Source organism: Vigna unguiculata, chromosome 5 (genome assembly GCF_004118075.2).
Source record: "Vigna unguiculata cultivar IT97K-499-35 chromosome 5, ASM411807v1, whole genome shotgun sequence".
Taxonomy (NCBI): Eukaryota; Viridiplantae; Streptophyta; class Magnoliopsida; order Fabales; family Fabaceae; genus Vigna; species Vigna unguiculata.
Window position 1 is genome coordinate 38,230,062 of NC_040283.1, and position 72,089 is coordinate 38,302,150.

The 72,089-nt window shown below is 33.0% G+C and overlaps 3 protein-coding genes across 9 annotated transcripts; 2 read left to right on the plus strand and 1 right to left on the minus strand.

Moving 5' to 3' along the window:
- The first annotated feature begins 17,671 nt into the window (after positions 1-17,671).
- On the plus strand, positions 17,672-20,023 carry LOC114186090 (shewanella-like protein phosphatase 2). Of its 2 annotated transcripts, none has more exons than XM_028074109.1 (2): positions 17,672-19,159; positions 19,624-20,023. In XM_028074109.1, the coding sequence occupies exon 1, from the start codon at positions 17,946-17,948 to the stop codon at positions 19,119-19,121; it is 1,176 nt and encodes a 391-aa protein (XP_027929910.1). In that variant the 5' UTR covers positions 17,672-17,945; the 3' UTR covers positions 19,122-19,159; positions 19,624-20,023. The 2 variants fall into 2 exon arrangements, with proteins under 2 accessions (XP_027929910.1, XP_027929909.1); XM_028074108.1 differs by having other exon boundaries at positions 17,673-19,159; positions 19,629-19,946.
- Positions 20,024-25,363: 5,340 nt separating this feature from the next.
- LOC114183570 (trafficking protein particle complex II-specific subunit 130 homolog) lies at positions 25,364-43,691 on the plus strand. Of its 3 annotated transcripts, XM_028070639.1 has the most exons (21): positions 25,364-25,699; positions 26,205-26,434; positions 30,502-30,683; positions 31,250-31,433; positions 31,585-31,675; positions 31,848-32,008; positions 32,984-33,073; positions 33,200-33,361; positions 33,592-33,653; positions 33,817-33,907; positions 34,884-35,047; positions 35,168-35,378; positions 35,583-36,128; positions 36,222-36,434; positions 36,684-37,065; positions 37,141-37,231; positions 37,368-37,452; positions 38,987-39,176; positions 40,262-40,554; positions 42,966-43,056; positions 43,186-43,691. In XM_028070639.1, exons 1-21 carry the CDS (start codon positions 25,636-25,638, stop codon positions 43,365-43,367), a joined length of 3,765 nt encoding a protein of 1,254 aa, XP_027926440.1. In that variant the 5' UTR covers positions 25,364-25,635; the 3' UTR covers positions 43,368-43,691. The 3 variants fall into 3 exon arrangements, with proteins under 3 accessions (XP_027926440.1, XP_027926441.1, XP_027926442.1); XM_028070640.1 differs by lacking the exons at positions 42,966-43,056; positions 43,186-43,691 and adding an exon at positions 41,970-42,929 and having other exon boundaries at positions 25,636-25,699; XM_028070641.1 differs by lacking the exons at positions 25,364-25,699; positions 26,205-26,434; positions 30,502-30,683 and adding an exon at positions 30,909-30,929.
- Positions 43,692-65,494: 21,803 nt separating this feature from the next.
- On the minus strand, positions 65,495-67,432 carry LOC114185554. 4 transcript variants are annotated; one of them, XM_028073354.1, is made up of 2 exons: positions 66,945-67,432; positions 65,495-66,756 (listed from the first exon to the last, which is right to left on the minus strand). In XM_028073354.1, the coding sequence occupies exon 2, from the start codon at positions 66,667-66,669 to the stop codon at positions 65,785-65,787; it is 885 nt and encodes a 294-aa protein (XP_027929155.1). In that variant the 5' UTR covers positions 66,670-66,756; positions 66,945-67,432; the 3' UTR covers positions 65,495-65,784. The 4 variants fall into 4 exon arrangements, with proteins under 4 accessions (XP_027929155.1, XP_027929153.1, XP_027929156.1 ...); XM_028073352.1 differs by having other exon boundaries at positions 66,840-67,431; XM_028073355.1 differs by having other exon boundaries at positions 65,495-66,734; positions 66,945-67,430.
- Between the last annotated feature and the right edge of the window lie 4,657 nt (positions 67,433-72,089).

The window sequence follows — 72,089 nt, forward strand, 5'->3', positions numbered from 1 at the left end:
TTTATTAAATTATGATAAATTATTTTTTAATATTATGTACAAAAAATATATATTGATGAAGAATAAAAGAATAAATTTATTATTAAAAAGTGATAAAAAAGAAAACTATTGATGAAAACAAGATATATTATACTTTTTCACATATTTTGAAACATTATAATCAAATTATTTAGTAGAGAAGCAATTTTTTTTAAACATTATACTAATGATGAAATATAATGATCTCAAAATTATATTACTTTTCCCCTCCAATATTTTTAGTCAAGATCCGCCGCTGGGTATGGGTACGAGATTATACCCGTTATCCGACGGGAGAGAGAGAGAGAGAGAGAGAGAAAAAAAAAATGAAGTGCTTCAAAGTTCTCACCGGAGTAACAGGAGACAACGGCCACCCATTTGAAGTTCTCGTCGGCAAGCATTTCGTAGTCCACACCGGAGGCCACTTTCGCTTTTCCCATTGAATATCATTCATCGAGACCGTTGCATTTAGAGTCCGGTGTAATTTTCCAGCGGTTTGTGTGGATTTGCGAAGACTACAACCATCTTCAAATGTCGACGGAAGGATTTTGTCATCCACAGCGTTGCATTGTAAGTTTGTTATGCTTCCATTAGACATTTACTTACCGTCTTCGATGATGATGAATTTTATTTTATTTTTGTAAAGTTTTAAGCTTTGGGGTAAAAAGTTATTTTTTTTCGTTTTTGATGGAAGTTTGTAAAACTAATTTGGTGCTCTTGTTGTCATTGTTTTGTGCATTTGTAGTGGCCATTGGTGTATTTTGCTGTTGTGGTGTTCTAGAGTTGTGGGTCTTTGGAATATTTGAAGAAAACACATTTGAGGATTTCTGTATTTGGGTGGTAGTTGCAAAGTTATTGATAATAATAATTTTGTGTTGCAATTGTTTGCCCCAATTGTACATGAGGATCGTTGGTGGTGTTACGTTGTTAATTGTCAAGAGAAGAAGTTGTTTGTGTTGCAGTTCTTTGATTATATTGTGAAGCATTTCCAATAGCTAAATTATGGATTGAAGATGAACGAAATGAAGTGCATGCAGTGGTCTCAAATAATTTGAGTGAAGTGTGTGATATTTTACTAGAGTAATTTGTTTTGTTGACTAAAAACATATGTTAGATCCCCTGATTTTTTGTAATGGGTGCCCACATGAATGATAAAGGTGTTGTTGAAGTTTGGCTGAATATTAATTTGGAACTCTGTTGTTCATTTATATGTTGACAGTTTTATAAATCTGCAACTGTAGTATAGAAATTGTAACAATACTCCCCAAAAGCACCCACGTTAGTCAATATACAATGTTCAAGACATGGAAATTGTATGATGTAGAATGTGTGTAAGTGAATGCATTGTGTGATCACAAAATCATATTGAAATTTTTTAAAAGATGGAAGTGCAATCCAGAATTTACAACACTACTCCCCACATAATAATTCTTCACTCCCCACTTACGGATGAGTTGGGGATTTTGACAATTTTGAAGCAACAAAAGCACAAACGATGGTGGATATTCAGTGTTTCGGTTATGGAAATTGAATGAAGGACAATGTGTGTTATGATATTTTAATTTTTTAACCACCTGGAAGTGCAATTAAGGATTTGTAACACTACTCCCCACATACTAATGCTTGACTCTCCACTTACTGATGAGTGGAGGATTTTGACAATAGTCAAGTAAGACAAGCACCGACGTCAATTAATGAAAATTGGATGATGAAAAAATTGTTAAACTGAGTGAATTGTGTTATCCCAATACCATATTTAAATATGTTTTTAAAAATCTGTAACCTCGAAACATAATGTCCAACTTCACTCCCCACATATTAATGTTTGAGTCTTCACTTACGGATGAGTTGAGGATTTTGGCAACTGTCAAGTAAGACAAGCACCAACATCAATGAATGGAAATTGGATGATAGAAAATTTGTTTAAATGAGTGAATTGTTTGATCCCAATACCATATTTAAATTTTTTTTAAAGACGCAAGTGAAGACTCACATATTAATGGTTAACTCCCCACTTACGGATGAGTTGAGGATTTTAACAATTGTCAAGTAAGACAATCACCCACGTCAATGAATGAAAATTGAATGATGAAAAATTTGTTTAACTGGGTGAATTGTGTGATCCCAATACCATATTTAATTTATTTTTAAAGATGCAAGTGAAGTCCAGAAATTACAATAGTACTCCCCACATATTAATGCTTGACTCCCCACTTACTGGTGAGTGGAGGATTTTGACAATGTCAAGTAAGACAAGCACCGGCATTAGTTAATAGAAATTGGATAATAAAAATTTTGTTTAAGTGAGTGAATTGTGTGATCCTAATACCATATGTAAATATGTTTTAAAAAAATATGCAACCTCGAAACATAATGTCCAACTGAACTCCTCACATATTAATGTTTGACTCCCCCACTTATTGATGACTTGAGTATTTTAGCAATTGTCAAGTAAGACAACCACCCACGTCAGGGAATGGAAATTGGGTGATGGAAATTTTTTTTTAAGTGAGTGAATTATGTGAACCCAATAACATATTTAAATTTTTTTAAAGATACAAGTGAAGTTCAGAATTTACAACAATACTCCCCACATTTGAATGCTTGACTTCCCACTTACGAATAAGTTGGGTATTTTGGCAATTGTCAAGTAATACAACCACCCACATCAGTGAATGGAAATTGGATGATGAAAAATTTGTTTAAGTGAGTGAATTGTGTGATCCCAATACCATATTTAAATATGTTTTAAAAGAATCTACAACCTCGAATCATAATGTCCAACTTCACTCCCCACATATTAATGCTTGACTCTCTACTTACAAATGACATGCGGATTTTGATAATTTCAAACAGTCAAGAAACATCGACGATGGTCAATGTTCAGAGTTTTGGTCATGGATTTTGGAAGATAGAAAATTTATGTAAGTGATTGCATTGCTTGATGAAAAATAGATTTTTGACCTTTTTAAATATCTGCGACCTCAGAACATAATTTCCAACTTCACTCCCCACATATTAATGGTTGACTCCCCATTTACGGATGACTTGCAGATTTTGCTAATTTGAAAGAGTCATAAATACCAACCATAGTCAATATTCAATGTTTTGGTGTCTGCATTGTGTGATCAAATTACCGCAATTATATTTTTTTATAACCTGCAAGTGTAGTCTACATTTTTCACCAGTACTCTCTACATTTTAATGCTTTACTTCCCAAATATGGAAGATTTGACGAATTTAACAATTTGAAAGAGTCACAAACACCAACGACGGTGAATATTCAGTGTTTATTAAATGGACATTGTATGATGTAATATATGTGTAAGTGACTACATTCCGTTATCAAAAAACCATATTTCAGTTGTTGTAAAATCTGCAACTTCGCTCCACAATTTTCAACTTGACTCCCAACATATTTAGTCTTTACTCCCCACTTACAGATGACATGACGAATATAACAATTTGAAACAATTTGAAATAGCCACAAACATCTAGTTTACTCAACAATCTATTTAAATATGAAATGACATACAATAGCAATAAACATTAAGTTCATAATTTCGTTATCCAAATAACGGATACAAAATATAAAGTCAAAGCACCAACATTAACGGCATACTAAGACAAATATACTAATTGCATCAATACTAAGCACAACACTACTAAAAAGCGTCTATTATATTTCCCGACCCCTTGTTGGTGCACCATGATTGCTTGAGGAACTAACATGAGTGGTAGAGGAACTCTTGCCATGGTCAGTGTGGTGAGTCTGAGTGGAAGAGTCCACAAGTTGCCGTAATAAATCATCAATCTTCGGATCCATGGATGGATGGGTACAATGTCAGTAATAACCACATGGAAAGCCAACAATACATTAACCACAAAACAATAAACTTTACACACACACCCGCCAATGAAATCAACCTCCCCGAATGAGTGAAACTTTCAAAATAAAATAAATCATTCTCCAACCCTTGCAATCCATCCTAGCACCAAAAAGTGTAACCTTTGGGTTAAATAAATGAAATGTTTCAACCTTTATGTTCAATGTCATCGAAAATAAACTTTTGCATGTTCAAATTTCGGGTCCTCTGTTCCAAAAAAATAAACAGACAAAAATAAGGGTTTTGGAGGGAGGAACACCATTCCACGAATACGCAAGGGGGAAAGATGTGTAATGGACTCACATAACAATTGAATGATACGGTGGGGACGATGAAATGGTTGTGTCGACGACTTCTGGTAGCCGCTGTCTCCGGTAACCCACACCCACAGATGCAATGCTTCACACTTTCCACCACTTGTCTGTGATGCTTCACTTCTATCTCTCTCTCGCTGTCTGCAATGGTTGTTCCTCTCTTCTTCCTTTGCATCATTGTTACTCCGGTAAGAACTTTGAAGCACTTCGTCTTCTGTCTCTCTATTTGTCTCCACCACGCTCGAAACTTTCTTTATCTTTCGCGCTCTCTCTCTCTCTCTCTCTTTCTCTCTCTCTCTTTCGGCGTGCAAAAGCAATCCTCCTCGCACGTGTAACAGTTGCTTTCATTAAAGCATCTATTACATATTAAGAAAAGAAGATACTACCAAAATTACTACATTACCCATTTTCTTTTATTGGCACGTGTCATAAAAATTAGTTTTTTCGTCATTTTAAAACTCTGGTACAAAAGGACCCGAGTTCAAATCCTACAAAAGTCAATTTGTTTTTATTTTTTCATTTATTTATGATTTCAACTATAATATTAATCATAAATAACATTATTATTTGTTATTTTTATAAGTATTAGTATTTTTAATTATTAATAATATTATTATTATAAATATTATTTATATTGATAGTAGTCAAATTATAACAAATATTAGCATCTATTACATATTAAGAAAAGAAGATACTACCAAAATTACTACATTACCCATTTTCTTTTATTGACACGTGTCATAAAAATTAGTTTTTTCGTCATTTTAAAACTCTGGTACAAAAGGACCCGAGTTCAAATCCTACAAAAGTCAATTTGTTTTTATTTTTTCATTTATTTATGATTTCAACTATAATATTAATCATAAATAACATTATTATTTGTTATTTTTATAAGTATTAGTATTTTTAATCATTAATAATATTATTATTATAAATATTATTTATATTGATAGTAGTCAAATTATAACAAATATTAGTATTATTATAATAATAATAATAATAATTATTATTATTATTATTATTATTATTATTATTATATGTTACTAATATTAATATTAATATATATATATATATATATATATATATATATATATATTATTAGTATTATTAACATTAGTAGCAGTAAAGTTATTACTTTTATTAGTAATATATAATATTATTACTATTATATATTTTTGTTAGTAATTATGTCTCAATTTTTATTAAATTATGATAAATTATTTCTTTGTCAAAACTTAAAAAAAAAAGGTATATTGATAAATATATGACTAGTTAAAAATTTCACTCCAACATTTCATTGTTGATGTTCATACCCATTCAAATTTGAAGGATTTGTCGACCATTATTGAATTATGTCAATCTTTGACAAAAACAAACAAATTAAAAATATTTCACTTGAGTGATTGTTTAATTCATTTTATATAACTATTAATGTTTCATTTTCTACAACGAAGATTATCAAAACAAAATTCGGAATAAGATGAAAGATGAATTTCTTGAACACAATATGATTATTTAAATTCAAAAAGGAATAACTAGAGATTTTTATTCCGAATAAATTATTGATGAGTTCAAAATTTTTTACCATAAATTATTTTGACTCCTCCAAAATTATTGGTCAAAATCTGTCATGGGTTATTATTATCAACTATAATTAATAATCAATATTACTATCAACTATGAATATTATTATCATTATTATTAATTATAATTATTTCTATTATTATATTACTATTATTATTAATAATAAGAAGAACTGTAATTATTAAAATAGTTATTATTATTTTTATTATTATTGTTAGATACACATTTTACTTTTACTTATTATGTAGGAATCATGTTTCAATTACTTGTCATTTTTATTTGTTTTGTTGTTCATTTATATTTCCATTTGAAAAATTATTTCAATTTAAAAACAATAGTTACTAAAATTAGTAAAATAAAAAAACTGAAAAATATTTTTTTATTATAAATAATTATTTAAATTTAAGGCTTAAATATACATTTGTCCCTATTTTTGTTATTTTTATTCAATTTGATAATCATTTTCGTTTTGTGTTCAATTAGGTCCTTATTTTCATCAAATTATGGTCAATTTGGTCCTTTTCACTAACGGTGTCTAAATAGTTAACGTTTTTGAACAGTACATGTCATGTGTTAGCTCCTGTTTTTTTTTTTATTTTTTTAAAATTTTTTTTAAAATTTTTTAATTTTTTAAAATTTTTTAATTTTTTTTAATTTTTTTTAATTTCAAAAAACATTGTCCACAGGTCATCATTATGCCATGTGTCAATGCTAATGCCATGTATCAGTTTGTGGTAGAATTATTATTTTTTGTTCAATTTAGTTTCTATATTCATTATTCTTGTTCAATTTAGTTCCATTTTTTGTTAAAATAAATCAATTTTGTCCCTTTCAAATTGACACTAAATATAATATCTTTTATACAAATTATATTAATATTTTTTCTAAAATTGCCATTTGAATTTATAATTTTTTAAATTCAATTATGAATTATTAAATTTAATTATAAATTAAATAAAATTCTTATATTTAATTGTTAAATAGAATATAATTATTTAAAATATTATAAGAATATAATTATTAAATGTTTTTTCTAATATTTATATTCTAAAATACTTTTAAAAATGATATTTAAAAATATTAAAAATATTTTAGAAAAGTAAATAATATTTGTAAAATTAACATTCAAAAATATAAAATATTTTATATTTTAATATCTAACAATAAAAATATTAAATATTTTAGATTTAAATGTCAATTTTACAAATATTAATATATATTTTTAAAATTTTAATAATTATATTCTATTTAACAATTAAGTCTAAGAATTATATTTAATTTATAATTAAATATTACAATTTATAATTGAATTTAAAAAATAACTAATAATATTGTCAATTTTAAAAATTAAATTGTTTCATTTTAACATAATTTGGGACTAAATTAAACAAAAATAACGAATATAGGGACTGAATTGAACAAAAATTACGAATATCGGGACTAAATTGAACAAAAAGAAATAATACAACCACAAACTGACATGTGGCACTAGCATTGACACGTGGCACAATTGTGACTTGACACGTGGACAATTATTTTTAAATTAAAAAAAATCAAAAAAATAAAAAAAACCAGGAGCTAGCACATGACATGTACTCTTCAAAAATGACCGTTATTTAAACATCGTTATTGAAAATGACCAAATTGACCAAAATTTAACAAAAATGAGGACCTAATTGAACATAAAACGGAAATAATGACCAAAATGAATAAAAACAACAAAAATAGGGACCAAATGTATATTTAAACCTAAATTTAGAATATAATAATTAAGAGGATAAAATTGATAAAATAAAAAGGACACCAAAGATGTTTATCTCTTTATATATGTAGTTGTGTTAATATTATTATTAGTAGTTGTAGTATTAATATTATTTTTTTATCATTACGCGATATTATTATAGTGGTATTATTATTATTATTATTATTATTATTATTATTATTATTATAGTTAGACACATATTTTAGTTTTATTTACTTGGGATCATATTTCAATTACTTGCTCTTTGTATTTGTTTTGTTATTCATTTTATCTCTATATCTTGGTATTTTATGAATTGAAAAAAATAGTTACTAAAATTAGTAGAATGATAAAAATGACAAATAATTTTTTATTATGAATAATTATTTAAATTTAATAAATAATAATTAAGAGGATAAAATTATAAAAACAAAAAAAAGTCATAAAAATGTGCATCTCTTTATATATTTAGTTAGTGGATTATTATTATTATTATTACTATTACTATTATTATTATCATCACTACAAGATATTATTATAATGATATTATTATTATTATTATTATTATCACTACGGGATATTATTATAATAATATTATTATTACTATTATAGTTAGACACACATCTTAATTTATTTACTACCAGATCTGTAAGGCCCATTAAAATTTGCTTTATTATTTTCTGCCCTAAAGTAAAGGGCTGCCCCTTGTAATTGGGCCTAGGGTTGGCCCAAGTGATAAAATCAAACCCTAATCTAACCTAACCCACTCACTCTCACTATTCCACAGAACCAGTCGTCATCCCTCTTTGCTCTCACAGGACGCTCTACTAAGGTTTTGCCCTAAGCCTTCTCGAACCGACTCGGAAACAGTTCCTACTCCACGTAAGTGCCCCTTTCTAGATTGTATGGTTTCCATTGTTATTCCTTTGTATTTCACAGCTAGAGTTTTGTAACAATCCGCCTTTTGTTCCGTTTACCATTCTGTTTTCAGCTCGTCAGTTCGTTCCTAGAGCTGCAGTGCTCACGATCGTGCCGTCAAAGTTCTGTTAACCCTTTTTCCAGGTACGGGAAGTTAGGGTTCGAGTTTAAGTTGTTTATTTTTGCCTGTTCTTGAGCTTGCGAAATGTTTGTATGGATTAATCATTGTTCTTGATGCGTGGAATGCTTTGTGTGATATGTTGGGTTGAAAGATACATCTGCTGCAGGTGAGACCAGGGTGGAGAACTGGTAATCTCACCCAGGCGAGTCGGACTCACCTAAGCGAGTCTGGCAGAGGCTCGCCCAAACCATTTTTCGCGAAAGGTCGCCCAGGCGACCAACTCATTATTTTGAGCGAGTGAACAACTCGCCCAGGCGAGAGGGGTCTCGCCTAAGCGAGATCCTGCGTTGGTTCCTGTTTCCTTTTTCGAGCCCTCGCCTAGGTGAAGGGGACTCGCCTGAGCGAGACTGTCTCGCCTGAGCGAGGGGTTGGGCGAGACAGTTTGTGGTTTGGTTGCTTGGTTGCTCTTGGATGATTGGTAATTGTTTGGGTATGATTGTTATGTTGAGATATGTATATATATAATGGATTGCCATGTATGCGTGACATAATTCATGAATGGAATGATGGATATCGTGGAAACTTGGCATGTGAAATTAATGAGTGAGTTGGAATTAATGGGACATGGTATTGATATGAGATGAGGCCCCATACACATGAGGTGGTAATGTCCAGTGGTAAGGATTCAACATGTGATACGAATGAGGAATTATTTTCAGAGGTTGGTATGAAATTGTAAGCATGATTAGTGTTCCCTCATTGTTGATTTATGATTTTTGGTTTGTGTCAGTGTGTAATTCCTTGGAGTCTCTAGGTGAGACCTCCGGGGTTGCGCTTCAGTGGTCGGGACGTAATTCCATGGCCCCTGTTAGTGGGTGTCTATGGTGGTGCCCCATCTGTATAACTGGGTAAAGATTCAAGGTAAGGTTGCATCTTGACGCTCTAAGGGGTCAGTTAGTCTCACCTAGAGCGGACTGACTCCTGTGGTGAAAGTAGCAGGAGGCCTGAAATTCATTAAGGGCTAACCTTGTGGTGAGGGAAAACTGATTCATTGTAACACTTGTAACACATAGCTCGGGGGTGAGCAGAGGTATCCACCACAAGTGCAAGCATCCGCTGAATCCGACCAAGTTATATGTATCTGGATGAGTCGAGTCGGGTCGTAGTGTATTGCCTGAAAGTCATAACATGCTTGGTTGATTTGGGTGCATGATTTGGTAAAAATATATCTAATTTGATGGATGAAATCTTTTGTGCTCTAGCTTACCCTACTTTCTTTGTTGTGTGTTCTGTTGTGTGATACTCTCTTTTGCGATGCTCATCAACTTGTTGGTGTGAGCAGATGCGAGGAACACCCGTGGGCAACAAGGAGGTGATGGTTCCACCGCATAGTCCGCGTGGGCTTATTTTTAGTTTCCTTTGGACTTTTCTTTAGGGCTAAGGCCCATGTACTTGTTTGTCCTTGGGATCTACATACTTTCTTTGTAATCTTTTTATTCAGTTTTCTTTTGGGCATCGTGGTGTGCCTTGGTTTGTACGGAGTTGAGTTTTAAACTCCAAGACTACGCTATTATGTTATCTTTTTGTAACGCTTCCTTTAATTTTGTATAATTAAATTAAATGGGGTGTTACAAGATCATATTTCAATTAGTTGTCATTTTTAATTGTTTTGTTGCTGATGTATATCTTTATATATAATTATAGATTATTAGCATGTCAACATTAGCCTTGGTATTTGTATTGATATTAATATTTATAGCACAAAAATTATTATTATTATCACTTGTTTGTTATTATTAGTATCATTACTATTTTTATTATTATTATTATTATTATAATTCATACTAATGTTATTAGTATAAGTGTTTTTTTTAATTATAAAAAACGTTATTATACTAAATACTTTTGTTAAATAGATTTTTAATCTTTTACAATTTTTATAATTTATAATAATAATAATATTATTATTTTTAATGATTAAATAAATATAATAACAATAATATTATTATTCTAAACATATTTGAAATAAATAAAAAAATGTGCACGGGTCATAAACTATTATAATTATTTTATAAAATCAATTAACTGCACCATACTGTGATATTAATTTTATTTATTATATTTAAAAATGAATTGAAAACTTCATTTCATTAATAATAACATTTACAACAGTATAACTTAATTTTCGTGATATTTATTATTTTACTTTTATATTATTGTTATTATTATCAATTATAATTCTAATTATTGTTACTAGTGTAAACACAGGCGCTATCGCGCATGTATGTACGCATTTTTTGAATTATATTAATAATTGATGATATTGTAATATTATTAAGTTAATAAATAAAATAAAAGTATATTTATAAAATAAAGTAAAATGTATGGATAAAATATGAGAAAAATAACTGTTGATGAATAGTAAGAGAACAAAAAAAATGAGATAAGTAAATAATTTTTTAAAAACTTGTAAAAGTAACCGTTAATTTTTAAAAATTTAATAAATAATTAAATTATAGAGGGTAAAGTTGGAATTATGAAATATGGACACAAAAGAGGAAATCCCCTTTATATATAGTTATATATTATTATTATTATCAGCTCTAATTATAATAATAATAATTATTATTATTAACTATAATTGTTGTTATCAACTATAATTATTATGATTAGTATTACTATAATTATTATGATCAGTATTACTATAAGTATTATTATCATTATTAACTACAATTATTTATATTATTATATTACTATTATTATTACTACTATTATTATTAATTAGAACTATAATTATTATAATAGTTATTATTATTATTATTATTATTGTTTCTATTATTATGGTTACATGCACATTTTACTTTTACTTACTATCATGTTTCAATTACTTGAGCATTTTATTTGTTTTATTGTTTATTTATCTTTACATTTGAATAATTATTTAAATTCAAAAAAATAGTTACTAAAATTAGTAAAATAATAAAACTAAAAAATAATTTTTTTATTTTAAATAATTATTAAAGTTTAAAATATAACAATTAAGAGGATAAAATTGAAAAAACAAAAAAAGACACAAAAGATGTTTATCTCTTTATATATATATATATATATATATATATATATATTATTATCACTACGCGATATTATTTTAGTGTTATTATTATTATTATTATCTATTATTATTATTATTTATTATTATTATTATTATTGTAACACCCCATTTAAATATTAATATAATCAAATGGAATATTACACAGGATAACATAAAGGGCCAATTTGCGGAGTATCAAGTCACTCCTCACAAATATCTAAGGTACTTAAGAATGAAATACTAGGGCACACCACAATGCCAATAACTAGACAGAGAAAATAGTTCGACAGTGTTTAAAAAAAATACTTAGAGAGTAGATATTACATGGGTCATAGCCCTAAAGTAAACTCTGAAAGCGGATCTGTCCCAACACAGACTAAGCAGCGGAACCTCCATCACCCTGATGACCATGGGGAGTTCTCGCATTAATAAATTGATGATCATCGCCAAAAGAGAAAACCACACACATAACAATCAAACAAACAAAGGGTAAGCTAGAGTAGAAAACAATTTATCATGCAATCACATGCTATTACACAATCCAAGTAGTATATGTCATCCAAAAATGTCATGACTCCTCAAGCAATACACTAGACTCGACACGACTCATCCGGATACATATAATCTGGTCAGATTCAGCGGATGCTTGCACTTGTGGTGGATACCTCTGCTCACCCCCGAGCTATGTGTTACAAGTGTTACGATGAATCAATTCCCTCACACACAAGGTTAGCCCTTAATGAGTTTCAGGCCTCATGCTACTCTCACCACAAGAGCCAGTCTGCTCTAAGTGAGACTAACTGACTCCTTAGAGTGTCAGGATGCAACCTTACCTTGAATCCTTACCAGACCATATAGATGGGGCACCACCATGGACACCCACTAACAGGGGTCATGGAATTACGTCCAGACCACTGAAGCGCGACCCTGAAAGTCTCACCTAGAGACTTCATGGATTTACGCACTGACACGGACCAATCATTCTCAATCAATCAAAAAGGGTTTAACATGCATACACACATATATATATATCACATACCAATTCCTCATAATTCACCTCTTTCGTATTCCCAGTAAAAATCCATACCAACCCATTGTTCTCGAACCATGAATATGGAACTCCATCTTATATCAATACCATGCCTCATTGAAACCAACCATCCCCATTAGATCACAGCCAAGATCATATCCAACTCATCATTTTCAATCCAAAGATCACACAATTCTTGCATACTTAATTCATTCATGCTTTAATAAGGGTAATGAAACCATGCAGTAAATCACCAGTCAACATATATAACGCAGCAATTATCACCCCAATACATGCATCAGCCTCGCTCAGGCGAAAGGGCTCTTTCGCTCAAACGTCAGGCCCTCGCTTGGGTGAGAACACCAACAGTGAGGGTTGCTAAAAACGTGAATTCTCGCTTAGGCGAGTCCCTCCTCGCCTGAGCGAGTTGTCTCCTCTCTCAAAAACAAGGTCCCTCGCCTGGGCTGAAAACTGCAGCGACGAGCCAAAGTCCGCACGCGTTCTCGCTTAGGCGAGTCCCTCTCGCCTGAGCGAGATGTCTCGCCCAAACGAGAGCTCTCCGCCTGATCGAGAGCTCGAGTGTGAATCTGGCCTGTTCTGCAATTCTCGCCTAGGCGAGGTAGGCCCGCTTGGGCGAGAACATGCGTCTCTCGCCACTATTTCCCTATACAGTTACATTTCCACATCCAAACCATAATACTCACCATACCATACAGTCATAGCAACATATAAGCTCAAACATCACGAAACACAAGCAAAACAACAGCCACCGCGCTAAACAAGAGGGTTCTAGCTTCCCTTACCTGGAAATAAGCTAGCACAAGACTCCTAAACACACAACTAGCGAGCACAGCAACTCCGAAATCAGCTCAGTGAACTGTAGATACGCGGAACAGAGGGGAAACTGTTTTATTAGCAAGGGACTTCAGTCGAGACCAAAATAGTAGGAATAGAATAGAAGAAAATAGTTAGGAGGTTAACTTACTCGACTCAATGGAGTCATTCTAGCTCAACGTAATAGGGGGATGCGAAACTCTAGCAGAGGTTTGCGGCTGCTCTAAGAAGGAATGGAGGAACTTTTTCTGTAAAGTGAGAGGGGATGGAAGCATTAGGGCAGACTTAGGGTCTGTTGCCCCTTTGGGCCAGCCCTTAGGCCCAATAGTTTGGGGTAGCCTTTAAGAAATAAAAGGACAAAAATAAAAGTGGGCTTTACAATTATTATATATGTGTAATTATTTGAATTAAAAAAATAGTTACTAAAATTATTAAAATGATAAAATGGACAAATAATTTTTATTATGAATAATTATTTTAATTTAACAAATAATAATTAAGAGGATAAAATTGTATAAACAAAAAAGGACACAACAAATGTATATCTCTTTATATATATATATATATATATATATATATATATATATAGTTATTATATTATTATTATTATTTTTATCACTACGAGATATTATTATTATTATTATTATTATTATTATTATTATCATTATTATTATAGTTAGACACGCATCTTAAATTAATTTACTACGGGACCGTATTTCAATTACTTGTCATTTTGATTTGTTTTGTTGTTAATGTATATCTTTATATATAATTATAGATTATTATAGTTGACATTTGCCTTAGTGTTAGCATTAATATTAATATTTATAGCATAAATATTATTATTATTATTGGTATCATTATTATTTTTATTATTATTATTACTATTCATAATAGTGTTATTATTATAAGTGTATTTGTTTTAATTATAGAAACATTGTTGTACTAAATATTTTTGCTAAATAGAATTTTAATCTTTTAAAATTTTTATAATTTATATTAATATTATTATTAATATTTTTAATGATTAAATAAATATAATAATAATTATATTATTATTCTAAAAAATTTAAAATAAAAAAAATATTTACACAAATCATAGATTATTATAATTATTTTGTAAAATTAATTAATTGTAAAATTAATTAACTATATTATATTGTGATATCAATTATATTTATTATATTTAAAATTAAAATTATTATTACATAACTTAAATTTATTAATTATTTTAATAATAATATTTATAATAATTTAATTTAATTTTCATAATATTTTATTATATAATACTTTTATTATTTTAATATAGGCTTAAATAGTCATTTGGTCCTAATTTTGGTCGACTTTTTTCACTTTGGTCCTACTTTTGAAAATGTTTTCAATTTGGTCCTACCTTTCGTAATTTTTTTTCAATCAACTCCTTTTCTTTATCTTTGTCTAAATCGTTAATAGAATAGTGGCCAACGTGGTGATTTTGTGTGACGTGGATACTGTTCAGTGACATGTCCGTTTGCACTATCATAGCCTAGATTTTAAATTGAAATTTAGGGTTTGTGTTCTTTGTGGTTGTCTTCCATTAAAGTTTAGCTGAAAAGGATTGTCTCGTGGGGCATCTTCATCTTCTTGCAATAGTTGGGTTCACCGAACTTGCAATTCCTACCATGGTGGTTCTAGGGTTTCAAGCTCACCCCCAATTTGCGATTGCGGAGACATTGCAGTGGTGCGCACAGCTAGAACTACAAAGAACTTGGGTAAACAATTTTGGGGTTGTGCGAACTTTAAGGTTTGTTTCCCAGTGTTCGACTTTGGGTGTTTCTTTCACTTTCATCTTCATGTTTTTGTTGTGTTGCAGAGATGTGGTGAAGATGTGTTGGGATGCAACTTTTTCAAGTGGTGTTACCAAGAGGGTGCTGATGAGCGAGATGCCTCTGCGATGAACACGTTTTCCCCTCCGCAACGATTGTACAAAGATGAGCGTAAACCTTGGATGCCAGAAATTGATCTCAAAGGCGTAATTCCAGAATTTCACAGAGCGACAAAAAAATCCCCAATTCGACCCCCAAATCCCCAATTCGACATAAACAACCCTAAACCCAATTTAATTCAACTTAAACCCTAAAATGAATATGCAATTACAATTAAATGGTCAACACAGTGCAAACAGACACGTCACTGAACAGTATCCACGTCACACAAAATCATCACGCTGGCCACTGTTCCGTTAATGATTTAGATGAAGTTAACGAAAAGGAGTTGATTGAAAAAAAATTACGAAAGGTAGGACCAAATTAAAAACATTTTCAAAAGTAGGACCAAAGTGAAAAAAGTCAACCAAAACTAGGACCAAATGACTATTTAAGCCTTTAATATACAACATAAAACAAATAAGTCCTGTACACACGGTAGTTTGTAATAAAAATTTTAAAACTCACTTTAAGTATTTTCAAAATGGCTTAAATACCTTTTTGGTCCTCATTTTCGTAGTGTTTGTTGTGGATGATCCTCATTTTGATAGAATGTTTAAAATGGTCCTCATTTTTACCGAATGTTTAAAATGGTCCCCATTTTCACAATTCATGTTTTATTTGGTCCTTTTCTGTAACGCCGTTTAAATCATTAACGGAGCATTGTACAGATGGCACGGTTTGTATTAGTGTGTGTTACGTGTACTGTACAGGTGACTAATTAACGTTAATTTTTTCAATTTAGGGAAAATTTTGCAATTAGGGAAATTTCTTCATCTTCGTCTTTTTTGAGCTCGGATTTGCACATGAAGCAGCTAATACTTGCCATTTCATCATTGGATTGCTGTTGCGCTCTTCATTTCAATTTTCCAATTAATCATCATCAACGAGGTAAGTGGTTTATGGTTTTCTGGGTTGTGTTTGCTCGTGGGTTATGGTTTTCATAATTCTATTTTGGGGTTTATTTGTCTTTTGATTTATGTGATGTTCTGCATGGTTTCTAAATTACCTGCTGAGACTGCACCAGATGCCCAAACCACTGAGAATGCACCAACTGCTGAAACTCACACAACTCAACCACCAAGGAATGAAGTGGAGAGTCAAGCAGCACCACTACCAACACCAGAAGAACCATCTCAATAGTTTAGGATGAAATTATAGATTAGGAGGAAGCCATGATAGCAGTTACAAATGTCTTAGTTATTTTTTGAAATTTCTTATGTAGAATTCATTTTTGATGTACTACATTTTGACTTTCCTTAAACTTCGTTCAATTTCACTTTTGTCAAACATTGTTGTAGTGCATTTTGATGAAGATGAATTAACGTTATGAATTTAAATTCTTTCAGACTTACATCAATTTAATTTTTCTCAAGCTTAGATCAATATCACTTACTTCAATGCTCAAATTAAGATGTCATTTTGAACACGTTGGAACTAATATCAACATAATCAAACTAATTCATTTCTTCATTTAACAATAGTACAAAATAGATTGAACTTTAAAAGATTACACACAATAACAGTACGAATAATATAATAACAACACAAGTGAACTCTATTACTAATTGCAGTCTCTTCTCAGCAACCTTCAGTGACTTCTCCAAATCATTAATCTGCCTCATTTGTGTCATGATGATGACATCCTTTTCATCAACACCACCATTTGAAAAAGTTGCAGCCCACATTATTGGAACCACCACTCTGTAAATCAATAAACCATAAAATAAAATCAATTTATTATTAACACCAAAATAAAAACAGATTGTACCAATATTATTTGGAGTTCTTGTCATCCTCAAAGTTGTCATCTCTCAGTAGCTACAACTCGGAGTTAATCCATTTCTCGTTAAACCACCAACAGTGCACGATTGGGACAGTAACATACCTATATAATGGGATTGCAGGAAGAAGAAGATTGCAGCAACACCAACTGCATTACAGTAAAGGACAAAATAAAATATGAATTGTGAAAATGAGAACCATTTTAAACATCCGGTAAAAATGAAGACCATTTTAAACATTCTATCAAAATGAATATTATTTTAAACATTCTATCAAAATGAATATCATTTTAAACATTCAATCAAAATGAAGACCATTTTAAACATTCTATCAAAATGAGGATCATCCACAACAAACACCACGAAAATGAATAACAAAGAGAATTTAAACCTTTCAAAATCGTGTAAGAAATTTTTGTCCAAAATATCATTTTCCATAGAATAAGCTGAGAAGAAGACGAGAGGGAAAGAACTGAAGAGCAAAAAGATGATACATAGGACCACATCTTGTACAAAAAGTAAACAACTTTCATTTCTTTCCTAGTCTGCAGCCTCACATAGCATCCAAAACCGTCACGCAATCTCAATCCCAAACTGTAACTCATCGTGGGTTTCTGAACGGAGAATTTGAATTCAGAATAGCAGTGAACTGAATAGCAATGGGAAGAGAAGAAGAGATCTCAAACTCATCCTGCAAAGACATTCCCAATCTCCTATCATCATTTGTTGACACCTTCGTGGATTTCTCAGTCAGCGGCCTCTTCCTTCCTCCGCCGCCGCCATCTCCTCCGCCTCTCCCAACTCGTCTTCCCTCGCCACCGCGCCTGGTCGCCATTGGCGACCTCCACGGCGACCTCGACAAGTCCAAGCAGGCCTTACGCCTGGCGGGCCTCATCGACGCGAACGATGTCTACATCGGCGGCTCTGCGACTGTGGTTCAGGTCGGCGACGTCTTGGACCGCGGTGGCGACGAGCTGAAGATCCTCTACTTCCTCGAGAAGCTAAAGCGTGAGGCGGCGCGGAGCGGAGGCAGAATCATCACCATGCACGGCAACCACGAAATCATGAACGTTGAGGGCGATTTCCGCTACGCAACAGAATCCGGCGTCGAGGAATTTAGGGTTTGGTGGGAGTGGTTCCGAGTTGGGAACAAAATCAAGAGCCTTTGCGACGGTTTGGAAAAACCGAAGGACCCAATGAGAGGCGTTCCCTCGTCGTTCCACGGAGTGAGGAAAGAGTTCCATGATGGGTTTCGGGCCCGGGTCGCGGCGTTGCGGCCCAATGGCCCAATTGCAAAAAGGTTTCTGTCTGAGAACGTCACCGTTTTGGTCGTTGGGGATTCTATTTTCGTGCACGGTGGGTTGTTGCCAGAACACACTTCTTACGGTTTGGAGAAGATTAACGAGGAGGTTCGCGATTGGGTTAAAGGTTTGACCGGTCACTTTTCGCCCCAGTATTGTCGGGCTTCAGACGGTGTTGTATGGTTGAGGAAATTCTCACGTAGCAAGGTGCCGCAGTGTGATTGTTCCACCCTTGAACATGTTTTGGCCACGGTTCCTGGTGTTAAGAGGATGATAATGGGGCACAGTATTCAGAGGGTTGGAATTAACGGCACCTGCGACGACAAGGCAATTCGAATCGATGTGGGTTTGTCGAAGGGATGTGGTGACGGTTTACCCGAGGTTTTGGAGATTAGCGGAACTTCCGGTTTAAGGATATTAACGGCCAATCCCTTATATCAGAATAAGGCTACGGTGAATGTTGGAAAGGAACAAGGACTTGGATTGTTGCTTGGGGAACAGGGTGGACCTAAGCAGGTGGAAGTCCAGGCTTAAAGAAAGGATATTGGATTCCCTATACCATTATTGATTGGGTATGTCATTAATTTCCAATCAATTTGTATCATGGTAGACTATTATTATGTTTGGTTTTGCTTTTGAAACTACACATCCATATTTCGTGCATGAAAAAAAAAATTACTTAAAATATTCTTAACTTAGTTCATCACCTTCTACTTCCGAAAGGAAACTAAACATGGATATGCTTACATGAATTGAATTGGTGCAAGGATAAAGTTTGGGTTCTGGTCACCCCAAACAGCACTTCTTTTTGCCAATTACAGAAATGATAAAGAAATGGAACGGTAAAAATGAAAGTATGGTTTCTTCAGAAAAGGAAAATTCATATCAATATAGTCTTTTAGTTACCCACCCAGTTGTTAAAATCATAATGACAACAGGAGTGGTTAGGGAAATGAGGTGTAATTACATTTTTTGTGTGAAACACTTGACAAGTCATATACTTTTCTTACAAGCTACCAATGTCTCCAAATGTTAGTGCAGAGAGTTTTCAGATAGCGTTGAAGATGGTCTTCAGATAGAGATAAGAGATAAGTGCCCGCAACAAACATGCTTAAGTACGTTAACGATTGAACAATAATAAACAAGTTATCAATGAATAGTATCTATCTTGTATTCATTGTATTTATAACATTTTTAGTGGAAATTTTTCTGTATTGGCCTTGATTACGTTCTCCTGTAATTTTATTGTCCGACTAATGTCCTATTGACCATCATTATTGATCTTAATCAAATGTTGTAATTATATTATTGGGATGTTTAGCTGTTGTGTTTCTGTCCAACCTCGGCATCTTCTTGGAATCTGGTGTACATAAACAATTGATGTATTTTGATTACAATGAACCGCTAAGATATTAAGAACTTGTCCCTGCTGTTTGCAAGTATTTCACAATCCTAGGTTGGTTGAGCTTAAGCCCTTCACCATTTTGTTTACTTGCATTTACCTAGGACCTATAATCGGTGATAGATTGAGCTAAATTTCAATAAAAGCTAAGAAATCAAACTAATTTTGTGGTTGTAAATGATTGAGTTTTGTGTTAGTTCATGATTGAGTTTTGTTAGTTCGTACTCAATTATTTACCAGTCATTAAAACTTAGAAGGATGCTTCCTGTCTACGGTCAAAATTCAAAACATTTATAATACTGATTTATTTATGTAGTTTTGATTCAATATAATTGTTTCTATAGTTCCATAGTCTTACATGAGCTTTTTATGTTAATTTTGTTTAGCATCTGTTGATATAGCTGACCAGGATTTGGTTTTTGGTTGTTTACTACCTGCTTATTCTTCACTGTTTTGTAGTTTGGATTATTATTATTATTATTTTTTTGCATTCTTTCCTTTCCTATTATCTCACAGTTGGTTGATTAGTGATTCTTCTTCTTTTGAAGTTGATAAAATTGCTATTAATTTCTTACCTGGATGATTCTTTTCTTCTGAGGTACATGAGTAGGATTCCTTGAATGACAAGTTAGGGGAAAAAACAAGTTAAAAATATTCCTTACACAAAAGCCCTCAATCTAAGTGTAAGATTAGGAGAGGATCACTTAATAAACATATTTAGACTGGGTGGAAACTACATTTCATTCAGATCTGCTTGTTTTCGATCATATTGTTCTTATCCATTGACTTTTTGCCTAAATATGATTAACTCTCCTTAAAAGCTTAGTAATGCATTGCTATTCTACCTTTGAGAATTTTTAAATGCAAAGAACCGAAAACTTGGGCATAAACTTTTGTTTTGGAACACAATTGATTCCGTAAGTATCCTCTTATTCACCAATGATAAAATTATGGGTTCAGAATAAAACTGTTAATGTATCATATTTGTTAGCAAGATTAATGATACTACTAAGGATGTTATAATATAAAAAATAATCAAACAAAATCAACTTTTGCAATTAAATTTGGATAAATTTTATGATTTTATTTATAATTTTTTATCAGCAGATGTATTTAAGCCTATATTTTTTTTCTATTTTACTATAATTAAATGTTTATTCTTTTTATAAATTAACTTTAAACAATTTGTTTACCTATTTTATCAGTAGAAGAGCTAAAATAAAATATAAAGATACAGTGTGTATTTATACTTTCATAATAAGAAACAAACAAGAAACAAAAGTGGTTATGTCTTATTTATAAATTATGGCGTAACTCTTACATAACATTCAAGAGCTATCTTTTATCTTTCATAACCCTAACAATCTCCTTACATACATGTGAATGATGATGTTGCACAAAATTAATAAATATAAACATTAAAGTCACTCTCTTAGTATTGTTTTCTTGCCACTATCTTTATTTTATTTTAGTATATTTTTCTCCTCACAGTGACAATGTATAGGGTTTACATTATAAGAAAACAAACATGAATAACAGATAGTATAATTATGTTTAAATAATTTATTTAGTTTAGATAATATAATTATGTTTAAATAATTTATTTAGTTTTGATCAATTATGAAGGGTCAAATCATAAATTAATAAAAATAATTTTGATTTTATCCTATTATTGATTTTTTATCCAATTTTAATTTTTTTTTTGTTGATTTGGTTCTTATCATGGTAATTTAATAGTATCCCTAATACATAATGTCTTAATAAGAATCTTAAAGTTCAGACCATTATGGAATACTTCAAATTAATAACTAGACTCTTAGTTTCAATAACTAAATTATTATTTCAGTAGTCAAATTATTTTTTGAATTGTAAAAAATTGAAGTATTAATAAAATTTGTTATTTTTACTCGACTGAATATATTTTGTAAAAGTATCCTCTAACTTTTCTCATACACTCCAAGCTATAGCTGCACACTTTCACTTTCAGGCTGGGATGTTCCAAGTATTTCTCTCAAGTCAGCCATCAAATAATATTAATTGCTGTGATAAATGGAACGTAACTAATTTATCTCATTAAAATAACTTCGTTATTTATTAACCATCGACAAAGTTGATATTATCAAAGTATTATAATAATTCTTTTAATTGTCATAAATTTTTTTATCACCATGTAATATATATTAAAATAAAGTTTAAAAGATGAAAGATATATATTCAAATTCTGTTATTATTAATTTAATTTTTATTCTTTGTATAATTTTGATCAAATAATATATTCTAACTTATGTATAGAAAAAGAAGATTTTCAATAAAATTTAAAAAATTGAAGTAAATAAAAATTTTAAATATTTTATAATTTGAATATTTGTTTTTATTTTATATGTTTTTAAAAATATTTTTAAAATTTTATCAACTAGGTTTTATTTGCAAATTTAATAAATAAAATTTATTTAGTATTCTAATTTAAAATATATACAATTATAATTTTTTTTTAAATATTTAATATTGAAGAAATAACTTTCTTACTCATATTTAATAATATTATGTTTACTTTACTGTAATTTTTTATTATTTTATAAAAATTAATTAATTGATATTGAATTGGTAGAAAACAAGTATGAGTATATATATATATATATATACCTTTTATCCAATGATAACAGGGATGAGATGAAACAAACATTTAATATCTATTGGGTTTTGGTAATAAGGATGAATGTTTTCTCTATAAATAAGTATTAAGCATTGGAATAATGAAATTCGTTGGGTCTCTTTCCTTGTCCATTTTCTTGTCCCGTTGTCATATCTATATAACACTTTTAATCATTTAGTAATTAGTGAGTTTTATTTTCTAATTTTGTAAATTTTTTAATTATTATTTTTAGTTCTTATAAAATAAAAAATATGTGAGTTTATATTTAGTTATTCTAAAGTTAATTTTTTTTTTAAATTCAAATATTTTTTTAGTCTATAATGTTCATTTCAAAAAAAATTATTTTACAAACTCGTTTTTTTTATTTGTCACATACTAACATTGTGTTAAATCATTCAAATGATCGGTTAACTTTTTTCCCGATAGATATATTATAAGGCCCAATTATTTTTCTGCTCTTATTTTAAGGGCTGCCCCAAATCAGTTAGGCCAAAAGGTTGGCTCATAGGGTGCCAAGGCCCCTAAAGCAGTCAAGGTCCCTTATTCTGCACTCACTTGCCAAAATCAGTGTTCTCATTCTTCCCCTTTTCTATCCACAAAAGTTCTGCTAGGTTTGGGTCTTACCTTTCTTCGCGTTAGCTCAACTCAATTCTTCAGTCACGTAAGCATTCCCAGTTTTGTCATCATTATTCTAACTAAGGTTCATGGTAACCCATTTTGAATTTATTCCACTATTTTTCAGCTCGTGAATCTGCTCTATGGTTTGTAGTACTCACTTGCTTGGGTGTCGGGATATTCTGCTAGCTTTTTCCAGGTAAGGGAAGCTAGGGTTTCACGTTTTAAGTCATATTTGCTTAATCTTATTGCTTTTCGTGATTTTGTATGCTTGGGCGAAGTTTTTGATGGTATGAAGATGAACTATATGTTGGTATGATTGAATGACTGAACTGAGCGCGCGTGAACAGTGGAGGGTTCTGGTTTTCTCACCCAAGCGAGCGTGTCTCGCCTAGGCGAGATTAGCAGCAACTCGCCCAGGTTATCTACGCGAGATGTCGCTCAGGCGATGAGCTCCTATTTTGAGCAAGAGTCCATCTCGCTCAGGCGAGGAGGTCTCGCTTAAGCGAGAGAACGCGAAGGCCATTGTTCCCACTTTTCAAGCCCTCGCCTAGGTGAAAGGAGCTCGCCTGAGCGAGAGAAGCCTCTCAGCCTGAGCGATAGTTGGGCGAGAAAGTGTTTGGGTCCTGTTTCCTTCTTTGTTTTTGGGTGTTTGCTACATGTTTGGTGGGATTGCTACGTTAAAGCATGAGATGAGTGAATATGCATGAGTAAGATGGTTTATGGGTTGTGAATGATGAGTTTGGCATGATCTTGACAATAAACATGTATGGGATGATTGGTTATAAAAGTGACATGGAATTGTTATGAACAATGATGTAAAGTGGTTGATGGAACATGATGTTGATATGGTTAGGACGTAATTCCATGAATCTCTAGGTGAGATCTCATGGTGATGCCTCATTTGGTTAGGATGTAATTCCATGATCCCTGTTAATGGGAGTTCATGGTGGTGCCTCATTTATATAACTTAGTAAGGATTTAAGGTAAGGATTGCATCCTGATACTCTAAAGAGCCAGTTAGTCTCACGTAGAGTGTACTGACTCAAGTGGTGACAAAAGCAGGATAACAATTAGCTCGGTAGAACAGTAAAGGCCACTACAAGTGCAAACATCCACAGAATCCGACTAATTATATGTATTCAGATAAGTCGTATCTTGAGTCTTAGTGTATTTGTTTGAGAGTCATCACATACTTGGTTGATGTATGTATACTTCAAATGTATGAAATGGCATGATAAATCATTTTCTGCTCTAGCTTACCCTTTCTGCTTGTTTGTGTGTCCTGTGTGTGGTTTTCTCTTTTTGCGATGATCATCAATTTATTGATGTGAACATATGCGAGAACTCCCCGTGGTCATCAGGGTGATGGAGATTTTGCTGCATAGCCTATTGGATTGAATTCCACTTATCTGAGTTTTCTTTTAGGGAGGTTCCGCTCTAGATTGGATTCCGCTTATCTGAGTTTTCTTTTAGGGAGGTTCCGCTGCATAGCTTATCTAGATTGAATTCCGCTTATCTGGGTTCTCTTTTAGGGCTATGACCCATGTATTGTCTGGTTGTTGGCCTTTATTTTGAAATACTGTTGATTCCTCACTATACTTTGTTACTGGCATCGTGGTGGTGTGTCCTAGTTCATTCCTCGTTTCTTTTGGGATAACGGTAAGGAGTAACATTTATACTCAAGTACCTCGCTTACTATATTATTCTGTGTGACATATTCTTTAATTAGGGTTATTAATTAGATGAGGTGTTACATATATTAGAAATAAAAAACAATGATTTTTTTTAAAAATAATTATTTTTATAAAGACTAAAATTTACTTATTTCTTGAATAAAAAACATATGTATTAAAACATAGTACAGCTTCACTATTTGGTGTAGATAGATTGTTTTCTATTTTATCTTACAAGAAAAAACATCGGTATAAAAAAAAAAAAGAACAATAACATTAAATTAAAAATTAAAATACAATGAAGAAAAAGAACAAAAAAAGTTAAAATATAACAAGTAAGAGACTCTGGTTAAAGAAAAAAACTAATTCTTTATACTGTATATACACAGTTAATACGCGAACGAGCGCGGTGTTAACTCTGATGATTCTCAGAAGCAAAGTGCAGTTAACATTTTTCCACGGAAGAAAATAAGTATCCATAGAGAGTGACATGACGGCTGAGGCAACGGTCTGATGAAATGTGCGAACGGTGATGGTGTACACCGCGAAGCACTAGATCTGCGGGCCGTGACCTCTCCGAACTCCATACTCAAACTAGCTCTTCCAACTCAACACTCTCACTCACTGCACCACCGCGCTCTCTTCTCTCTCTTTCTCCGCGATTTCATTTCCATGGATCTTTCCTAATTCTTCAGATCCACCATGGCCAACTTCCTCGCTCAGTTCCAGACAATAAAAAACACCTCCGATCGCCTCGTCATTTCAGGTATTTCATCACTATCTTCCTCTCATCGCTTTGTAACCGAAGATCCAATCTCCTCCGTTCTCTCTGCATTCGCTTGTGGTTTCCTAGCATTGTGCTATTCGCAATCGCATTGAAACGCTCCGTTTCTTTCCGTTTTTATCTTTAAAGGAGCTCTGTATTAGTTTTAGATCGCGGTGTAGGGTTTTAGTTGCGTTTCACTGCAATTTATTATTCTGCCTATGTGATATTAGTATTTTCAATAATTGCTGATTGTAATTATCGAACTTAGGAATACTTCAATTTCAATTTCAATGTATTGTGATGATCGTTTCAAGGTAAAGATGAGCGAGGTCCATTGGAAACTGCAAAAATAGTCTCAACTGTTGTCATTGTTGACAATGAATAGTCGCAGTGGAAGCAGAGACAGTAATAAACAGTAGATGTAGTATTATTGATCTGGATGTGTGCGTGAGAATGTGTGTGCATGTGACTTCTTTATATTGATGCTTTGTGAATTGATTCTCAGTGGAGGATGTGAGTGACTTGTGGCCAACTGTCAAACCTGCTTTTGAGGGGCGTTCGCCGTTCAAACGGGCGACTTTGAATAACAAGACGCGGAACCCTGTCTTTGTTGACGCATTGCCAGCCGAGTTCATATTAACTACTGATTCAAGACTACGCAGCCGGTTCCCTCAGGAGCAGTTTTTATTTTGGTTTCGAGAGCCTTATGCAACAGTTGTACTTGTCACCTGTGAGGTAACAAGAATTCTAGTTTATATTTTTTAGGTTGCAGTACAAAATTGCATGTTTTAATAACAACTTAGGTTAGATATGAAGAAGTTTTTGCTGTTACAGTAGAAAGAATTGAGTATTGTTGTTATTATTATAAATTAGAAGATGAGAAGGTTTTTGATGTTGTAATATAGAGAGTAAATGGCTGTTAATAAGGGGAAGAAAATATATTTGTGGTTACATGTTTTGATTCAATAACATCATCTATCAGTTTTTCAAGCTACATATATTTTTTATTATTCCTTTCAAGTTAGTTAAGAGAGAAGAGAGCATAACACGAAGGCGAGTGACAATGATTTCAGCAAAAATTTCTCACTTTGATGGCTTACATATGATTATTAGAGTGAGTTGATGGAAAATCTTCCTCATCATGCCAATGGTCTAGGGAGGTTGGTTGAAACTAGTTTTGAGGAGTCCGATGAAGGGGTTGTGTTGATTGAAGTAGAGTTGCAGCAGTTGGGAAATGCCAGTACAAAGATCATAAAGTCAAACATTATCCTTTTCGGGCTATTGATAGATCAATCTTTGAACAAGCCTCGGACAGGCTTCATATCACATCCAATATTGATTGGGATTCCCTAAATTGAAAATTTATGTGCAATGATCATGTGAAGTAGTTAGTTCTTAATTGTTTGAGAAGAGCGTTTGAGGTTCATGAAATGAAAGTATATGAAACCATTACTCATATTTGGCTAGAATAATGGTAGTGGCCAACAAAATGAGGAGCAATGGAGAAGGTATGCTTGACTCAGAAGTGATGGAGAAAATTCTTCAAAAATTGGTGGAGAGATTCACCTATGTTGTGGTTTCGATTGAGTAGTCAAAAGAGAAAGAAAGAATGTGGTCGACGAGCTTCAAAGCTCTCTAGTGGTTCATGAACAAAAGTTTAAAAGAAGTAGTAGAGATGGGGAATGAACACACAAGGTGGAAAATAGTTGAGAAAGGGGAAGAGGAAGAGGAGCATATTGGGGTTGAGGATGTGGACAATGAAGACAATCTTTCTCAAAGGCCAAGGAGGAATATTTGAAGTGCCACAATTTGTGACATTTTCAATTTGAATGTCTCAAATGGAACAAAGAGTCAAATTACGTTGAATTGGACAAAGAAGAGGAAGAGGAGCGTATTGGGGTTGAGGATGTGGGCAATGAAGACAATCTTTCTCAAAGGCCAAGGAGGAGTATTTGAAGTGCCACAATTTGGGACATTTTCAATTTGAATGTCTCAAATGGAACAAAGAGTCGAATTACGTTGAATTGGACAAAGAAGAGGAGCTTCTTTTGATGGCTTTTGTAGAAGAAAATAAAGCCAAAAGAAACGATGCATGGTTCTTGAACTCTTGATGTTCTAATCATATGTGTGGAGACAGAGGAATGTTCTCTAACATGGTAGAAGAACATAAGCATTCTGTTAAGTGTGAAAATAACTCTCCAATGTTTGTGGTTGGAAAAGGCAATGTAAGATTGGTGATTAATGGAACTACTTTTCTTATTCAAGATGTAATTTATGTTCTTTAGCTTCGAAACAACTTGTTGAGTATGAGGCAGTTGCGGGAAAAAGGTCTTGCTATTTCATAAAAAATGGAATATGTAATATCTATCATCCAAGCAAAAGATTGATTGCACATACGAAGATGAGTATCAATTATATGTTTATTCTTCTCAATGAAAGCTCCAACAATAGTGCCCCTATTCAAGAATGTTTGGATACTTCCTCAAACTAGCTTACTTTTGGCATCAAAGGTATGGACACTTAAGCTATATGGGATTAAAGGCGCTACAAACAAAAAAAATATGATGTGTGGACTACCTGAACTAGAAGTCTTAAATGTTTCTTGTGGAGTTTGTTTTGTCAATAAGCAACACCATAATCCTATTCCCGAGAAGAGTGAATGGTGTGCTAATAAGATATTTGATCTCATACATGCATATTTTTGCAGACCAGAAGAGCCTATATCACATAGTGGAAAGAGGGATCTCCTGTGCTTCATTGATGATTACAGTCATATTTGCTTTTTGAAAAGTCAGATGCCTAGGAGTGTTTCAAGACTTACAAGAAATTAGTAGAAAATAAAGCAGAAACATCTGTGAAGTGTTTGTGGACGGACAAATGAGAATAATTAACTTTCAATTTCAAATCATTTTTGTGAAAAAGGTGGAATAATAGACAATTGATTAGAGCGTATACACCACACCAAAATGGGGTTGTAGAAAGAAAAAATAGAACAATGATGAATATCGTATGTTGTGTGCTCTTTGCTATACAGGTTCCCAAATCTTTCTAGGCTGAAGTTATAAATTGGGCATTTTACTTGTTGATTCGATGTCCAACATTGCTATGAAGAGCATCACTCCTCAATAAGCTTGGAGCGGAGTCAAACCTTTAGGAGAATACCTCCAAGCTTGTGGTTGCGCACATATGCACATACCCGAGACAAAAAGAGGTCAAATTGATGATAATAGTTTTCCTTGTATCATGTTGGGTGTGAGTGATGAGTCAAAGGGTTACTGTCCTTTTGACCTAAGACAAATAATTAGTAAGGATGTAGTTTTTGAGGAAGAAAAAAAGTTGAGATTGAGAATGAAATTATAAAAACCAAATAGAAGCAAAATTGGTTTGGGGTAATGATGGTTTCAATGGTGAGGAAAGTGAGGGAGAGTAATGGTGATGATTTAGAGGAAGATGAAGAATTTGGTAATGCTAGTGAAGATAATGTGAGGGGTAGTGATGCTAGTAATGAAAATTATATGAAGGATAATAATGCTAATAATGAAGTAAGAATTCACATGTAAAGGCAATTGAAAGAAGAAGAAGGACACTAGCTTGGATGGAAGGATTTGTGAGTGGTGAGGGGTTGAGTGTAGAAGCATAAACCTACATGGTACAAAACATTATGAGTGATGATCCAGCTTTGTTTCTTGAAGTTGTGGAGCATGATAAATGGAGGAAGGTTTTGGACAATAGAATAAGTTCACTAGAAAAAGACCAAACTTGGGAGCTCATGGATCTGCCAATTGGAGTGAAATGAATTTTCAAGACAAAATACATTTGATAAAACTGATTACATAGAAAGTTACTTTTATTTTTACTTTTGATAATAAGAATTTGCAATGATTTATCCCTTTCCTATTGGAAAAAAAAATCTGTTTTCATATATAGTATTATGTCTGTTTTAGATACATTCTTGGGCTTGTACTTAACTTTTGAGCTTTTAGTTTAGATGACTGATTTCTTACATGGTATGCAACCTTTTTAATTAGGGGAGCTGACATTTGGTGCTTGTTAATCCTTTCTAGTAGCTATATTGTTTTAGCACAAGGTGATGTATGTATTCTTTGTCCAAGCTTCAATTTCCAATGAACTTTAATGTGAAGTGATTTCGGAAAAACAACATTTTGGATTTGCACCTGACTTCTTTAGCTTCTATGATTATAAATAAGTTGCATGGCATCCTTTTTTATTTAAAATGTCCAGTCTTCAGATAGTTGCTACAATGCATCCATTTTAATTCATTGGATTTGACTAGGTTTGTTTCTGCACACATTTCCTGCTCACTATTTGTAACTTTTGTTGGCATTAAGATTGAATTTTAAATGTTATTTCTTGTTGGTTCTGTTGAATTAGCTTGATGATGCCCTGATGTGTTGCTAGTTTCCTTTCTTGTGAAAAACAATTCTGATCACTTTTTACCTGTTTTGGAAGTTTTTTCAAATGTTGGAACAGAAATTATTGTTAATCTGCTGACGAAATTCATTAAGGAGTTTTATTTCATAGGTTGATCTATACTTGGTGTATAACTATCATGTTGAATTAGCCTGATTGTGGTTAGTTTTCTTGCTTGTTAAAAGAATGCTGATGTTTTTTACATGTTTTTGGGAGTTCTTCGAATAACAGTATGTATTGATAATCTGATGCAGAAAACATTATAAGAGCTTAATTTCATGGTTTTAATAGGTTTTTGGTGTATAATCCTTTCAGTTATTGATTCAGTTGTGGGATCTATTGTGTAGTTTAACTCTTAATTTTATTCCCAGGATCTAGATGAGTTCAAAAATATCCTTAAACCTCGTTTGAAATTAATTGTCCAAAATGATGAAAGGGAGTGGTTCATTGTATTTGTATCAAAAGCTCATCCAGCAAATGATCAGGCAAACAAAATGGCGAAGAAAGTATATGCTAGACTTGAAGTTGAGTTTAATACCAAAAGAAGAGAAAGGTAACCTGACAAATTAGACTTGCAACAAGTGAGCTCTTCCCTTCTCCAATGGAAGTTTGAATGTTTTGTTGATAGTTTGCTGATATTCTTTACAACTCAATATGTTTTATCAACCTTTTGATATATATTACAGAATATGATCAACACATAGGAATTTAAACTATTTAATTGTTTATTGTTTTGGTTAGTATGAACTTGATGTGTCGATATAGAAAGCAAAAGTGGTGCTTGGAATTTAGCTTCAAGGTTCACTCTTATACTTTCTTTCAATAGGATTATTTGATACGTTTTCTTATTTCTTTCATAAATAAATATTATGGAATCATCTGTTAACATTATACATGCAAGTGGTTGAGACTTTTTATGGTAGAGTTAGGAAAAAACACTGTGATAGTTACCAAACAGAAATAATAACAATTGAGAAAGATAAAAGATTTATTATTCAAGTTTATGTTTAATATTTAGTTTAATTGCATTAATGACACAACTTAATTTTCTTCCCTTTTTATTGACAATTTTATTTCCTTCTCATTTGATGCTTTTAACATGGTTGCTTCCTCATCTAGATGTTGCAAATATGACATGCATTTTCCTGAAGCAAACTTTTGGGAGGATCTAGAATCAAAGATAATGGAATGCATTAGAAATACCCTGGATAGACGTGTACAATTTTATGAGGATGAAATACGAAAGCTCAGTGAACAGCGCCTCATGCCAGTCTGGAACTTCTGCAATTTTTTTATTCTAAAGGTTAATGCTATTTTGATGAATTATACTTAAAAGTGCAATAAATGATTTTGACGTATGAAAGTCCAACCTTTGTTGTTCTTTATAAGTTACCCCTTTCTGCTAATTCTGGGAGCTTTTGGGGTCTTTAAATAAATTTGTATTCTGTGCTCAGGAAAGCTTGGCTTTTATGTTTGAAATGGCTCACCTTCATGATGATGCGTTACGGGAATATGATGAGCTGGAACTCTGCTATCTTGAAACAGGTGCTTGATGCTTAGTTTCTTTCTCTGTTGTTGTAGCCAAATAAAGTTGATGTTTTTAGATTGACAATTTTGTTCTTTATAAACCCCCTTCACGGGAACATTAAATCTTGTGTCTAACAGATAGTCTCCTGTGAACAATGAAAATTGATTCAAATGACTGAAATGAATGCAGTTAACATGACTGGAAAGCAGAGAGATTTTGGAGGGGCTGATCATGGTGATGATCAGGCAGCATTGCTTAATCCAATAAATAAACCATTGACACAGATGGTTCAAGAGGACTCGTTTAGGGAGTTTGAATTCAGACAGTATCTGTTTGCATGTCAATCAAAGGTTTGCCCTGGCCAGAACACTTATATAATGCTAAACATGTTAGCAGCTTAGTTGTAAAACAAATTTAGATTGATTTTGCTCTAATGTCTTCTTTGCTGTTTGTAAGCTTAGCTGCTTCTTTGCTTGTATTATTTATGATATATATGATTTAAGATCATGGTTCTCAAAATTGGACCGCTGGTTATACTGAAAATCAGTCTCTAGTCTAGTTCGGTTGTGGTGCACAACTGGTGATGTACAGAATCAGTGTCAAACTAGTAAAAATCCGGTTCAACAAAAGATAATAATAAATTACAATTTTAACTTTTTTCTTACAGTTTAGATGATATGCATATTTATTTAAACTTTTTATGCATTTTAAATGCAAAGAACCCATAAATTTAAGTTTTATTTAGTTTTGAGCAAGATAAAATTATGATATTATATATTTTTTGACATCATTTAGCGTGTTTTTAATTATTAAAATAGTTTTATTAATATTGGTTTGACCCACCGATTGAACCATCTTAACTGGTCTAATGACCAATTTGGTTTTGAAAACATTGTTTAAGATGCAATTTATAGATCAGACTGAATTTTACCTTTTGCATTCAATTAAAATAAATATAAAATAATTTGCATGAAAACACGAAAAATTGGTAGTGCAGTACTCTTCTTTATAAATAAGGATACTCATGTATGTACACAACACAAAAAATTCATTATTCCCGATTTCTTATCAACATGGTGTTAGTGCAGTACCATCCTCCATGACCTGGTTTGTCACTAATCCATTCAACAATTCCTAAAGTTTAATCTATTTGGTCTTTGTCACTGATTTAGAGATGTTTGTGCTCCAAAAATTGTAATATCCAAAGCCTTTTTAACGACTATCTGTTTGTGTTGTCATTGACATTTTGTGTTCAGGTACTATACTGCAAGTAACCATCCTTTTAACTGAATTATGTGGCTTACTAAATTACTGTCATTTTGCAGCTCTTATTCAAGCTACATCGTCCCATTGAGGCTGCAACACGAGGCTATTCATTCATAATAAGCTTCTCTAAATCATTGTCCTTGCATGAGGTATTTGATTTACTGTATTTGATCAAATGCTCTCTTCACGTGTCTATATTACTATATTATTCCAGTTTGAGTTGTATAATTTTTTTGTTTCTCACATTTTGACTTCATTATGATATTTCTTTTCAGCGGATTCTGCCATTTTGTATGCGTGAAGTCTGGGTAGCAACTGCTTGCATGTCTTTAATTAAAGCAACCACTTCAAATTATACTGATGGAAATGTGGCGCCTGATATAGAGAAGGAGTTTTTTCGTCTTCTGGGGGACCTATACTCTCTAGCTAGAGTTAAGGTAGGATTCTCATGAAGTTGGTAAATAGACTGGATATCTATTTTGTTTTGATGCAGTCTTCAAATGAGACAACTCCAATGACAAAAATGCACCATTTAGAAATGGAGTTGAATCAACGTCATCTTTTTCATCCTCGTTTAGTCTGCCATGTTGATTATCAACTACATTGATATTGTGTTCCATACCATTGTTAACAAGAACTGCTTTCTAAATGTTATATATCTTGGCAGTTCATGAGGCTTGCCTATTTAATTGGGTATGGAACTGATATAGAAAGAAGTCCTGTCAACAGGTACATCTTTTTGTGATTGCAGATCAACATTTTCTTTTGCATTTTCTTCATCAGATCATGCTGTATTCCTTTCATTGATTGTGTAGTGCATGATTAGTTACATCATAGTTGGTATAGTGTTCCCTGTTTCTGGTTTAATAGTTGTTTCTTTCCCTTTGAGCAGTGCTTCCCTCAGCTTGCTACCATGGCCTAAGCCAGCTGTCTGGCCTTCAGTTCCTGGTGACTCATCTGTGGAGGTGCTTGAGAAAGAAAAGGTATTGTAGTCATAATCATGGGAATGACTTCACAATTTACCAGATTGTCACCCAACAGAAAGTATAATTAACAAAAAAATTTGTTCACTCCTGGACATTCACTATTATACCAACTGGTGTGGTATGAAAAAGGATCTTAATTTGGAATTTGTCTCGCCTGACCCAGTACATGTGTGGTGCATAGTTCCATGTGTATAAAATAGAGGAGGGTTGTATGATGCAGCCAATAGCCAACATAAAAGTTTTTAGAATCTTCGCATCGAAGTTGATTTGAATCATACAAAGTAATTTTTAGCAGTCATGATGTTTTTCTAAACTGGTCTGTCTGGCCTCCATCAGTCAACATTTCACAGGTTATTGGAATTGAAAGATATTGCCCTATGAGCCCACATATTTTGCACCAGCCGAAGGCACCAATTAACAACATATGGCTATGCTTTTCATGCAACTGTTTCAAACCCATTTTCTTTTTGTAAAAATGTTCACTTAATTTTTGGTTCAAGGCTTTTTGTCATTTCTTTTATTCCTGTATTATAAATTGAAAATATTTTTTTTAACTAGAAGTAGAAAAAATTGATTATTTCTTTCATGGGAACTGAATTTACTGTGGCCTGATAGAGAAAATATTCTACCCAACCAGTTACTCTACCGTCTCTCATTTCCCCTTTCTTCCCTTGTTCTGCAGACTCACGATACTTCCCACAAAAGTTGCCACATATGCCAGTTTTGTTATTGTCTATAATCCCTCCCCCTTCTGCCCTCACCCTAGTTGGAGCATCCTAACGATTTCTTGTAGTAGAATTAGAATCTCACTTGAAATAGTGAGATCAAATTTACATAGGAAATGGGTTGAGTTGAGTTTATGTTGTATGTTTTATTACTATTATTATTATTATTATTATTATTATTATTATTTGTTTCCCTAGATTTATACCCATCATATTTTACCTTAAATAATATGATTATATATTTGTAGCTTATTCTCCAAACAACTTCCAGAACCAAGCACTTTGGTATCCAGAGGAAACCCCTGCCCCTTGAACCTACTGTTCTTCTGCGAGAGGCCAACAGGCGCAGGGCCTCACTTTCAGCTGGAAGCGTGTCTGAAATGTTTGACAATCGTCAGGGTCCAATGGATGGGTAATAAAATGCAATATATTTTGTTACAAATGGATTCCTTTTTCACGTCTTGGTCAGAAATCCTATATTTTTCCTATTACAATTCGGGTTTTTTTATCAATCTGATTTGTATGCTGACAGATCAGGTTTCGATGCATCCACAAGAATGTCACCACACAAAGCACCTCCAAATTCCATGACACGTACAAATTCTTCACCAGGAAACTTTGATAGTTCAATTGACCGACCAATGAGGCTTGCTGAGATTTTTATTGCGGCTGAGCATGCTTTGAAGCAAACCATTTCTAGTCCAGAACTGTGGAAATCTTTATCATCATCTGAAGAATTTGAGGTATCGTCTTAGTGTGATGCATAGTACAAGTTCAATGAAATTACTTTCTAAGATCCCTCTTTGATAGTTTCTGATAATTTATCCACATCTCTGATTGTGTTTTACATTTTCCTCCTACTGAATGCTCCTTGAATACTTGTAAACATGTTCGTTAATAGTTTACCTCTTGAATAAATGAGTAATATGTATCTTGGTTGTGGGCAGAAAAAATATTTAGAGCTAACTAAAGGAGCTGCTGACAATTACCATCGTTCTTGGTGGAAAAGACATGGTGTTGTCCTTGATGGTGAGATAGCAGCTGTCGCTTTTAAGCATGGGAATTTTGACCAAGCTGCAGAGTCATATGAGAAGGTTTGTGCACTGTATGCTGGTGAAGGATGGCAGGATTTGTTGGCTGAGGTTCTTCCCAATTTAGCTGAGTGTCAGAAGATGATAAATGATCGAGCTGGCTACTTATTATCTTGTGTGAGGTTACTTTCTCTTGATGAAGGATTATTTTTGACCAAGGAGCGCCAAGCCTTTCAGTCAGAAGTCATCCGTCTTGCTCATAGTGAAATGAAGGACCCTATACATCTTGATGTATCGTCATTAGTAACATTTTCTGGAAACCCTGGGCCTCCTTTGGAGTTATGTGATAGAGATCCCGGTATCCTTTCTGTAACTGTATGGAGTGGGTTTCCAGATGATATAACTCTTAATTCAATCACTCTAACATTAAATGCAACATATAATACTGATGACGGTTTAAAGGTATTTGTTGTTAGGAGCTATTTACTCTTTTCAATTATAGTATGAGAAGTATATAGCTTTTAATGATTAACTCATTTATTTAAATTGTTTTAGGCATTGAAGAGTTCTACAGCTGTTGTGTTACACCCTGGTCGGAATACCATTACCTTAGATCTACCACCTCAGAAACCAGGATCTTATGTTCTTGGAGTTCTCACTGGACAGATTGGAGAGTTGAGGTTTAGATCTCACAGTTTTTCAAAAGTTGGTCCTGCAGATAGTGATGATTTTATGAGTTATGAAAAGCCAGCTAAACCCATTTTGAAGGTATACTTTTAGCAAGATGAAAAAAGTAATGGAGTGTGACTGTTCAATAGAAGATAGGGATTTTCTATTCTTTTTAGTTTACTTCCTTCCTGTTCTCCTCTTGATCAGTACATGACTTGAACTTAAATTGATGTTATATTGGTTTCTGGTAATTACAATCTACCATTTGTTTTCAGTAGTGCTCTTTATCTTTTCGGTGACAAAAAAAAGGTTAATTACCTAATATTGCCTTTTTGTCTTTTTCTTTAGGTTTTCAAACCTAGAGCTCTTGTTGATCTTGATGCTGCTGTTTCATCTGCTTTGTTGATAAATGAACACCAATGGGTTGGCATTTTAGTTCGACCAGTAAAATACTCCCTCAAAGCTGCTGTCTTGCATATCGATACTGGTCCAGGGTTGGAGATTAAAGAGTCACATGTAATTGAGATGGAAAGCTATGCTGGTGTATCACAGAATAAAGATGACCAGCTGCAGAATGACTGTGCTCAAGTAAATTGTGATAAAAATTTTGAACGCTTAAGTCTTAATGATGGCAAAATAGAATTTCCGAATTGGGCAAGTGACAATCCTTCTATTCTTTGGGTTCTGGTACGTGCCATCGGTGACACACTTAGCAGAGGATCTTCTTCAGGTTAATATGGTGACAAGTTTTGATGGATCCATACATACCCTTTTCAAATGTACTGATTTTGTTTTCTCTTTCCAGCCACAACAAGGAGAGAAAGTATTGTAGATGGAATGAGAACAATAGCTCTGAAACTTGAATTTGGAGCATTCCACAATCAGATATTTGAAAGGTTTTTCCATTTTCCTTCATCCTTATGTTTGAATCAACATAATATATCATACAGCCGTTGAATTTTACATGTCATGCGTATGACTTTTAGATACTCTGCCATTGGTTGCATAATAGTCTCTTACCTTGATATCCAGGACCCTAGCAGTGCATTTTACAGATCCTTTCTATGTGAGGACACGTGTTACTGATAAATGCAATGATGGCACCCTGCTTCTGCAGGTATGCATATTTATTTTCATAATTATTTAATTAAACTTGATTATGAACGATATGCTAATAAGAAAAAAATAGCATTAACAATCTTGAATTAAAAAAATAACGGGAATCAAAGCATAAAATAGTCCCTTTCATAGCTTTTTGTGCCAAAAATTGGAAATAATAAATCCATTGCCTATTTTTGATTTGGACTAACTTTGATTGCTACCTGCAGAGAGAGAAAAATGAAAGATAGATTGAATATGTAAATCTCAAGGTCATGATGCCTAATATGACCTTATTTGGAATATGTAAAGCTCAAGGTGTTTTCATATTACTTAGCCATCATAAAAGAATGTGTACTTTCAGCTCGTTTTTTTTTTTTTTTTTTTTTTTTTTGCAAATAGCTGTTAAATGCTTATTTAAGACCTAACAAATTAAGCTTGTAATACAGTTGGTTAATTACATGATATCAGAGAGTCTACGTCCAAGTTGTCTGGAAACTGATCATTGTTGTTTCCATTTTCTAATAAGAAATTGAATTTAAGCACAATGTTGAAGGCCTGTGCTTTGTCCACAATTCAAGCCCAAAGGGCTCTTGCATGGCATGGTATGTTAAATATGTCATTATAAAACCATTCATGGACCTTTACCTAACAACTTAGGGGATGGTATCATATTATATTCCCAGGAATCACATTTCCAAAAGTATTGTAATTAGGAATGTTATTTTTGGGTATATATAAAAACATGGGTTACATTTTGATATTCCAAGCAATACCTTAATAATTTTAAAAAATTTAAATAAAATAAGGCAAAAATGAATGCTACAGGTGTGTTAAAAATAACTTCCAGTATTCCCAAGGGAGTATTGCTTTCCCACTCCTCTCCATGGGAATGAAACTGTAGAAAAACACAGTAAAAATATAAGTTACAACTTTCCCAGGAATAGACAATCTTGGGAATAATTTTCAATAGTTATAACAAACATGGGAATATTACATTTCTGGGATTGAACTATTAATTCGTGAAACATAGACACTCATGCTTTTGGAATGGTTGATTTGTGAAAAGTGTAGTAGTTCTGTAAGGTCAATGACAAGGTTTCCATTCCATTATAAGATGCTTCAATCAAACCATTGTTGATTTGTTATAAAACCATTTGGTGCTCCACCAAAAAAGTTAAATTTTGGAATGATTGGTTTGACACGTTATCACATCCTCCATAACCTTCTTGCATAACCTTCCTGCATTGTTCTAAATAAAATTTCTGACGAAGTTGTTGTAGACTTGAGCACTGTCCATGTTTCAAGTCCATGTGTTATATATAAATCATTCATTTTCCTTCCGAGATTGCTTAAGCTTTTGGATGGTCTATTCTTTATGACAACATTCAACTGCTAATATTATGAGCTTTCTACTTGTATGAAGATTCCTATATAGCTGTACAAAGATATAACAATAATATTTTCTCATGGACACCGTTAACCACTAAAATTCTGAGTTTATAGTATTATTTTTCATTGATAAAGTATGCAAATTTTCACATGACTTCCAGGTAATACTTCACTCTGAAGTAAAGGCTACACTGACTGTATATGATGCATGGCTTGATCTTCAAGATGGATTTGTTCATACTGGACAAACTGAGGGTAGAGCTAATTCAAGTTTCTTCCCGCTAGTCATATCTCCCACTTCCAAAGCAGGAATTTTGTTTAGTATCTGCCTAGACAAAACAAATGCAGAAGGTAATTTCATTTCGTTGGGGAGGTCACTGAAATGATGTTATTGTTGCTTTTAATTTTCTTACACCAAATAATTTGATAAATGCACTGATTAATCACCGCAGAATTTGGGAACTGCAATCCCACCCATTTTCAGAGGTTTCTGATTTGTTGATTTATTCTATTCCAAGTTTAATAATTTGTGGCCAATTGCAGCAGTCAATGACTCTACTAATATTTCTTTTTCTTTTGAAATTCAATATTGATCTTTCTTAACAGGCGACAAATGTGTTTGAGGACTTTGTTCTTGTATCTTTAACATGTAGTCTTTGTTAAACACTAAAATATTATTTGGTTTGGGGGAAATGGCAAGGAGTTTTTTTGAAACTTGCGTGTTTGGTTCAATTTTTAAAAGGACAGAGGAAGGCAGCAAAACCCTTCCTAATCTTACTGTTTTCTCTCCTCCAATATTTGGGGCATTTGGAGGGGAGGTGATTTGAAAAATTTCAAGTGTATTGAAAAAAGTAACTTTATTTATCTTTTGAATCCAGAGTTATAATGGTATGAAGGTAAAGTTCTTCCCTCCACTTGTGAGCCAAACAAGAAAAGGACTACCTCCATTCCTCTCCTCCTCAACCAAATATGCATCTAATTAAAACCTCTCCCCTCCATTCTCCTCCTCAACTAAATATGTATCTAATTAAAACCTCTCCCCTCCTATCTCTTCTCCTCCCCTCTCGTCCGTCAAACCAAACAAAGCCTAATGGTTTGATTTGTAGTGTTTGTTAGTTCCGCAGGCACAATTGATTAGTGATTTTGATTATATTACTACCTTAATGGTCATATTTTTATTTTATTATGTTTTTCCTTGTGTGGTTTTACTCATTAAGCATAGGTGGCATGTGAATAGAATGTTATACTATAGATACATTAAAGCATTATGACATTCTTTATTTTCTGAGGCCTTGACAAGTTCAAAATTTTCAAGCTGAGTGATATTTGGATTTACCTGTTTTTATAATTTGTCCCAGTAAGAGTACTTGTGAAAATTATTATAGCTTGGTTTATGCAGTTAATAAGCTGATTTGATTTTTCAAAACAAAATACAGAAGCAAGGAAGCAACCAGAAAGCATATTAAATATCAAATACGGAATTTCTGGTAGTAGAACAATTGGGGCCCACCCTCCTGTCATGAATGAATCTATTGGAGTTGATGATGCCAGACAAGAGTTAATCTTCAGGAGTGCAATCACTTTGCAAAGGCCTGTGCTTGATCCTTGCCTAGCTGTTGGTTTTCTTCCTCTCCCTTCAGATGGCCTGAGAGTTGGACAACTAGTTAAGATGCAATGGAGAGTGGAAAGGTTAAAGGATTTGGACAAGGAAGGAGTTTCTAAACATAATGTAAGTTCAAATAAACAGAGAACAATTTTGATACCATTTCAATTCTGCATTTTTATGGTGTTCTATTTGTCTGGTGCTGCCCTTTTGAAATAGCCAACTTCAACTTATTTATGTGTTGTTACGTTTGGTGTCACTGCCAAATGAAGATACAGACACTACTTATTTGAGTATTTGATATTTTTTGCACCATCTAGGGACCTTAATTTTGCGAACAAATTGAGACAGGACAGAAAATTCTCCAAATTATAAGAATAACTTCTCTCTTATTTAGTATCAATATATATATATATATATATATATATATATATATATATATATATATATATATATATACACACACACACACACACACACACACACACACACATACATACATACATTGATTACATAATTTAGGAGACCAGCACAACTTATCTTAGGAAACAAATCCTTGAGATTATGGGATTGATATGCTAGTAATAAAACCAAGATACAACCAATATATAGAATTAAAAATCTAATAGGAATAAAATTTGAAGCTTCCTAAAGTATCTTTTACAAATTAAAATCTAAAACTTCCTAAAATGTCTCAATACTCCCTCTCAAGCTGGTGAATAAATGTTCTCCATTCCCAGCTTGGATATAATTTTCTCAATGTTACTGCTGCTCAGCCCCTTGGTAAGTATGTCTGCAAGCTTTCCTTGAGTAGACACATATGGGGTGCAAATCAAGCCACCGTCAAGCTTTTCTTTGATAAAGTGTATCTCTACTTCAATGTATTTAGTTCTATCATACTGTACAAGGTTATGAGCTATGCCAATTGCAGATTTAGTCACAATATAATCTCATAGGTTCATCCCACTTTATCCTCAAATCTTCAGTCATAATAATTCACATTCCTTGAGTCATTGCTCAAAATTCTGCTTTGGCACTGGATCTAGCTACCACACTTTGTTTTTTACTCTTCTAAGTTACTAGGTTTTTAGCAAGGAAACTGCAATATCCAATAGTTGACCACCTATCCCTAATTGAACTTGCATAATCAATATCAATATATATATCTCAAGACTGACATTCTTGTTTTATTTTTTGCACAAAATTCCTCTTTCTGGTATCCTTTTAAATACCGGGCAATCCTATGAGTAGCCTGTAAATGTGCTACCTTTGTTGATGCATAAATTGATTGACTAGACTAATAGCAAAAGCAAAACCTGATCTAGTGTGTGAGATAGATAAATAAGTCTCCCCAAAAGTCGCGGGTACATTTTTTATCTATAAATAACTCTATTTTACTTCCACACTAAATCTTGCTACTATATTTTGTTTCCTGCCCTCACCAATGAAGATAGTCAATAGGCTGAATGAACAGTATGTAATTCTCCTGCATTGTGAGGCTTGTCACCATTTTCCATTTCAACCATTATGATTGTGATCAGAGGTGCAACAATGAAGGCTACAATAGAGACCAAAGAGGCGCAACAAGAAAGTTCGTAACCTGCTTGATGGTGGGGTAGCAATGAAGGCTGCAATAGGAACTAGAGAGGCGCAGCAAGGCTGCGCTTTAGGGTTTCCACAACAATGAAGGCTGCAAGTAAACTACACGATAAGTGGCTCCTAAGGATCAGGGGATCTACTACCATCTCAAAATTAGAAAAAAATAATTTCTTTCTTATTCAGTCTCATTACATACATCTTATATATAAATATATATACACACACATGCATTGATTGGATAATTTTGGAAACAAGCATAGTCTATTCTAGGAAACAAGTCCATGAGATTGTGGGATTGATGTGCTAGTAATAAAACCAAGATGCAACCAATATACTTAATTAAAACCAATTTGAATAATATCTGAAGTTTCGTAAAATATCTTGACTGAAGAAAATCTAAAATTTCCTTAAAAAATCTCAACAAAAATTAGAGGCACTTTTCTCATTAAACAAATAACTAGAACTGGTTATTTAGGGGGGTTATATTTTGCCCTCTATTGTGAAACAACTGAGCCAATACAGATGTTATAATTACGTTGTCAGGGAACAGCAAACAATGCAAGAAAGACAAGTTATTTGTACAAATACAAACCTTCCATTTACTCATATTTTTTTGCATCAATTCTAATGGTCCCGTCGGAAAAAGAAAAACTCCCTTTATTGGTTCCTTCCACGATATCCTCTCCAATCTTCCAAATATAGTAATATATTTCACCTCTTCCTATTACTCCCTCAACAATTTCTTTCCTCAACCACTAAGCATGCATGGTTATTATTATAGAATGATGTCAACATGCTCTATGCTTTTATTTGGAGAAACAAGAGAGGAAACTTTGGTTTAATATATGGTGTCTGAATTTGTATAAATACTGAGATTATTGTGCGATCTTCAACTCTTATGTATTCTGTTTGATGCCGTTTGTTTTTAATTTTGACAGGATGAGGTGCTATATGAGGTAAAGGCAAATTCTGGAAATTGGATGATAGCCGGGAGGAAAAGAGGATACGCATCTCTGTCCACAAAACAAGGTACTTGAGTCCATTGATTGTTTAGAAAATTATTGTTTTCAGTAACTGAGAAACATATTTTCCAGTGTTGAATGACTTGCAATGTGCTATGCCTTTGTTGATATTTGGATTTCGTTCTGGTCATGTCAGGCGCAAGAATTGTTATCTCAGTATTATGCATGCCACTGGTGGCTGGTTATGTTCGCCCTCCCCTACTAGGGTTGCCAGATGTTGATGAGGCAAATATAAGCTGCAAGCCTGCTGGACCACATCTGGTTTGTGTTTTGCCTCCGCCTCTCAGTTCTTCATTCTGCATTCCAGTTAATTCATGAGTTTTCACTATCCGATACTCAAGTTTGATTGAGTTTGTGTTCTATAGGAGTTTAGGATGTTTGAGAAATTTTATTTCCGTAAAGTAGGAAGTGTAACTTTGTGCCTGTTAATTCCATTGCATGAAAAAATCTCTATAGTTGGATTTGTGTTGCCTTTAGCCTCCATGCAGTTTCCAAAGTTTTAGCAGCAGCAACCCTGGCGCCTGTATAGTAGAATTTTGTGCTCTTGTACGATAGACAGATACACGGATCATAACATTCTTTTGTCTCATTATTATACATGAAATTATAAAAGTCGGTAGGAACCACCATATTCAATTTTCACATTTTGCTTCCTTAGAATCGAACATTTTCTTGATTCCCTCTATCCCCTAAATTTTTCCCATCTCATTAATCAATTAGCACATAGTTAAATTTGTTTCATCTCATTGAACTAATTGATCATACTATGCTTGCATGGTTGCTTCATAATAGGTTCTCTGTTTTTCAATATCATGTCACTGATTTAACATCAATATTACTTGTATAATATATGTGAAATTTTAGACGTGTAACTGTAAGAATCTCACTTTTCTTTTTTCTTTGCGTGTTTGGTGTTGACTTTTATAACTATGCATCTAATTCAGCTATTCAATTTTTTAAAATAGAAAGTTCTACGCATTTTATTATCTGATATTTATTTCAGTTGTCTAATTATACATCATACTAAATAAACAAATGTATAATGCTTGCTTCTTTAGAACATGTTGAAACAATTATTTATGATAATCAAATACACAATACCGTTTAAATTGATTTTTATTTCAGTTCATTCATTTTAGGATGTTTTTTAAACACTGATATTCTATCAAATATTAGTTCTTAATTACGGATGTATGCATTTCTTTCTTTGTAAACTAACAAGCTTGCATTTCTAATTATTAGATCCTGATCTCAATCGCCAAATTTATTTATTTTACTATAAATTTCTTAAATTCAATGCAATAAATAGAATACTTTTTTATTTATGTGTTTTTGTATAATTACAATGTTAATTTCTGTAGTTTAATACGATAAATTAACAAATACTTATGGAAAAGTATTATGGAATATTTTTCATCTTCATCTGAATTTTAGCATTTTTTAAAATCTTCCATCTTGAAATCAACTCTGTTGCGTTTACCAATATCATAGAGAGAATACGTTCTTAGTTCATTCGTATTTCCCCTAACTTTCAATTCACCAAAGAATTTCTATAATTTTATTTTCAACACTCTACGCAGATTATTTTCCAGCGCTTTGACTTACAGTGTACACTGATTACAGACTAACATTTTGATTTGGAAGGGCTTATATATTTTTCTCTGAAATATTTAAAGATTCAAACAATAAATCTAATGACTACGACTATAATTGATGCTCAGTTGCAAGAATCCCAACATCGATTTCAGAAGTAAAAGGACTCTTTGTTTGGTTTTCAGTCAGATAAGGGGATTTGTTTTTTTCGTTTACACATTTTTCTTTTCAATTTTAATTTTTAATTAACTGTTATTTTAAACTAAAATAATTAATTTTTTCAAATAGCTGTTAACATAATTTTAGTTATTTTATAAATTAAAACAATTATTTTATTATTTTATCTTTTTAATAACTATTTTTTTAAAATTTAAATAACTATTTAATAAGAAAAAGGTCTACAAATTATTATTTTTTTTACAAATAATTATTTATAATAAAAAAATATTTAATACATTTTTTTCTAGAATAAATAAAATGTGCTTCCATTAGTTTAAATAAAACAAAATGAGCTTTCAAAAATGTTAGGTTTACATGTAATTTGGGCTAGTTTAGGGAATTCGCCATTTTGGTTTCCAGATTTCTTTTCCACAATTTTAATCTTTATCTTTTATTCAAAATCTGCGGTTTTGCTTCTTAATCTATTTTTCTCAATTATAGTCTCTTTTAATTCTCCATAATTTCATTTAGTTTTATTTTTAGAATATTTAGTTATGAAACAAAGATTTGTTTTATGCTTATCAAATAATTTTATTTTATTTTTTACTTTTGAATTAGACGATTAAAGAAATACAAATTTTCTTTTCTTTTAGAAACGAGTCTCGCCTCTTTAAATATGGATAGTTCAAGACAAGTTATTCTTGAGTCGACCCCTAATAAATCCTTTTGTCCAAACGAATAACTTCATATTCTTTCCTTGTACCTTTTCTTTGACCTTTTCATCCTCTCCTTGCATAGTGACTACCATTTCAAATCTAGTCCCTTATGCAAGGAAAAAACTTGGTTTCTCCCATGAGTTTGACCTTAACATCATTGCCAACTCTAAGGTCAAGATTTTCTCATACTAAGACCATTCCAACTACACCAACCTTCTCAACATTATTGAAGGTATAATGAGGAATAGGTAATTGTAGACTCATTATATAACATTCATTTTTGGTCTTCAGGGACCGTGATGATATCGTCTGATGGTGAAGGGAACTTCATTATCAAATGCGGGGTGGACACAATCGCACCAAGGTGGTTGAGGAATGGACGTCCTAAGAGGATGTTGTGCGAGGTGTTAACATCAACCACCAAGTACCGAATGTGCATGGTCTTCATCAAACCTCCTTCCCCAAAGGTGGTATACAAGTCGATATACTCCTGAGTGGGGGCTTAACATATGAGCGCCTTTGTTCATGTTGCATTGACATCTCACAAAGCGCCTAAGGTGGTTAGCCTAAATGACCTCTTCTATCTTATCTTTGAGAGCAACACACTCATTAGTGTTGTGCCCATAGTTATGATGGTATTCGTAATGTTTCTTCATATCGACATCTAATAGTGTCTGCGACTTCCTATGGGGCGATATGAGGTCTGCCTATAACGCTTCATCCAACATGTGAGATCTAGGGGGCATTAAGAGGGGTATAACACGAAAATCGAGTAGGTTTAGGCTCCTATGCCTGAAGGCACCCTTATTTCCATTATCTCTGTCAGAAGGCTTATTTTCAACAGGCATGGTTTCTACTCTCACTTTGTTTCTAAACTCTCTTAATTCTTTCAATTTCATGAACTTTGAAGCATGTTGCCTCAACTCATCCAAGCTATCATCTAGAGTCAAACACAAATCATCAACAAAACACATAGCCTGAGCGTTGTGACCATATGATGTAAGGCCCACCTCAAGATTCAAATTCTTAATATTTAGAGTGACCTTGCTGAACTGCTCTTTGAAAGTGCACAATGACTCTTCCTTCTCTTGCCTTGTGTTAACAAGTGCTAAGGAAGTGAGGTGATAAGGCTTGCTTGTGGCAAACTACATTCCAAATCGCAAGGCTAGGGTACTAAAACAGTCTATGGAACAAGGAGATAGACGGGTAAACTAGTTAAAAGTTGGTCCTTTGGGGAAGACTTTGCACATGATTGAATCTTTAGTCATGTATAGACTGACCTGGGTGACATAAACATCTATGTGATCATCAGGTTCAATGCTTCCATCGTAGCGATTAAGCGTAAGCAACTTCTAGTTACCAGGGAGAGGAACCTCCATAATGTCATTGATAATGTTAATTTTTACCATTATCCAAGCTATATTTCATTAGCAAAATCATCTCTTCCAAAGCTTTTAACCTACTTAATCCTCAATTTTACCTTACTTTTGTAAATAAATACATTTTGGGTTACATTGATCTAAATATACCACTAATCCCCATTTTTGTGTCCTTTTTGTAGATTGGAAGCTTTGCTCCAAAAGTCCAGACAAATGAGTGACCTAGAATAGCAAGGAGAAGAGCAAAAATGTCAACTGGAAGCGCCTGACAACACAGAGCCAGCGCCAGGCACAACAGGCCGCCAATGCCAGGCGCCAGACAAGCGCCAGCCAGGCGCCACTGTTGCTCACCGCCTGGCAGGTCCTGGACACCGTCAGGCGGTAGCTAGATGCTTTGCCTACTGTTTGCTTGATAGCGCCTGGCGGTGAGAGGCTTCCGCCAGGCGCCAATTTTCGCTGATGTGGCAAGTTGGCCCTTTTTCTTCTGTTTTCGCGAGGGGAAACACATCTTTGACTTTTTGGAGGCACGAAGAACGCATTTTGGAGAGCTTGGAGGAGTGCTAGGGCTTGTGGGAACAACTCCATCTTCCTCTTTGTATCTCTTTCTCTCCCATTTCTTCCATTTTTAAGCTTGAGCTCTCAATGACAATGGAGAGCTAAACCCATTTTTGTTGGGGTTAGATGTAGCTACTGCACTCTTATATAATTGCAATGCTTTGAATTTATAAATGCCTCTTTCATTGAATGCTAGTCTTCTTGTTTCTTCACTTAATGCTTGCATTGATTTAGCCATCCATTACATGATTTTTGGTTCATTGGGTGTGAAAATATCTTTTGAAACCTTGATTTGGAACAAGAAAACTCAATGGAGCTTGTACCTAGGAATGGGGCTTGACCCATTGGTTGTCTTAAACCTTAGTGCATAAAGCAAATTTGCTTATCAAGAGTTCAAGGAATTGACTTTTAATAAGGGAATTTAGGCTCAATCCATTAAGGAATTAGGTTTTGAGTAAAATTGTGGGTTGACATTAGCATATTAATGAAAAGGATGTCAAATTGTAGTTGCATGAGAGCATAGTTGGTGAATTCTAATCCCGACAATATCAAGTCATATCATTTCTAATCTTTTCCATTCACTAAGTGTCTTTAACTTCCAAAGTTCAATTTTAATCAATTATGCAAAATTTAATTTCATACATTGAAACTCAAAATATGGATTTATTCATTAGTTTAAATTAGTCACTAATTACGCAATTAATTAGTATACACGAATCTCTTGGGAAACGATATCCCGGTCTTACCGGTTACTACTTGCGTGACTTGGTACACTTGCCAAAGTCTTAACAGTCATGAACAAAGTGATGTTGGCGATTTCCACCAATTATGAACAAGGTATTCGTTGTACCTCTAGTCTTGGTGTTGTTGTTTCCACTTCCTTCCTCGATCTCTAGTGTAGTCTTCTGCACAAAAGTAGTGTTTTGCGGGTTCTCTTTCTCTTTTCCCTTATCACCTCCTTCTACCTTCCTTTTCAACCTGGCATTTTCCTGCCTTAGAGCATCCATCTCCTCGGTTGTTCTTTTCTTGTACTCAACAAATTTTCGTTGCATCTCTCCATCTTTTTATCATTTCTTGAGAAGGCTAGCTGGTCTCCTTAGCCCTAGTCATCTTATTCCTTGTAGACACCATGCAATCCTTTCTTCACAAAATATATCTTGGCCTCACAGTAGACGTCAAAATGTTCTTGCAAGGCTGAATATACCCTTAATACCTCCTTCAACTTCTCTTCAAGCATGCTCCAACCTCTAACTTCACACTTTCAAGCTAAGATGTCTCAAGTTCTCGTCTCTCCAAGGCTAAATGGGATATGTCTACAAAAGACAATATAACACTTAAGTTAGCCAAGTGCATCAGATAGTAATAAATACAATAATAATGAAACGTAATTAATTTCAATGTGATATTTATACCATGTTTATAGGTTACCTAGGTGGGCCTTATCCACGTAATTAATTACCTTGATTAACTTTGTCTAATACTTTGTTAATATGCTTTGACCATTGACTTGACTTAATCATATTTTGCCATTGTTAATGATTTGGCCGACATGATACCACTATGGCCGATATGGTGTAATTCTTGTATGCATATATTTAGACGGAGTATATCTTGGACCAGGTGGTTGAGATGTTCTCGAATATATGTATTACACCAACTCTCCAAACTCGACATGATATATGTTCGAGTCTTCAAGCTGCCACTGTGATGTCGATCTTAATTTGACTGATATGTGCAAAAAAAATTGTATTTCTTTGGTCATCTCGCCCTATAAATATAGAGAAATAATGAATGATTTTTTCTAAGCGTGAACTTAATATAAACGGCTTTCTTCATTATTTTTAAGGATTACCACGTTTTGAACAAGAAGAGAAAACCATAATAAAAACTGAAAATTGAACAAATAATAGATAATTAAGAAATTAAAGTTATTTACAAAAATATCAAAGATCAAAGTTACAAATCTTGCAAAATATAAGAACCAAAATTGCATAAAAAAAAGTCAAGGACCAAAATTACGAATTTTACAGAAAATGTATAACTTAAAGGTATAATTTAGCCAATTCTATCCAAACAACCGTATTACCTTCTAATAAATTTAACTACACTTTCTCATGTCTTAAGCTATTTAGTGTCAAAATTTATCACTAATGGGAAATAGAAACTAATCTTTAATTTGCTATCAACAAATTTATGTAATGTACCTTTAAAAGCTTAAACTTGATTCCTTGTTGTAAATATATGCCCTTATATCTTTATGCTTTCTTATTCGTGCTGTCATATCCATGATTTGTCTTGGGCAAAAAAAGTCGATTCCATAACCATGTGAGAGGAAGTTGCATTCAAGATATGTTAATTCAGTTTAATTTTTTCGCATGTTAAAAAGCTTGCCATTGATCACTAACAAGACAATTTTTTTTAAGAGTGATCTTCATGCCTTTTTCACTTCCTTCTCCACCAAGATTCTAACTCTACAATCAATATGCTTCAACCAAAGGTCCATTCCTCATCTCACTCAACAATAATCAATAATATTTACAAACGAAAATGAATATTTATGAAGGGTAATGTCAAATGGTAATAAAAAACAGTATGGTATCAAAACATCAATGTCCTTTTTTTTTATGTGCCTGTGGTAACAGTGGTAGATCTTGGCTATAAATGTTGGAGGGACCAAAATAATATACTAAAAATTTAGATATGTTTGAAAGAGGTAATATGAAACCCTCACCTGCATATGTAATTATTGGACAATTGAATTTTTACTATCATCATTCAAAATGGGTGAAAAATTCAAGATATGTAAAGAAGTAGAATTTGTCTTGTTTTTATCTTCACGAGTATCTTTTTTTTTTAAATGAATATATTCTTTTATTCTTTATCTATATACTTTTTTTTAGTTTAATTTTTTTATTAAAATATGATAAGAAATTGAGAGACTTAATTATTAAAAGAAAATTTATGATAATCAAGTCACAGTTAAAAAAGTAGTGCAAAAACATATAGGACATAATATTTCCTTCTATATTCATAAAAAATAAATCTACTAAAAACTCATGAAATAAAAAATACTATTTATTAAACTAATATTTCACTATTAAGTGAAACAAATAGAGAGTTATCACTTTTATCTTCAAAAATGGAATAGAACATATGAGAAACAATAATAAAAAGAATAAGGTTGTGTCTAAGTTTACGTCTTTCTTAATAAACAAAAGAAAATAATTGTTAATGAAAAAAAAAGTTTTTAGAATAATTTTATAGAAAACATGTAGGAATAGTTGTAAGAATAACCGTTAATCTTTAAAAATAAATAAATAATTATATTATAAATGATAAATTAGAAATAAATAATTATTGATATCAGAAAAAAACCTCTTTATATATATATATATATATATATTAATAAATTTATTTATTTTTTATTATATTTAATTTTATGTTTTATTATTTATTAACATTAAATGTTATCTATAACTATCATGTGTTTGGGTTGGAAAATAAAAACAAGAAATATAATATGTGGCATTGGAGCTTCCTCTAGTGTATTTAATTAAAAAATGATATTGAGGATACGAAACTTTTGTCAATTAAATTTGTTGTTAATCTTTTGGTGTTGTTTTTCTTATGTAGCTTCAAAATATATTGTTTATCATTAGCTTTGATGTTTTAAAATATATAAAATAAATTATAATATACTAACATCAATATATTTTTAATATTAAACATAAAGTATCATAAAAAAATCTAAAGAGAATCTGGATTCATATTTGCATGTTATTTGGTTTCGATGTGTATGATGGCGAAAGATTTCCAATTTCCTTTGTGATGTGATAAAACAACCCTAAAATATGCATGAAGGTTGGTCGGAGAAACTAAAGGTAACAAAAAGAATATGTATCGGTTGAGATTGAAGGCTGACAATAATATTTATGGAGACATATTCTTAAATATGTATTATTAAACAGGTTTATTATTATTATTGTTAAAGATAATTGATTATTTACAAATTTCGATTTTTTTTATAAATGTCTAACATAATCGATTATTCTTTATATAATTGATTAATTTCTAATATAATCGCTCATTATGTTCTGAAAAATTATAAAACCAATTTTTCAACACCAATTTGTTTAAAGTTATCTTAAATGGTTTATGCTTTATATCTTTATTAAACTTAACTAATGAGAAATGGAGAAAGAAACCAACAATAAAAAGTATAGGCATCATCAAATAACATGTCATGCTTTGAAAACACTTTATCATAAGTTTGAAAAATTTATGTTCTTCTTCGTATAGCCATAGTCATTAATTTCATACCCTAGTTTCTATTCTTCGTATAAATCAATGATTTCATAGCTTACTTTGTGGTATCCAGAGCTTGAAAGATTCATCAATGGAGTTACCTCAGAATTATGTGTTCTTTACCTCTGCTATTCCTTCGTTTCATCCAATTTCTAAAAAATTGAGTGATTCTAATTTTATTCTATAGAGGCTACAACGTTTGAACAAAAGACGATGATTGATTTTCTTGTTTGTGTCAAAAGTATTGTTGATGTTTTTGGCTCTTGTGGTGATCTTGTTCTTTCTCGTAAACATTTGGATGTAGTTCTTGAAGCCTTAACAAAAGAGTATAGTCTAGTAACTTTTGTTATTAAAAGTAATTTTGATCCTCTTCTAATCAATGAAGTTAAGGCATTACTTCTCGCACATGAATCACATATATATAAGTTTATGAGAAAGTTAATTGAATCTCCATCGATTAACATTGCTCACAAAGGATCTTATTATATAATCATACATATTCTAGCAATTCAAACAGTTTCCTTCTCAAAATCAGCATTCTACCAACAATTATTCTACAAATTGAGGTAGTAATGGTCGTGCTAGTAATTTTATCACAATAGCAGGTGTCTCAATTACTTTGGTCGTGACAGTGGTGCTTTTGGCCATGGAAAATAGTTGTGGTCGTGGAGGTAATAGTAAAGGATAAGGTCGTTATGTCATTTTCAGTGCCAAGTTTATTTTAAATTTGAACACACAACAATTATTTGTCATTATCAGTATGATTCTGATACCAACCTCACAAATCTCTCAGTCTTCAAGAAAAAATTTTCTTCAATGGAGTACTAGATGCTCGACAAAATGTGTCACAAAACAAGATTTCTTATTCAAGTTCTATGTTTCTTAATTTTGAAAAACAAAATCCGAATCCTACTACTTGGATTCTTGATTTTGGTGGTTTTCTTCATGTCACCTGAGAATAATAAAATATTCAACAGTTAGAACTGTTTAAAGGCCCTGATCAAATTTACATAAGGAGTGGTCAATGTCTTCTAGTTTAGTCTTAGGTTCCAAAAAAAAAATCACCTTTGAATACTAATGTTTCTCTTGTTCTCACTTAGTTTTTACATGTACCTTCCATCATTAAGACTTTAATTAGTTTTAGCAAGTTTTCTAAAGACAATCTAGTCTTTTTTATAGTTTCATCCTAATCATTGTAATGTCAAATCACAGGAGATCAATGATATCTAGCTTTGTGGCTCATTAAATTCTGATGATCTTTATGTCTTTCCACAACTTCATCCCTATAGGTCTGTTCCTCTATCTTTCTTTGCATACTCTATTTCTTATCACAATAACAATACTTTATTTGCTAGTTCAAATGTATATTGTTTTTTCATTGTAAATCCACAGTTAAAAGAGCATGTTGCTCCTAATTTTTAAAGTCTGTGGCATCTTAGTTTAGGTCATACCATTGCCAATGTACTGAAAAATTGTTATGAATCATTGTAATATTCTCGTATTTAATAAAAATGTGTTTGAAATCTATGCAACCTATTGTTTTGGAAAATCGCATAGATTGTCATTTTCATTATCTGAAACTATCTATTTTTCTTATCTTTATCTCACTTACATTGATTTCTATTTACATTGATTTCTATTGACCTTTTCTTGTCTTGTCCACTAATGGCTTTTCCCATTACTTAAATTTTGATGATGCCTTTTCAAGTTCATTGCATATATTTTTTTGAAGAACAAGTCTGAACCGTATAATATTTTTCAATAGTTTAAAGCCATGGTTGAACAACAATGTGATATTGAAATCAAAAGTGTTCAAAGAAATTGGGGTAAGTTTAGACCTCTTACTCAATATTTTAATACTCGTGCTATTATTCATAGGTTGATTTGTCCTCATGTCATCATAATGGAGTTGTGGAGAGAAAACATAGACATATTGTTGAGTTATGTCTCATTCTTCTTAAACAAGTTTTTCTTCTATTGAAATTTTGGGACTTTGCTTTTCAAACCTTTGTTTACTTGATTAATAGATTGCCAACATCGGCATTATAATTTGGAGTTTCATTTACTATTCGGTTTAAAAGGTCTCTAGATTATGCCTTTCGGAGAAATTTTGGTTCTCCTATTATCATTCCCTTCGTCCTTATAATAAACACAAAGTGGAGTTTCAACCTCATAATTGCTTCTTTCTAGGCTATTCAACCTCTCATAAAGGTTATAAGTGTTTGTCGTCAAGTGGTAGATTGTATGTTTCTAAGGATGTAGTGTTTAATAAGTTGAAATATCTTTTCAATGACTTGTTTCTCCCCTTTTTATCAGTCTCATCACTCTCTTAATGTTGGTTGTTTAACGCCTACAACTTTTTGTTATTTCACCTACTACTTTTCCTACCACCCCTACATCTCACTCTTCTCTAGACAATGTTGGTAATAATGTTGATCTTTCTAATACTTATATTTCATCATCTCCTTCCCATGAATGCTCTCCTACGTCTCATGCTCCCTTGTCTACCTCTATATCTTAGTCCCATAGTTCATTTCACAAGTCACTATCAAATGCCCATCCCATACAAACTTGGTCTAAGTATGGTATTTACAAACCTCAACTTCACCCTTCTTTTCTTTTGGCACATTGTGAACCAAAAACTATGAAAAAGGCTCTTGTTGATCCTTAATGATTTGCTGCCACGAGACAAGAATTTGAGGTCTTTATTGTTAATAAACAAGTAGTGGGTTGTAAATGAGATTTTTTACGAATTAAAGAGAATGTTGATGGTTTTGTCAATAGGTACAAAGACCGCTTAATGGCTAAGTGATTTAATCAAGTTGTTGGTTGTGATTAAACGTGTTACCATTTGCTTGGTTATTACTCTTTCTCTTACAAATAAATTGGAATTGTTTCAACTAAATTTTAACAATGCTTTCTTGAATATTTTGATAAGTCTCTAGTATGTAGATTAGACAAAGCTATCTATCGCCTCAACAAGCCCTGAGACAATGGTCTTGGTGCCTTCAAAAGACATATCTTCATCTTGGGTTTTTTGTCAGTAAGGGTGATCCTTCTTTGTTTGTTTATAATGCAAACAAGAATGTTGAATACCTCTTGGTTTATGTGGATGATATTATAGTTGCTGGTAGTTTAGTTTCTCTAGTTCAATGATTCATCTCTCAGCTTCACTCTTGTTTTTATCCCAAACAATTGGGCAAATTAGACTATTTTACTGGTAGGGGTATTAAAGTAAGCTAACTAAACACACACAAGTTGACTCCTCATGAGTTGGGTTAAAAATGAGTGAGCTCAATCCGGCTCAATCCATCACGGATTTGTGGATTAAGTGGGTTGACTCACTAACCCATATAAAAAAATAAAATTTATTTGTCATTTATTTGTTTATTATTTTTAAATAATGTTATTGAATCTTATGTTTTTGTCATGTAATTGTTGTTTTTGGTTCTTTATTGTTTATATATGGGACAACCAGGTTGTTCTTGATGTTTTTCTCCCATTTCATTGTCTAATTCAAGTAGTTCATTGTCCTATTCTCTCTCTAGTTGGTTGAATTAAGCCAAAATGCACTTTCACTTCCAATTGTAATAAGGGATTACACCTTACATCTCTTCCAATTCCAAAAAAATCAAAATAAAAATAACTATCATACTTAGAAAGAACTAATATTTATGAAGACCATTAGAGTCATGGATTAAAAAGTCTAGAACAACTTCTTCCTTTTGAACATCTTCATATCCTCAAACAAAAACAAATTATTAGCAAATAATATAATTCAAAAGAATGGTATCAAGAAAATATTGAAAATTAATATAAATTAAATTACCAATATTTTCAAAGCCATGTAACCAACTTTGAGTTAAGATTACTGCTTGAACCTTGTTAGGAAGATGATTAGAGCGATACTTGTTAATTTCATGACCACCAATGCTAAATGCAGACTCCTTAGCAACAATTGTTATTGGAATGGTTAAACCCTCACATGTCAATCTACAAATATTTGGATAGTGTTCTTGACCATCATTCCGATAACAAAAAACATCTAACTTTAAAAAACATTTTGGCTCAAGTGGTGTTTCAGTTAAGTATAGATCCAACTCAAATTTGCTAGTTACATTAATATTTGCCTCACATAATTGATATATTCCTAAAATAGTATAATGCAAACATAATAATAAAGTTCAAATAGTAATAAATAACAACAATAAATAGGAATGAGGAGTAACTTACATTATAAAGATCAACCTATTGGCCTTCGTTTATGTTTAAATGTTCTTTTGTTGAACAAGTAAGTTGAGAACTTGATGCATAAGATGATTTTGACCTCACACTCATATATTCTTCAATTTGTACATCTTGTCTTTTATACGATTAAGCTTTTCATCACAAGTGAAAGGATCAAGTTTTGAATAATAAAATTAGAGTGCTTCAAGTTTCATCAATGGGTCAAGAATCATGGCAATTGAAAGAATGGTACTATATTCACTCCAATACTTGTCAAACTTATCCATCATCCTTTTTGCCATGTCTTTCATTAATGAATCATCACTTTTGATTGTATCACTTAAAAACCATTCAATTTTCCATACTTGAATAAAATATTCATTAGATGTTGGATAAGGTGTGCCTCACATTATTTATCCTTAAAAGTTTACACATCCTTTCAATTCTATTCCACTATTCAATTGTTGGATAATGTTTAAAGTTTCTATCATGTATAGTGAACCTTTTAAAAGTGCGACGATATTTAAAACCACTTTCAAGCATTAGAAAAGTAAAATTTCATCTAGTAGGTACATCCAACCTTAAAACCCACTTTAGTATCAATACCCCCTCACTTGAACAATACATTTTGTAAATGCTATTTTTCTTGCCTCTAACCCTTTCACATATTCAATGCTTTCTCTAATTTTCTGCAAAGCAACTTCAACCACTTTAAACCCTTTTAAATATAAGATATAAGATATGAGCATAACACCTCACATGGAAAAAATCACTAACACATAATAATCTATTTTGTTAGCTTAATTGTTCACCCAAAATTTGCTATATACGATAATTGGCAGTAACATTGTCTATAGTTATAGAAAATATTTTCCTATTAATTCCCAACTTGGTCAAGCATTCAAACACTTTATTTGTTAAATCGTGACCCTTATGTGGATGTTCCGTTTTATAAAAAACAAGAATCTTACTATTCAATTTTCAATTGTTATCAACAAAAATGTGTTGTTAAATAAATATATCCCTGATAAGCTGTTGTTGACGCGATCAAATTAATACTACTTAAACAACTTCAGTGTTGTTTAGAAAGTAATCAACAAAATAGAAAGGGTAGAGTAACCCAAAGTCATCTCTTAATGAACACGAAATTGATTTATAACAAATTAGTACTTATAAAAACTATACAAAACAGTTAGTCAAATAAAATAATAAAATATAAGAGGATTAAGATAAACAAGAAAGAAATAGAATTGAAAAGATAAAAAGAGATAAAAACAATAGTAAAGAAAATAGATTGATTCTACTACTTTTTCAAAATAGATCGATCATCGATTATCTAAAGATTATTGCTCAATTAATTATTGTTGTAGATTTGCAAATTAATCAATGTAAATTCTCAATTAATTTGTTGGCGTTCTCACCATTAACCAAAGTACATTATCAATTAAAAGTAAGAATTTTGTAGATTAATCATAGTAAATTTAAATAAAGTGCATTCTCAATTAAATATTACTATGCCTAAGCATGTCTATTCTTCTACCTCTAATATCAAGTAAAAAGCTAATTAACTAAAATACATTCTTGATTAATTCTTGTTAAATTTTTCACCTTTAATCAAAGTACATTCTCAATCATTGACAAAAACTCATTCAATCACATGAAAGCTTCTAAATTTAATCAAAGTGAATTCTCAATTAAAATTAAAAACCCTTAAACTTATATGATTTATATGTTATGTAGATTTAACACCATGCTTACTTGCTACAATGTAAAATTCATTACTTTTACTTTATTCAAAGGCAAAAGACATAGATGATCATAAATCACAACAAGAATCAAAGAACAAACAAATTTGTTCATTCTACCTCAAAATCCAATTAAGAAATTATAGTAGAACCAACCCTTGAAGTTTAGCACTCCATGAAATAAAAATAAAAATAGGAGAAGAATGGAAAGAGAGAACGAATTAAGCCCCCCAAAGGTTCCTAAACTCTAAAGTTTCGAGGTTGTCTTTTTTGCATCAATTTTCTAAATCAACCATTTGTAATCTCTTTCATTTATCTTCTAAATAATTCAATATCTTCAAGATATATTTGTTTATTGTGGAGATAAAAAAGGATTTAAGAAAATTTTTCCATATTTAAAAAGATTTGGTAGTTATTATCTTTTGACATTTTATGAATTAAATAATATAATTATTTAAGAATTTCATATAAAATATCTAAAGAGATATTTTCTCCAAATTATCTTTTATCATAAATATTTATGAATTATCAAAGCCCTTTTCCTAGAAAAAGATAGGGAAAATTGCAAGGTCTAATTTTTGTTGCTCATTCCCTCTTCTTGGCTTAGCCAAAGTTCTTCATTTTTTTTCAAGTTTTTCTTGCCTTATTCATGCAATGCTTGGCTTAGATTTTTTGTGATTTTGATAATTTCTATTCTTGGATTTATCTTTAAGGTGTCATAGAGCTTTAATCAATTTATTACCACACCTCCAATAGCTCAACTTAGCTCCAACTATACTAACACACCTCAAAATATCTAAAAAACATTTATGCAACTAAAAAGCCATTTTTAACATGCTTTTGTATCTCATGCTCGATAAACCCAATTATAGAAAATTCCAATTAAATCAATCTTTTAAGTACAAAAATCAATTAAAAATCTAGAATTAAACATTAAGTGAAGACATTAATATGAACTCATTAATCCCTCTTGAGTACAAGTAGTCCAACAATTTGATATCAAACAAATTCGGTTGTGACAATGATCCATTTCATGTTTCGATTTCTCCTTCATCTCAAGATGAAATTTCCACAAATCAGAGATAACTATATTTATACTCACATGCTTTACATCAAGATTCAAATATAAATGCAATTCTTTAATACATTTGTATTCAACAAATTTAAACGGTAAACAATGTTTGACGATAACCATTGTCATAATCTGGCAAACATGTTTGTGATCAAGTTCTTTACTCCTCAACTTTCCTGTATTATCAATTATCATTCCCTTTACATATTTATATTTTGGGCTAACACTGCATTTTTTTTCTAATGACATAATAATGTTGAAGTACCTATTTTAGATCCATCAATTATATACTCTTGCTTATATGCATTACATCTAGTCTTCTCTTTGCTATCTTTCATGCCAATTTTAGAAAAATATTTCAAATGTAAAACTCTTAGCTTTCTTACTTTCTTTTTTAACGTCATTATCTTCTTCATTAACTAAAGGTGGCTCATTAGGGTTTTTTTTATTCATTTACAATATCATCTTCACATTGACACTTTGATGAATAGTTCCAAATTCCATTCATTAAATTAATTTATAAAAGTTAAATAACACATGTAATAAACAAACATATATAGAGGAATGCTAGAAAGAGGAGTTAACTAATGAACCCTAGAAAATAAAAGTGGAGGAGGAATGTGGAGTACAACATAGGAAGGTGAAGGACTAGGCGATGACCGTAAGAGGAGCGCAAAGGAACTGTTGGAGGAGCGTTAAGGAATGTGTGGGAGTAGTAAAGGAAGGTGAAGGATTGGTAGATGAGTGACAAAGGACCGTCAAAGGATGACCAAAGTAACGCGAAGGAGCACAAAAGAACCCTGAGAAGATTGAAAACCCACTAGTTCAGGAACATTCAGTGGTGTCTGACGAAGGAAAGGAACAAAGCAGTAATGAATGTGGGAGGGGTAGAGAAGAGGCAATGAAATTAGGGCCTTTTCAATTTGAAAGACAAAATTTTTCAAACATAAGTGGGTTGCGGGTCAACTCACACTAACCTGGCTCGAACCCGTACAACATGTGGATTAAATGAGTCGAACTCGTTGACTCATAATTAGAAAATATTTATTTTTTCTACTCGGGCTAACTTAAACCTGAGGTGAGCTGGATTGCTCACAGATTCTGACTCATTTTGACATGTCTTTTTCCTAGTATAAAAATAAAATCCATGCTTGATGGCTTTTGTAACATCCCTAAGGAATATTACTAATATTTAATAAATAAATTCCAAAATAAAATAAATACCGCATTTAATATAAAACCATTTCCCAAAAACAAGGGAAAATTTAAAACGGTATACAATGTAAAAAATACCAGAGTCCATAATAATAAAACTGAAATAAAATTTAAATGGCTCCCACAAGGTTACAGTATTATCTCAAAACCAAAATAAATGACATATATACAAAAATTCCCAGATATCCCTCGCTCCGAGTCTAGGCATCTCCTGGCCCACCTGTCAAATCATCTGTTCCCGAATAACGAATCATCCGATCATCGCCACACACACATAGAAAGGGTGAGCTATGCACAATAAATAAATAAAATACATGAATTAAATATGCCACCCGTCCCAAACTAACATAATTAAATATCTCATATCAAATTACCCAACCATGACCTCATAGTCCTTCATGAGTCATATGCATGAACTAGGTCTTGGGACTTCACTGTGCTCCCACGAAACTAACTCATTCGTGGTCCAACCCTATGAGCCTATCTCGCTCATAGTCCTGCCCTACAGACTCCTCGTCTGTAGTAAAACATCCAAGTCTCATACTTGGACCCTAGCATGCACGCAATCACCATACTATGGACTCCTCGCCCAATAGTAGCCGACGGGAACATAACAGTTCCTTGTCCATCGTGCGCCCGACACATGCAATCACCATACTAAGGACTCCTCGCCCATTAGTAGTCGACGGGAACTCAACCAGTTCCATGCCCATCATGTGTCCAACCATCAAGCACATCCCAGACCCCTATTGGACTTAGTCCTTCAAGCCCAAACACCACACCACATGCATATACATCCTATACCTAGGATAAAGTAGCCAAATCATACACACAAGCACACACAAACATGAAATTTCGCATCAACTCACTTAAGCTAGGGACTCTCGCCCCAGCTAAGCCCTCAGCCCTGCTTAGGCTAATTCACCTCGCCTGAGCGAGCTTAAAACAGCCACAACAACACGTTATCTCACTTAGGCGAGATCCCCTCACCTAGGCGAGTTCATCTCTCGCCCAAACACCTATTTCAATCTCGCCTGGGCTAAAATGCAAGCAAAGCATCACACATGACCACGACATCTCACTTAGGCGAGGCCGTCTCGCCCTAAGCGAGACCCTGGTTAGCTCAAAACCCACAAAACTCCTCGCTTGGACGAGAAGTTGCGCTCAACACGCGCAACTTCATCACTATCTCGCTTAGGCATAAGGATAGCTCCCCTAACCTGAAAGTTTGATAGAAATTGGGAAGAAAAGTGGAATTCCTTGGTTTGCCAATGACGTGCCACAGACTCTCTCTTAATTCAACCCCTTACACACCCAAAACCTCACCTCACAGCCTCAATTTCGTGCTTCTCTCTATAGCAGTTCACCACAATGCCAAAACCCTTCCCTTTAGCTAAATTTTTGCTTTTATAGGTGCCTTTAAGATGGGTTTTAAAAATAAAACGAAAAATGGGTTTAATCATGTTTTTAATTTCTTATTCATTGTTAATTAAGGTTTTTCAGCCCCTTGGCTACTCAAAATCAATAATAAAACAACAACACAGTTAGCATACATAAGACTCAAACCTAAGTTCTCTCACACAATTAAAGTACTCTTAACCATGAGCTAGTACTTTTTCACATCACATTAAACATTAATTAATGTCATAAAGGCGCCTTCTAAGTACTTTTTCACATCACATTAAACATTAATTAATGTCATAAAGGCGCCTTCTACCCACATTTATTAATTAATTAATTATTTAATTAATTAATTTTCCCAGGTCTTACAACTTTCTTCTTTTAACTTAACAATTCTTTTCCATCAAAGCTCTATGTCATTTTGATTGGGCTTAATTCTTTTCCACTGAAGCTAATTGTCGTTGCTTGGCAACCATTGTCAATCTTAAGATAGTTACATATGTTTTTTATTCTCCTTATTCTTTCTTTTATCTATTTTAAGTCTAATTCAACCCCACAAAATTGGATTGTATGGTAAGTTTTTCACTTACTTATATATTGTAAATTAGTCTTATCTCTAGTCAATGTGGGACTTTCAACACAGCCCTTCACGCCGAGGCATATATATCTCGAGCATGAGACTAAACATTAATTGGTGATTCGATAACAAGTGGAATAGTAGACACAATAAACAATACACTTTGCTAGCATAAACTTTAACCCATATCTTTAATACCATTTTAAGAAGTGAACTTTAAACCTAACTCAACCCCCATAATATTGGTTTGTAAGATGAGATTTGTACTCACTTATATACTATAAATTAGTCTTATATCTTATTTATACGAGAATTCCAACAAATCACTAAATTTAATGCCTCAACATAGCAAAGATCCGTGTGTAAAAGTCATGGTTAAGATAATTTAGCTACAAACCTAAAATTGATTTGACGAAATTACAAAATTATCTTTCACTATATTGCTTCACAGTTGCATGTAAGTGTTTTAAAGCTCAATCTTACATGGAGTTTAAAACAAAAGTACACATATTTTATAAATAAATGAGTAAAAAAAAAAAAAACAAACTCAATAGGCCTAACTATTCTGAAATCTTGGTACCGTGGGTTTGCATAAATGGATAAAGTACAGACAACGATATGACAGTTTCATAATACTTTATAATTCCCTTACTAGCCCACAAAGATTCCAACTAAATATCCAACTGATTACCTTTTCCTAACACTCAAGAATTTTGTTAACAAATATGAGCAACAAAAACTGGCACTGCCTCTCGCTCACATGCTACATTGTTCATCAATACAGTAATCATGCAAACAAATTGGTGAGGGTGCAATTCAAAGATGGAATGCACCACCAAACTTTAAAAAATGAGCTCAATCCCAAACAAATCAACTAATTTTCAAATAACAGCTGAACATGGCTATTTAATTTTTCTCCAGATGCTGTGAGAGAGATGGGAGACATATGAATGGAAGAAGTAGTGACACATGGATCAAGGTAATGTGATGCATTAATTTTCTGCTCTTTTTATTTATTTTTTCCTCCAAAATATAAGCACTGGTAAATAAAAACATCCACATGGGGTCCTGCTCTGGCCCTGTTTCGCATTCATCACATGACACTGCAAGCTTCCTGGTTTACTAAATTTTTAACTTCTTCACGTCTCGTCTTTGTGATCTCAAATTGCCAAATTTATCCAATTTGTTTTTACTTTTCGTCTTTCTTCAGTAAAAGATTTGGACTGAAATTGTGTTAAAATGTACTCCATGACCAGTGTGCCCAGGGCACAAAGTGGATCAGAATCAAAAGAAGAAAAAGCACGAAATCTTGTAGAGTTGTCTTTGTTACGTTGACGTAGACAGAGTATACGTGAAGATTATTATTTTTAACATATATTAATGTGGCATAATAAAATACATGTTGTAAAAGAGAATGTATTGATTCCTAGTTAAAGTTGTACATGTACAACTCTGCTTTGCTCTTTTCATCGTTTCCAAATAGATTGCTTGCAGCTTGCTCTTGTAGCTCACCATGACTGTTTCAAAATGGGGTAAGCTTCGTAAAACGTGTACGTATATGTATACGAAAATGTATGAGAAGCTTCTTGGTTTGAACGTTTTTTTTTTTTTCATAAAAAAATTAACCATTGATCTGACTTTCGAAAAAGTTTAAAAAAAAAAAAATCTCAGCTTTCAGCAGAACTCATCGTGCCTATGGCGGTTGTGGACCTTGCGTTAAAGTTTGGATGAATGTTTTTCTCTCCACGCTACACTAGATAGGTTAGTTGTGAGGAGTGTCTCTGGTCCCCAGAAGGAAAATAAAAAGCGACATATAATATATCACTGGAATGCAAGATTATCATCTTCAGTTACCCTTAATCAATGCTCATGCTTATCGTGTTTGGTTTTAAGTAGAAACAAGTATTAGCCCTTTCTAATTCACATGGCATCCCACTTTTGCATTAGGAAAGGATCAAATATCATCACCACAATTTTTAATGGAATTTAATTTTGGAATGAAAAAGGGTCTCTGCGCCGGTTTTGGAATCAGATTAGCAAAGAATTTTCTAATTTAAGTTTTACGGTAAACGACAAATCCTTGTTTAGTTGGGTTCTTCTGACTTCTGACTCCGTCTAAAAGTGACACATTATCAAGGTATTTATCTATCCTTGAGATTTTCATATCCGGAAAGATCACACAAGTTATGACTATTATGGGAGGAAGATGCAGTGGTTTCTGAATCCTTATCGCTACTTTTAATTACAATGGAAAGGATTCAGAGTATACGGTATGGTATGGATAATTCAGAAATTGTGATCGTCCATTGAACCTGAGAAAGGAAATCATGGCCTCATTGATGTCAAGTCCCTAGTGGTGATTGGTTACGGGATAGGTAATATGGCCCCAGACTCGTCTGGTGTCAGATTAGAGGAGCACATGCACCATGTGGTCCTGTGAGAGCCTACTATTTTAGATAATCTAAGCTATTATAATGTCAATCAGGAAAAAACTTAACCATATAATTTTCACTTACTGCTTTTGATTTGAGAGTAAGCAATACAAATCAGTAACAGTGACAACGACACTTCCCCCTAATAAATTCAATTGGTTGTGCGGGTCATTGATCGTAAATGCCCGTCTTACAAAACATACTACCCCTCTCTCATTCATTGGAGGAAGCAAAAGCACCAAAAAACCAAACAAGCGCAGATAAAATAAGTAAATGTCTGCTGTAAATGCACTTAAGCACTTCTTGTCTTTCAAGTGTTTTCTAGCAAGTAGCAACTGACACTGAAGCAACAACCCTACAATGACAATGCAAGTCGTAGCTCAATTAATTCAGCATAATTACTTATACCAGCGGTGATTTTGAAGATCACGCTCAAATTGGTAGAACAATGAGAGTAAAAGAGTACAAGCTAGATTAAATATTTGGGAAACCATTTGAGCTCTCTATCAGTAGCTAACACTCCTAAGCATGAGATGTAAACTTCAACAAACCCGCTCATGCATGTTGTTAAAGCTTCACCATCCAAAATCTCTGATTGTGACTCCCCAACGGGGTCACCAATCCTCGCCATCATTTCAACCCACAACCTCCACAAAGTTGAACAATACTAGAAAGAAATATCACTACTTTCTTTTTCCATCCATTCTACGTCAATTACCTTTCAACCTTTTCTAATAGAATCCAACCTCACATGGACAGAAGAAACCGAAACCCCTAAATTTAAATCAAAGACAACGACATCTTCAGGCTAAAAGTAAAATAAAATTCAAAAGTTACCCATTTAATTCCTTGTCTTCACTGTTCATCTATTCAACCCACAATCACCGGCTTTTTCTCAAGTCATAATTAAACTCCTTTGAACAATTTGCAACCATATCAAAACCACAAAAAACGCATTCAAAGATGTAAGACAAGCTTTTTCACAATCTAACCCACACAACCTAAAAGATAAAGTTATCGGTCAGGTAAAATCAATTTTACCAAAATTAAAAAACAAATAAGAACAATATACACCAGAAGTGCTAAAATTTCATTGCTATCTATGTAACCATGAACATATACAAAAATTCTGTTCCAGATCTGTCATCAAATTATTACGCTATCCATCTTTTTTTGTTTACATAATTTTTTTTTTCAACATCTGGTTCGACTTCGCCTCCCCAGCCATAACTTGAGCTTAAGATATTCACTCATATCTTTTCTTTTTAAAAAGAAAGAGAAAAAACATTTTAACAAAAAAACATTTCTCAGTATGATATATGTTTATTATTTTTCTATTTAGTGTGAAAAATTCCACCGTCAACATGATCTCCAATCAAGGCGAACCTCGGCGGGGCCATGCACGTGTTGGCTGGGCTTCCGGAATGAAACGATATGGCTGCTCACCATGAAGGCCGTTACACGCTCGGAGACTCTCACATCTTCCATCTTCAACTCCTGCAACCTAAGCACGTACTCCGGCACGTGCAATAGGTCCCACACGACTCCCACTCCACCAGGCTTCATTACTCTAACCAACTCCGCCACCGCGCGCATCCTCTCAGCCGCGGCCTCCGCCGTTCGAGCGCCGTACTCCCTCCCGACTGTATGCACGAACACGCCGGAAACCACCACGTCGAAGTAGTTATCCGGAAACGGCAGCCGCCGCGCGTCACCCTCGCGGCACGTCACGTACTCGCCAACTCCTTCCATCTTTGCGGCGCGGAGAGTCGACATCGTCGTGCGCTTCGACCGGTCGAGGCCGACGACGCGGCCGGAACTCCCTTCCTTTTTCATCTGCGTCGCCACCGCGTTCAGGAGGATGCCGCGGCCGCAGCAGCCGAGGTCAAGCGCGAGCTTCACGGAGGACCAGTCGTGCACGGCGGAGACGATGCGCTGAGCCATGTCGAAGTGCAGCGGCACGGAGGAGTAAAAAAAGTTCGCCGCCGCAAAGAAGAGGCACAGCGCGGAGAGCGCCGTGACCGAGCCAGTGATTCCTGCCGCAAATCGCGCGGTGCCGCCGGCGCCGGAAAAGATTCGCTCGAAAAAGTTGCAGACAAGATCAAAATAAAGAAGATACAAAACAGACAACACAGAGAAGAGCATCGCCTGGCAGAGGAGGAAAATTAGGGTTGGGCGCTGCTCCATTCCGTAGATCGCGTACATCTGCGTCCAGTCTCTGTTACCGTTCGTCGATTTTCCCATTCGGTTCTTCTAGAACCTTCTCCCGGAGCTTCGGCTCACTGCTTCAGCGTGTTGCTGAATAGAATCTGCAGTAATTCAGAGCGAGGCCTGTGAGAAAATCGTGCTTTTAGTTTTCACTTTCAAAGCGAAATAAAAAGTGTGTGAGTGAATCGTTTGAATGTGTCTCTAACCAGTGAGAATAATTTGAAGATTTTGGGAATCAGCAAGTCAGATCCATTTTCCTGGCGGTGAAATGAAACAAAATAACGATGCAGTAGTGACAGTCACGACCATACCGTCGTTGATTTTCCACTGGTACAGTTGTCAGTTACGGTGCTCTTCCAAACGCGTTTTGCTTCGTCGTTTTGCGTCCTTCAAAACGGCAACACTGTTCTGCGTTCAGCGTCTCTCTCTCATCATCTCTGTGTCCGGTTTGGGACTAGCACTGCACGGATTTCAAGAGTGGCCAAAGAGGGAGTGAAATATTATGAATGCCAATGGGATGGGACCTTCTTTTCGTTGTGATTCGTCAAGAAATACTTATATAGTGTGTACGGCGATGAAGACCCTTTGAAACTTTGAACTCTTTACCGGTTCACCGGCTTAGGTGGTTCCCAACTTCCCACTCTCTACTCACTCACTTTTTTCTTTTTTTATTTTCCGTTTGTTACGATCCGGTCCTCGTAACGTTTCTTCGCTCACTCGTTTACAGCACAGCCTTCAAGACCTTGCTAAAACTCTAATTAATGCCAATAATTTTCAGTATCGCGTATTTAGACTTTTTCCCTTGTGTGAGGAGAACAAAGGAAAACACAACCCTTTCCTTTGTAAGCATAATATTTATTGGGTGGTAAACTCGTTGTTACTTTTGGTTCCTAATTCAACAATATTACCATCCTTTGTGTGTGCTTAGTTATGGAAGAATTTCAGATCAAAATTATTAGCACGTGACGGTTTACTCGCTTCCTTGCAAAATCTAATTTGTTAATTCTTCTGCGAAAAATTGGTGCCACAATTGCACATTTACCTAATTAATAGGTAATAAGTTCGGCCAACGGTGCTAGCCCCCATTTTCTCCTCTCTTTTCGTTTCATAATAAAATCTGTAATAATAAATGTAAATTACATATTCCTTTTCTTTTGTTGTACTCAAATGCTGAATATTTCTTCATCACATTTTTATGACACGATCCCTTCAACAATGGTAGTTTTAATTTGTTGAATAATTCTTGTATAACCAACCATCTTTTTTTTTTTTAATTTTATAAATGGATGCACTAAAGCGGAGCATAATTATGAGGCAGAACCAATTTTCCAAAATAACAAAACATAATAAGACAATAATAATTGCATATTTCTTTCCTAATCGAATGCGATTTTCAGATTTTTTTTTAGAACCAATAAGCATGTTATTTGAGTAACAGATTATTTTGTATTTAAATTACGATGATAACTACTTTATCCTACCAAGTTAGCTTTAATTGACGCTTTGATATAATATAACTAGTTTTGGGGCTTTAACTCCACTATAGTGATGTGCGGTAACGTATTGGGGTAGTGTGTTTCCGCCTAGTACTTTTTTAACTAACTCATGATTCCCAAATATACTTAAGATTATTAATTCACGGCACTATCAATACATTAAACAAAATCCATCAAGAATTTTAAATTATTTTAAAAATGCATTAAATTATTTATATTTCAACATGAAAATTTTAAATAATATCTCGCTATTTTTCTTTATATATAAGTGCATAATTATTCTTCTGTGATACAAATATAACTTTTACAAGAGTCCGAGGTAGGGTTAGTTAGGTGGGAAACTATGAATAGGAGAAGAATCAGGTGGAGTCAATAGTTGAAATTGTTAGCAGTAATTTTAGCATGTCATAAACACAAATTCAAGGACCACAACTATGATTTGATTTGATTTTTTTTTAATATAGTTTGGTTGAATTAAATGACAATTTTGATAAAATTTTCATAGAAAAAAATTTAATATCTGAGCAAATTGAAATTGTAATTTATGTGTTTATGATGGTAAAGTTGGGGAACTTTCATGAGATACTGTTATTTGCTTGAAATTCAAAATAAGTAGTGAACACGTAACCCACTTTATAGATCTTTCTATGACTCAAATGATCTAGGGCAACAAAGATGCCATTTAGTGTCCTTTATTCAAGCATCACAGTTCGCAAATCACACTTTCCCTTTTTCTTATTCTCTCTTTTTTCATTAGAATATTCTAATATATATATTTATAAGTCATCTACCTCTGTTGAAAGAAACACGATAAATTGCGTCCGTCCACATACACTCCTTTAAAATTTTGTAAATTCAATAGTTTTATATTGTTTAAAAATAATTTAAATATTTTTTTATGTATTTCTTAAAAATAAAACTGTGACAAAATTCTAAATTTTTAAAATAAACAATATTTTAAATAAGATACTAATTGAGACTGACGATTCAATATTAACGGACTTAAGATCTTTGGTGCCGATCGAGCCTATAAGCTATCTTCTAAATGAAAAAAATTGACAATATTGGATAATTAAGTAACAAGGAAAAATCAAATCAAATCAAATCATAAAACGATTACCAAATCCCAAATTTGACTGTACATAACTTCTTCATGGTGTGAAAATAAAATTAGAACATAATACAATCGTATTAGTAAAAAGATTTTTGAAATTAATGCACCATGAATCAATAGGAAAAGAATTGTTGATGTAATTATTAATATTCAAAACTGGGAAAGAGATGGTCAAATTGGAGAGATATAATACTAATAAGATACCAGTTCAATTACATAACCTGAGTTCAATCACATAACATTAACATCATTCTCGATTGAAATCTTAAGACGGTGAATTTATGAGTTTTTATCCTTATATAACGTTCTACTCTCTCATTTCTAGTCAACCTGAACTTAAATTCACACTTGAATTCATAACAGGATGTTGTAAAGTTTTATAATATGAGTTATTTGAGCTTATAAATTTAACTCGACTAAAATTCAATTTAACTTGTATTATCATTTTAAAAATGAGAGAAGTTATTTTCAATATTCATTTTAACTATAGTTTTAACAATTTACTGTTAATTCATTAATTTATCTAAATTAATAAATAGCAATACTATAAAAGGAAACTGTGCAATATTAAATATATTTATGTGAAGTTTAAAAGGAGAATCTTGTTGAACTGATATTATTTAGGAGAATTACATTTTGACTTCCATTTTTTGATTCCTATTTTTTATTTTTTGACATGGTTTAGTGCGGATCATTGATTCTTTAAAAAGAAATAGTAATACATTAATCAATGATCCACACATTAAACCACGTAAAGAATAGGAGTTAAAAATGAATGTTAGAGTATCGTTGTCCTGTTATTTAATCTAAATGAAATTGTCTTGATCTAACTCTTAACACTTAACATACATTGCTGAATTTGAATAAGGTGAAAGAGAGAAATGGCAGAAATGGTATTATAGGTAGCGAATTTGAAAACAAAATAGGAAAAACGTTGTGGTTCAGACAACCATGCATGTTAACATGATTAGGTACCTTTCTTTCGCATTACTCAGCGTGAGGGAAGCAGTATGCTCATAACTTTGAACAACCACCAAATAAAAATTATAAAAACTTGTCATTTTTGGACTTCATTTTATCACTTTATGTTTAATATAATATTTCGAATATTTGCATATATATGACACTGGTTATGTTTTAATTAGGTTTATAAAAAAATGAATGAATTTAACAAGTGGGTTATCATGTTTACATAAGAAGAAAACATTTTTACGTAGCACTATATATGGTTAGAGCGTAAGTTCAGCGTAGCAAAATATACGTGAAACTGCAATAAAAAAAATAAAATAAAACTCACATCTGTTTTTAAGTTATTGTTTGTTCTAAGACAATCGTTAAACAGCTTAAACATAAAACTAGTGCATCAGCATTGTGTGTGTGACTTTTTCGTACACTAATGAAAAAGAGTGGATTCTACCATGATTTATGCCGGTTGTAGGTTATCTATCATAATAAATAGAGTAAGAGTTTCTTAATTGATAGTTTGTCGGTTATAATTTGAATTGGCTTAATAAGTGTATTTTCGAGCATCACTTTTTCTTTCTCTCTTGAGCATCACTTCTTCCCTGCAATTCAAATTCAAACGATAAATTAGGAAAAAACAAAATGCAGATGCAAAAGAATAGAAAAAGGACCTTGAAGATGAGTCTCTTCTCGATCTTGTCGACGGGATTGTTTGCGGCGTACTCCTCCTTGGTGAGATTTCTCACCTCCATGAGCGTGATGGCCATGAGCGTTTGCGAGATCTTGTGGGCGGCGAAGTCAGGCTTGCCAACACCAGTGAAGAAGACGGTGCCTGCGGCGTTAAGGAGAGTGCACGTGAGGGCTAGTGTTTTGGAGTGGTATATGTGTTTGAAGAAGAAATTGAGGTGGCTCTGTTGGGACATGAACAGGGCCGTCAGCGACATAGAAAGTTGACATTTTATGATGATTTTGGACCCGTCATAGAAAAGCTATTCTAACTACTGTAAAAGTATTTCTTGCGCTAGTGAGGTAATATATTATGTAAATGGATAAAAGTAGAAATTTCAAGACATGTGTCCTTAGTTCTCACAAAAGCTTTCCTAATGACAAGTTTTCTTAAGTGAGTGTTTCATAAATTCAATTTATATATTTTTAATTAATTATGTATTAAAAAAATTTAGTTTAGTGATGTTGCAAGTTTTATATTAATTAAAGATAAGAACAATTATAAGTATGTTCAAACTTCACCTTACACTTTCAAAGGTGTAATAATCTTTCATAAAATATATGCTTTTTTTTTGCATTTAGAAAGATATAATGTGAGAACCTTTGACATTACAACTTCTATTAGTTTTTATAGGTTGATACCTCTAGCCTTGGTCTTTGTTAAAACTCTTTTCTTTCAGGGTTTTCTCTACTTAAAATTAGTTGTAGAAATCCTCTAACTACATATAAACCTTTCAACTACATAAATTTGATTGCTTTGCTCCTTAGTTCATCTAGATTTCACTAGTACAAAAACTTCATATTACATCGGTTATTTATGACTAATTACATCGGTTTTGGACCCGATGTAAATATTACCGATGTAATAAATTAAATATTTTTAAATCGGTTAGGTTATAACCGATGTAATAAAAAACCTCCTTCTCTATAATAATTTGAAATAATTCCAAAAATCAGAATGATGAATCTTAAGTAAAGGTATAGTCCAACCATCTAAAATCATCCACGAGCCTCCAATAGATTTAACCATCCACGAGCCTGGCCTTCCAACAAAATCAATAAAATCTTCAACTTCATGGTGTGGGTCTTCAATGGTGGTGATGCAGGTTTTCAACGGAACAGTGAGGAGCTTCAAAGGAACGATGTGATAGAGGGAG

Coding starts and splice junctions, on each gene's coding strand:
- LOC114186090 (XM_028074109.1), top strand. CDS start 17,946: ATGGGAAGAGAAGAAGAGATCTCAAACTCATCCTGCAAAGACATTCCC.
- LOC114183570 (XM_028070639.1), top strand. CDS start 25,636: ATGGCCAACTTCCTCGCTCAGTTCCAGACAATAAAAAACACCTCCGAT. Junction 37,232..37,367: donor CACAATCAGATATTTGAAAG/GTTTTTCCATTT, acceptor CTTGATATCCAG/GACCCTAGCAGTGCATTTTA. Junction 39,177..40,261: donor AGACAAAACAAATGCAGAAG/GTAATTTCATTT, acceptor AACAAAATACAG/AAGCAAGGAAGCAACCAGAA.
- LOC114185554 (XM_028073354.1), bottom strand. CDS start 66,669: ATGGGAAAATCGACGAACGGTAACAGAGACTGGACGCAGATGTACGCG.